We start from the raw sequence: 66,541 nt of genomic DNA, 5'->3' as shown, positions 1-66,541 counted from the left end.
ATAAAGTACCCAATCAACTAAGACAGGCAGACAAGCTACCTGACTACAGTGAGGTGCGGTAAATGGTATTTTTATGTAATGTGTAGTACGCCAAGAAAACCCAGAGAAAATCAGATGGGGATTGTAAAAGGCTTCTGGAGCTGTCTGAGATTCCATAGCAAAGAGCAGAGGCACAGACAAGAGAACGGTGAGCAGAATCAAAGGGCTTGGGAGGGCCAGCAAATTGAGGAAGGGAAGTGCCAGTTTGTTTTGTCCACATGGGACTCAGGTGGTGACTCACCACTTCATTGTGGAGTGATAATGGCAGAAGCCAGATTACAGAGGGTTAGAAGGGAATGGGAGGTAAAACGATGAAGAGCGTTAATTCAGGCTTAGCTTTACAAGAAACTTGCCCTTGAAGGGAAGGAGATAGTACGGCAGCAAGGGTTTTTGCTTGGTTTGATTTTCAGGTAGGGAAGGTATGAGCACATTCATAGACTTAGAGTAATTATGCAGATAAAGATGGTGACATAGGGGCCTGGATCCAAAGCCTTAATAAATAGGAGCTGGTGTTTCCCTAAGAGGGAGAGGATGGAAAGATGGGAGCCAAATGGACACAAATACAGAATAAGGAACCTCTGGGCCTTAGTTTTCTTAGTGAAAAAAAGAAAGAACTTTCTTTCTTAAGGCCTTCTGTTGATCTGTTAGGGGTGCAGGGAAGTGGAGGGCACCAGAAAGCAAGAAGGGATGAGAGAAGCTTCCTAAAGCCGGCTTGAGATAGGCAGGGAGATCATCTGATTGTCACCAGCAATACACACACATCATATATAGAACTGGTGACTTGGCTCAGCCTCTGCAGCTCAAGCAGCTAGGGCGCCAGTCACATACACCAGAGCTGGCGGGTTCGAATCCCTGGGCCTGCCAAACAGCAATGACAACCACAACCAAAAAACAGTGAGGCGTTGTGGCGAGTGCCTGTAGTCCCAGCTACTTTAGAGGCTGAGGCAAGAGAATCACTCAAGCCCAGGAGTTGGAGGTTGCTGTGAGCTGTGATGCCACAGCACTCTACCCAGGGTGACAGCTTGAGACTCTGTCTCAAAAAAAAAAAGAACTGGCAACTTGCTCCAAGGCAAGGTTTTGCTGGACTTGAATACAAAGGAGAAACAAGGAAGCAAGAAGGGTGATGAACAAGAATAAATGAAACAATGCCCATGAGGTTTGGATCAGAGGGAAGTAAATGCAGAAAAGAGAAAGTAGAGTACTGGAGAGCTGTGTGAGGTTGGAAACTTCAGGAGGCGGTGCACGGAAGAGCTTCAGTGCAGGAGAGTGGAGGATAACACAGGTGCACTTCCGAGTCTTAAGAGTACAGAAATGTGCCAGTGCTAGGCAATGACAAGGCACAGGCTGTGACCATAGGATAGGCAGCCACGGTGGAGTGCAGGGGATGGTAGAGACCAGATGAATGGTAAAGTTGTCCAGGATGACAGCAGGATGAAGTGTTGAGAGAAAAAGTCTATAAGGCAAATGTCAAAGTCTTCAGTGAGCAGGGAGGAAAGCTCAGAGACAAGCAGAATGAAGAGGGGTAAAGTGCTGTGGCATGTGGTTTTGGATAAGAGGAAGTAATGAAGACCAAGAAGAAAGCCAACCCAGCCCCACTCTCAGTCCCACCTCCAGCTCTGTGGTAGGAGGAAATAGGTCATACCCTCAGGGCCGAAGGAGGTAGCCGTAAAGAGGGTTGACGGTAGAAGAAATTTAGTTTATACTGGAAAGTAGAGTCTGGGCCAAGAGGGAAATGCTGACAGTCCGGGTTCAGTTTCAGAGATGTGTCTGGAAGATGGAAATGCCAGAGCAGAATGGGAAGGTGGAAAATTGGTTCCTTAATGAGGTAATGCTGATGGCAAAGTGGGCCAGGCTGACCTCCAAGTCTGGTTTACAGCAGTATCAATACAGACAGGCCAGGCATGGTGGCTCACATCTGTAATCCCAGCACTCCAGGAGGCAAAGCGGGTGGATTGCCTGAGCTCATGGATTCAAGACCAGCCAAAGCAAGAACAAGACCCTGTCTCTAAAAATATAGCCAGGCATTGTGGCGGACATCTGTAGTCCCAGCTACTTGGGAGGCTGAGGCAAGTGAATCACTCACGCCCAGGAGTTTGAGGTTGTTGTGAGCTGTGACACCACAGCAGTCTACTGAGGGCAACAAAGCGAGACTCTCTAAAAAAAAAAAAATTATATATATATATAATATAATATAATATATATATATATATATATATAGACACCAGCAGGCCCCAAATGGTATCTAGGGGCAATCACTGATTGCTGTCCAATCAGCAAGCCAAGGCCTTCCCTCATTCTCAGCCCATCTTTCAAATACATGTTAATAAGAAATAATCTTATGTCTCAGCAAAGCTCAGCCCTGGTAGTGGGTGAGGCAGGTGATGGAAGCAACCAGTAGACCACAGAGACTATCCAACCTCAGTCCCTCTGCCAGAGAGGAAAGGGGGCACAGGAAAGCAGGTCATCCCAGAGCTGCCAGCCTCTGAAAAGTGAAATCCTGCGTAAAAACTAGAGACATAATTACTTCTGAGACAGATGGGCAAAAAACTAGATGCCAACTGCAGCACCTTTACAAAACACACATATAGGGCAGTGCCTGTGGCTCAGTGGGTAGGGCGCCAGCCCCACAAACCTGGCCCGGCCAAACTGCAACAAAAAAACCGCCAGGCATTGTGGCAGGCACCTGTAGTCCCAGCTACTCGGGAGGCTGAGGCAAGAGAATCGCCTAAGCCCAGGAGTTGGAGGTTGCTGGGAGCTGTGATGCCACAGCACTCTACCAAGGGTGATAAAGTGAGACACTGTCTCTTAAAAAAAAAAAAAATAGACAGGCGGCGCCTGTGGCTGAGTGGGTAGGGCGCCAGCCCCATATGCTGAGGGTGGCGGGTTTGAACCTAGCCCCAGCCAAACTACAACAAAAAATAGCCGGGTATTATGGCAGGAACCTGTAGTCCCAGCTACTCGGGAAGCTGAGGCGAGAGAATCGCCTAAGCCCAAGAGTTGGAGGTTGTGAGTTGTGATGCCACAGCACTCTACCAAGGGTGATAAAGTGAGATGCTGCCTCTTAAAAAAAAAAAAAAAAAAGACACATACATATATGCATAGCCACATGGCTGTGTTCATGAATAAGATTGGTGCCTGGCTGACATCTACTAAACATATCTTAATTCAATCAGCATTTATTTAGAATCTAGTTATATATTTTCAGATTTGCATGAAAGTTAATAGTTCTTAGTTGGGTATGACAAATGAAAATTTGTGTTTGCCAAATCTTATAATTTTGTATGCTTTTTATACTACAAGAAACATTTGCTATACATCTAGAGTTTTTTTTTTTTTCAGAACAGTTTCAAAGCATCTCTTCCTAAATAACCCAACTTCTGTCCCTTCTCTCCCACCCTGCACTCAGTGCACAGCCCCCGCCTACCCGACCTCTCTCTGCCAGTGCTCAGAGACCCTCCAAAGGTCCTTTACAAGGCCTCTCCTTACAACTACTGCCACCCTGCACTCATTACCTTCCATTTTGTCCCAGACTTTGCACATTTTGCAAGGATGGTTGGGACGAGGTGTGAAGGTACATGAACAGAGGAGAGGTGGCTGTAGGTGTTGCCACAAATGTCGTACTATTTAATAGCAAAGGAAGATGGCTTAATATAATTTTTAATACTCTTATTCCAAAAAGATTTGAGTGGCTCAACAGGGACAGAAAGATTAGTAGAGGATGTTTGGAGGTAAAGGAAAGTGGGTAGGAGACTCTTGAGGACCTATGACTAAAGGTGGCATTCAAAGCCCATATAGAAGGAGTAGTTTTCCTGATTAGAAAGAAGTTCTATGATCAGCTAACTCTGTTTGCTCCCCCATTCCCAAGACCTTTGGCCCCTCTTCCTCTCTCCATCCATGCCTGCTTCCTCAGTTGGCTCCTCTCTCCCTTTGGATCCCAAGTATCCATTGAAACCTTTATTCTATTATAACTGCTGGCAGGATGCCTTTAAATATAATTTAAGTAATGATAAAGGTTATCATTAACACATTACAATTATCTTGTCCTTTCCAGTACACAGAGTGCTTTCATCTTCTCATTTCCTCAGCAAGAGGAAGGATAACCCCTATTGACTATATTTAATCATAGATACTTGAATTCAGAGACATAGTTAAGTCCAAAGTAATCTTGTGGCCAGGTGCAGTGGCTCATACCTGTATCCTAGCATTCAGAGAGGCCAAGGCAGGAGGATCCCTGAGCTCAGGAATTTGAGACCAGCCTGAGCAAGAATGAGATCCCATCTCTACTAAAAATAGAAGAAATTAGCCAGGCATTATGGAAGGCACCTGTAGTACCAGTACTTGGGAGGCTGAGGCTGGTCCCCCTTACAACTCACTTGAACTCAGGAATGTGAGGTTACTGTGAGCTTGACTTGATACCACAGCACTCTAGCCTGGAACAACAGAATGAGACTCTGTCTTGAAAACAAACAAAACAAAACTCCAAAGAAATCTTATACCACAAACTCAATTTCCTTTCCACTTTCTTATTTCTTTTTCAGTAAAGTGTTACTGAATCCCTGCCTCATTTCTAATATTCCTTAATTGTTTAGTACCTCAAAATAAAACAAAAACCCAAAGTAATCATACCACAAACTCAATTTTCTTTTCACTTCTTATTTCTGTTTATAGCAGAAAGTACCTTGATTTTCAGGCCAGAAACTGTGTACTAGTTTTAATTCCCTTCCCTCTACTCCAACCCTTTATTTATTTATTTAAACCTCAGTCTCACTGTGTCACTCTTGGTAGAGTGCCATGGCATTAAGCTCACAACAACCTCAAACTCTTGGCCTTAAGCTCTTCTCTTGCCTCAGCCTCCCAAGTAGCTGGGACTATAGGTGCCCTCCACAATGCCTGGATATTTTTTGGTTGTAGTTGTCATTGTTTGGCAGGCCAGGGCTGGGTTCGAACCCGCCACCCTCAGTGTATGTGGCTGGTGCCCTCGCCACTGAGCTACAGATGCTGAGCCACCATCCCTTATTTTTGTTCCTGAGTAATAATTAGTCATTTTTCCAAGTGTCAAAGATCTGCCTTTTTTGTTAAAATTTGCTATCTTGGCCAGGCGCAGTGGCTCATGCCTGTAATCCTAGCACTTGGGAGGTCAAAGCCAGTGAATTGTCTGAACTCACAGGTTCGAAACCAGCCTGAGCCAGATTGAGACCTCATTAGCCAGGCTTTGTGGTGGCTGCCTGTAGTCCCCAGCTACTTGGGAGACTGAGGAATACCTACAGCCACCTCTCCTCTCTTCATGTACCTTCACACTTCTTCAAGAGAATTACTTGAGCCCAAGAAGTTTGAAGTTGCTGTGAGCTATGACACCATAGCATTCTAACCAAGGGTGACAAAATGAGACTCTGTCTCAAAAAAAAAAAATCTGCTACCTTATATGTCCTTACACACATGTACTTATGTTTGTTTGTTTGTTTGTTTGTTTTGAAACAGAGCCTCACCCTGGGTAGAGTGCTGTGGCATCACAGCTCACAGCAACCTCCAACTCCTGGGCTCAAGCAATTCTCCTGCCTCAGCCTCCCAAGTGGCTGGGACTACAGGCGCCCGCCACAACACCCAGCTATTTTTGGTTGCAGCCATCATTGTTGTTTGGCGAGCAGGGGCTGGATTTGAACCTGCCAGCTCAGGTGTATGTGGCTGGCGCCTTAGCCGCTTGAGCCACAGGCACCGAGCCCACAAAAGCACTCTTACCAAGCTGATGAGATGGCTATTGTCACCCAAATTTGGCTTACCTGCTACAACAGGCTATTCTTGTTTATTAACCATGGATCGTCTTGTACTTTCAGTCCTAAGAAAACTTTCATACTGAAAACACTTTTACCCTATGGGGAAAAAGTGATGTGTTGTTTGTCTCCTGAAAGCTTTTACTTGAATTGTCTTTTGAATTAAAATGACCCCATTGTGGCTCAGCCCCTGAAGCTCAGCAGCTAGAGCACCAGCCACATACACCAGAGCTGGCAGGTTTGAACCCAGCCCAGACCTGCCAAACAACAATGACAACTACAACCAAAAAATAGCCGGGCATTGTGGTGGGCACCTGTAGTCCCAACTACTTGGGAGGCTGAGACAAGAGAATCGCTTGAGCCCAAGAGTTGGAGGTTGCTGTGAGCTGTGATGCTATGGCACTCTACCAAAGGTGACATAGTGAGACTCTGTCTCAATAAATAAATAAATAAATAAAATGACCCAGCTGTTTCACCAACTCACTTACTGCCACTGTGTGCCCACAACATGATGCTATGGAAGGTACAGTTATGGAGAGACCAGTATCATATGACGTTTGCCCTCAGAAAGTATGTGGCCTAAAAAGAAATGCATTCGTATGTCCTATGGAAGGATGGTATAATTAAGTTTAAAACTATATTAAGTTATTCTAACCAATGTATTTTTTTCTTTCTTTTATTTTTTTAGAGACAGAGTCTCACTTTATCGCCCTCAGTAGAGTGCTGTGGCATCTCAGCTTACAGCAACCTCCAACTCCTGGACTTAGGTGATTTTCTTGCCTTACCCTCTTGACTAGTTGGGACTACAGGCATCCGCCACAACACCTAGCTATTTTTTGTTGCAGTTTGGCCAGGGTCAGGTTTGAACCAGCCACCCTCAATATATGGGGCCAGTGCCCTACCCACTGAGTCACAGGTGCCAGCCACCAATGTATTCTCTCATACATACACCTAGCAAAGTGTTACTGAATCCCCGCTATATGCTAGGCCCTGAGGCCTCATTTCTAACATAAGGAACAGCTGAGAATGTCCTGGTAGACCAGTCCCCTGATGTCATCTGACGGGTAGTCTAGGTGCCAGGCCTCTCTGTGGTTTCCTAGGAGATGAGCCGCTGGAAATTAGAGACTGCCATACTGGAGTTTCACTGTCAGCACCATCAGTCCACTCTGACCTCAAGTTGTCAGGGAAATGAGAACTTGGTCTCCCTTGCAAAATACACACCCCTCACATACAAGTCCACAGACCTGTGGGAAGATCTTGCCCTCCTCCTATCAGAAATAAGTGAAAAGGCTTCATCCAAATACCCAAAACAACCAAGGAGGGGGCTGCAGGAGGGAACTCTGTGACAGCAGATGAAACTGAGGGGGCCTGAGGATCCTGAGCCTTGACAAGTCAGAGGCTGAAGACGCAGAGACAAAGATTGTTGCAAACAGGTGCAGGCACTGAGGGGCCGAGAGAGCTGAGAAAGCTGAGAAGGGGAGGAGCTGAGGAGATGAAGGGGGCTGAGCAGGCAGAGGCTCTGAGAGAGGAGGAAGGCAGGGAGCACAGTCTAGATGGGAGAGTGGAGTCCTGCAGTCTGAAAGGAGGTAGAGCCAAGACCTAAGCCCAAGTGTGCCCTTCCACATTCAGACCGGCCTGTCTCTTTAGCAAATGGATGTAAACAAGAGTCCATATTTAAACAAGCTTCACATAACAGCTCCTGCTTCCTCTGACTCATTCTAATCTCCAAGTACAAATACACTAGTGATTACAGGTTTAGTCTCCTTTATGTTGCAAATAAATAGTAGTCCATGACCTTTCTGTCATTCTTTGTAGCCTTAAAATACCCTCTGAGGATGCAAATAGAATAGAAATATAAAACAATTTACCTTAAAACCTTGCTGTGAAAAATGAATCATTTTGATAGGTGACCAGCAGTATTACGGTGCTGAATTAAAGTCTAAAATTCATATGCAGGTGATTTGGATATTTGAGGGAGATATTTGATCTGATTGGCAGTTCACTTATGAGACAGAATTCTACCACATAGTCATTTGATAAAGTAAAATAATTTCCCTTATAAAACTCTGAAAATCATATCAAGTAGTCTTTGGACTATGCTATTGGATCTATACATAATTAAACCAATTTAAGGTCCTGGAAGAGCTTATCCAAAACTTAAGGAAGATGTGATCTCCAACTACCTGCTTAAATTGCACTGCTGCTCATTAAAGCAAATCAGTGTTGGGAGGTGCCTGTGGCTCAAAGGAGTAGGGTGCCGGCCCCATATGCCGGAGGTGGTGGGTTCAAAAAAACCCAGCCCCGGCCAAAAACTGCAAAAAAAAAAGCAAATCAGTGTTTTCTGTCACTGATACTAGAGTGATGATCTTCCTATTGCTAAATTTCAATCCCAACTGCAATGTTTTTTACACAGGCCAGAGACTTAGAAGCAGCTACCCAGGTCGGGCACAGTGGCTCACACCTGTAATCCTAGCACTCTGAGAGGCTGAGGCGGGTGGATTGCCTGAACTTACAGGTTCCAGATCAGCCTGAGCAAGAGCGAGACCTCCTCTCTAAATTAGCCGGGCGTTGTGGTGGGAACCTATAGTCCCAGTTACTCAGGAGGCTGGGGCAAGAGAATCGCTAGAGCCCAAAAGTTTGAGGTTGCTATGAGCTATGATGCCACAGCACTCTACCAAGGGCAAAAAAGTGAGACTCTTGTCTCCAAAAAAATAAAAAAGCAATATATTAAAAAAAAACCTACCTCCCCTCCCTTCTTGAATTTAAGATTTTCTCTTATGTGGGTCTGAATAACATGAATTTTTTACTGATCCATGGTTTCAGAAAAATTGATCTAAAAAAATGGGATCTGGCTCGGTTCCCATAGCACAGTGGTTATGATGCCGGCCACATGCACCGAGGTTGGCAGGTTTGAACCCAGCCCAGGCCAGCTAAACAATGACAACTGCAACAACAACAACAACAACAATAACAAAATAGCCAGGTGTTGTGGTGGGTACCTGTAGTCCCAGCTACTTGGAAGGTTAAGGCAAGAGAATTGCTTAAGCCCAGGAGTTTGAGGTTGCTGTGAGCTGTGACACCACAGCACTCTACCAGGGTGACATAGTTAGACTGTCTAAATAAAATAAAATAAAAAATTTTTCAATGGGATCATGTCAAGCTAAAGCTTCTGCACAGCAAAGAAAACAATAAAAAAAAAATGAAGAGACAACCCATTAGAATGGCAGAAAATATTTGTAAACTACACATCTGACAAGAGGTTAATACCCAGAACATAGAAGGAGCTCAAATAACTCAATGGAAAAAAATAATCTAATTAAAATGGGCAAAAAGGCTCAGCACCTATAGCACAGTGGTTACTGCGCCAGCCACATACACCAAGGCAGGTGGGTTCAAACCCAGCCCAGGCCAGCTAAAACAACAATGACAACTGCAACAAAAAATAGCTGGGCGTGGTTCAGCACCCATAGCTCAGTAGCTAAGGCGCCAGCTACATATACCAGAGGTGGTAGATTCGAATCCAGCCCGGGCTTGCCATACAACGATCACAACTACAACCAAAAAATAGCGGGGCATTGTAGCGGGCGCCTGTAGTCCCAGCTACTTAGGAGGCTGAAGCAAGAGAATCGCTTAAGCCCAAGAGTTGGACGTTGCTGTGAGCTGTGACGCTACAAGTACTCTACCCAAAGTGACATAATGAGACTCTTGTCTCAAAAAAATAAAACAAAATAAAATAAATAAATAAAATAAAATAAAATGGGCAAAAGATTTGAATAGATACTTCTCAAAAGAAGACATATGAATGATCAATGAGTATATATGAAAAAAGTGTTCAACATCACTTCTTTTTTTTTTTTTCTCTTTTTGAGACAGTCTCACTCAGTTGCCCTGGGGTTGAGTACCACAGCATCATAGCTCACAGCAACCTCAAACTCTTAAGTTCAATCAATCTTCTTGTCTTAGCCTCCCAAGGGGCTGAGACTACAAGGCACCAAACACAGCACCCTGCTAGTTTCTATTTGTAGAGATGGGGCCTCTATCTTTGCTCAGGCTGATCTTGAACTCCTGAGCTCAGGCAATCCACCCACCTCAGCCTCCCAGAGTGCTAGGATTACAGGTATAAGCACAATGCTCAGCCTTCAATATTACTTCCTATCATAGAAATACAAATTAAAATCACAATGAGATATCATCTTACCCCAATTAAAATGGCTTTTATCCAAAAAAAAACAGGTAATGCAGTTTCCTCTCGGAGCAGAGATGGCAAATGGCGGACTTCAATACCTACGACGATGGGGCCTACAGCAGCTTCAGCGGCCGCAGTGGGATGCTGCTATGTAGAATTCGATGAGGTGGATTCCCTGAAAGAAGCTTTGACATACGATGGTGCACAGTTGGGTGATGGGTCACTTCGTGTAGACATTGCAGAGGGCAGAAAACAAAATAAAGGTGCCTTTGGATTCAGAAAAGGTGGACCAGATGACAGAAGCTTCGGGGATGACTTCTTAGGAGGTAGGGGAGGCAGTTGCCCAAGCGACAGGAGAACAGGCCCTTCAATGGGCAGTCGTTTCAGAGATGGCCATCCGCTTCGTGGATCAAACATGGATTTCAGAGAACCAACAGAAGAGGAAAGAGCTCAGAGACCACGACTCCAGCTTAAACCTCGAACAGTTGCAAACGCCCCTCAATCAAGTAGCCAATCCCAACTCGGCCATCTTCTGGGGAGCCAGGCCCAGAGAGGAAATCATTCGCAAGAAGCAAGAATGAGCCTGCAGCTGGGAGGGAATGGGGTGTGGGAGGTTAGAGCAAGACCTTGGCCTGGCGATTCCCCCTGGGCGGCAGTCAGGCAGTTACCATTCCTGCGCCTGACATTGTCCTCCTTTCTTTTTTTTTTTTTTTTAGAGACAGAGTCTCACTTTATGGCCCTCGGTAGAGTGCCGTGGCCTCACACAGCTCACAGCAACCTCCAGTTCCTGGGCTTAAGCGATTCTCTTGCCTCAGCCTCCCGAGTAGCTGGGACTACAGGCGCCCGCCACAACGCCCGGCTACATTGTCCTCCTTTCTTACAACGGAAACACAGAGCTTGTGAATGCATGTCAGCTGTTAACAAGTGGTTTTTAGTACATTCTTGGCTTTGCTGTATCTAGTGCCTATTTGTACTTTTTTTTTTCTACCACTTCCCCATTTTCCTTCTGTCCTTTTGCCTTCTTGCTCCTCGTTTTCCTTACAGCACAGGAGTTTCTTTGGAGGATCAAAGCCAGCCACCACGGGGGAGCTGTTGGGATTAAAGTGCTGCTTCATTTTTCTCCTTTGATTTCTCTTTTTACTTTAGGCACACTGGCCAAACCCTAGGCATCTCCTTTGATTTTTCTCAGTCCTCCTTTTCTGACCTGCATGTTGAGTTCTGTATTGCTGTGGCTTCCAAGGGGATAGTGGAGGGGGAACAGAAGTCACTGATAAATTGAACTGCATTTTGTTTTTATTCTGCTGTGATTGACATACAGTATTTGAGGCACCTTGTTTTCAAAACAATGATAAAAATATCTGTTGATCTTTGCAGATTCCTTCCCATTCCTATTTATAGGTAGTCCTGTCTCTGTTACCCCCCTCCCCCTAGATGGACTATTCAGGAAAATAAGCTCATATTTCATCTTGGTGCCTGTGGCTCAAGCAGCTAAGGCGCCAGCCACATACACCTGAGCTGGTGGGTTCGAATCCAGCCCCCAGCCCGCCAAACAACAATGATGGCTGCAACCAAAAACATAGCCGGGCATTGTGGCGGGCGCCTGTAGTCCCAGCTACTTGGAAGGCTGAAGCAAGAGAATCGCTTTAGCCCAACTGGAGGTTGCTGTGAGCTATGATCTACCCAGGGTGACAGCTTGAGGCTCTGTCTCAAAAAAAAAAAAAAATATATATATATATATATGTATATATGTAAAACTGTGCTTGACCCATGTATCCCAAATGTATTTGACCAAAACATCTTTGTTGTTGTTGCTGCTGCTGCTGTAAAACCCCCATTAATTCTGGCCAGGACATTAAGATTAAATGGGGATATAACTTGTGAAATGAAGTTCAAGTAATAGATGAGAGTCTGAATTAGGACATAAGATACAGCAATCAGTCCTATATTTGGCATTCAAAATCTTAGAATTTGGTGGCACCTGTAGCACTGTGGGTAGGGTGCCGGCCACACACACTGAAGCTGGTAGGTTCAAACCCAGTCCAGGCTTGCTAAACAATGACAACTGCAACAACAACAAAAAATAAAATAGCCACACATTGTCATGGGTGCCTGTAGTCCCAGCTACTTGGGAGGCTGAGGCAAGAAGATCACTTGAGCCCTAGAGTTTGAGGTTGCTGTGAGCTGTGACACCATGGCACATGACTCAGAGCGACAGCTTTAGACTCTGCCTCAAAAAAAAAAGAAAAAGAAAAAAACTTAGAATTTCCTCGGTTCAATCATTTCTCTTCAGACTCTACATAGGAAAAACCAAAGCTGAGAACTTCAGAGCCACATCTGGAATTGGAAATGCTGGGCAGTGCTGGATGGGCGAAGGAGTAAGAAGAGAGGCTAAGGACCAAGAATTGGTTGAAAATCTGTATAAAGAGCTCTTTGACACCAAGTCCTGCCACCAACCTGGAAAGCCATGTGACTTCTCCTTTCCCCCAACCCTGCAGAAAACAGGCAGTATAATCTCTGGAGACCTCAAGCCAGTGAGACTAACCATGGGATACAAGGCACAGCACAGAGTAGAGTATTGACTGAAAACAGAGGGATTAAACAACATTTCTGATCCCACACAGTAGACCTTTAAGCCCCTTGACCATAATAAAACTTACCAATCAACAAGTCTCACCCAGTCACGTATCTGTGAGTATGAATGAGCAGTCACCCAACTGTGGAAAGCACCCTATGTGACAGACAACACCTAAGCAAATTGAAAGAAAGAACTCAACGTAGAAAAAGCCTTGAGCCTAGTAATGAAAGAAATAACATTCATACAACAAGAAGAGGAGGCTATAAATGTAATAATAAGGAAAAAAAAAAGATACCCATGTAATGAATAAACAAGAATAAGAAAGCCAAGATGAAAGCCAATGGAAGTATACTAGAAGATAAAGTTGAAGAAATCACCAGAAAGAACAAAATGACAAAGAATTGGACAATGTCTTATTCTGATTGGAATAAGATAAACAGATATAGCCGGGCGTTGTGGAGGGCGCCTGTAGTCCCAACTACTCGGGAGGCTGAGGCAGGAGAATCGCCTAAGCCCAGGAGTTGGAGGTTGCTGTGAGCTGTGTGATGCCACAGCACTCTACCGAGGGCCATAAAAGTGAGACTCTGTCTCTACAAAAAAAAAAAAAAAAAAACAGATAAACGAAATCTTATCCTTTGATTTTCTTAAGAAAACATAAGGAGCCTGCAGTAGGCGTTTCTGGCCATTCACACTTTCAGTCTGTTAGTCTAAGGTTGTTGGATTCTGTTTGCTGTCTGACCCGAAGGGTGATGGCACCACCAGGATGAAGCTTGTGAGATTTTTTTTTTTTTTTTTTTTTTTTGCAGTTTTTGGCTGGGGGTGGGTTTGAACCCACTACTTCTGGCATATGGGGCCGGCGCCTTACTCCTTTGAGCCACAGGCACTACTACTTGTGAGATTTTTGATGAAATTGAGTCATGAAACTGTAACCATTGAATTGAAGAATGGAACACAAGTCCATGGAATAATCACAGGTGTAGATGTTAGCATGAATACACATCTTAAAGCTATGAAAATGACCCTGAAGAACAGAGAACCTGTACAGCTAGAAACAACGGAGTATTCGAGGAAATAACATTCGATATTTTATTCTACCAGACAGTTTACCTCTGGATACACTCACTACTTGTGGATGTTGAACCTAAAGTGAAATCTAAGAAAAGGGAAGCTGTTGCTGGAAGAGGCTGAGGTCGAGGCAGAGGAAGAGGGGGTCCTAGGTGATAATGCCTGCCAGAATTACTGTTTCAAAGTAACAAGTGATTTGGGATTTTTTTTTTGTACATTTTGTTTCGGTCAATTTTTACACTTGATCTTAGCCAAAGGGGTGAGAAGCAATGTTTATGTCTATTTTTTTTTTTTTTTTTTTTTTTTAATTTGGCCGGGGCTGGGTTTGAACCCGCCACCTCCGGCATATGGGACCGGCGCCCTACCCGCTGAGCCACAGGCACTGCCCATTATGTCTATTTTTAATAAACATAAATGTGGGACAAAAAGAAAACATAAGGAATTTGTTGTTTTGTTTTGTTTTGTTTTTTTGGTTTTTGGCCGGGGCTAGGTTTGAATCCGCCACCTCCAGCATATGGGACCGGCACCCTACTCTCTGAGCCACAGGCACCGCCCAAGGAATTTGTTATGTTAAAACATAGGAGAATGGGCCAGGCATAGTGGCTCATGCCTATAATCCTAGCACTCTGAGAGGCTGGGGCAGGTGGATTGCTTGAGTTTAGGAGTTCGAAACCAGCCTGAGCAAAAGCAACACCCTGTCTCTATTAAAAATAGAAAAACTAAGGCAAGAGGATCGCTTGAGCCTGAGTTGGAGATTGCTGTGAGCTATGACACCACAGCACTCTACCCAGGCAACAGCTTGAGACTCTGTCTCAAAAATAATAATAATTCCAATTTCTGCCAGGTAAATATAAAATAAAAAAAAAGAAAATGAAGATAAATTCAGAAGATCCTACATTTAACAAATAAGACAGCTTAAAAGAGAACAGAGCCTAATGGGAAGGCAATTATTAGATAAGGAAGCTTCTATACATAAGATCCATTGAATAGGCCACCCAAGTGACCCATTCTATGAATCAAAAATACATAGGCCAAATATAGTGGCTCATAAATCCTAGCACTCTGGGAGGCCCAGACTGTTGTAATGCCTGAGCTCAGGAGTTTGAGACCAGCCTGAGCAAGAGGGGGACCCTCTCTCTAAAAATAGCCAGATATTGTTATAGGCACCTATAGTTCCAGATACTTGGGAGGCTGAGGCAAGAGAATCACTTGAGCCCAAGAGTTTGAGATGGCTATGAATTGTGACACCACAGCTAGCTCTATCTAGGGCACAGAATGAGATTCTGTCTTTAAATAAACAAATAAAGCACATCATTGTGAAATTTCAGAACATCAAAGAAAAAAAAAGAGAAGTATAATACAGGACCTGCCTTAGGTTAGGAGCACATCTTAAGACTAGTATTTGACCACAAGTTGCTCATTTGGGAGGGGATCCCAAAGAAACAATAAGAGGGAATTAGTGAGACAGAAAAAGAAAAACAGGAAAGGAAAGGAAGGGGAAAGGGAGGAAAAATAAATGAAAAGAGAAAAGAAAAAAAGAAAAGTTGCTGGGTGCAGCCAGGACTAAATCCCAGAAGGGAACTTAGGCAGACAGACAGAACATACCACACAGTTGTCCCACCCAAGGGATATATATTAACCAGTAAGTACTTTCATTGTTGTTGAGGACTACTCTGAAGACAGTAAAAGTCCCTGGCACTGCAGCTTGCAATGTACACAGGCCACACAGATTCCTACGGCTATAGAAAGCCCTGGGCCAAGCTTTACAGGCACTTCCAGCAAGAAGCCTTTGGCATACAGGAAATAGGGACTGTAGAAAGGTTACAGACAGGGCACTAATAGCATCTTCTTCTGCCAAAGAAGTAGATGCTATTCAAAGAAAAGGAATTGCAATGGCATCAGACTTCACATAGCAACTACTCCAGGTGCAAGAATACCGTGGAGCAAAAAAAAGAATATAGAGGAGCAATGCCTTTGAAGGTTCTTAATGACAATTATTTCTCCCATTTATTTATTTTGAGACAGAGCCTCAAGCTGTCGCCCTGGGTAAAGTGCTGTAGCATCACAGCTCACAGCAACCTCCAACTCCTGGGCTCAAGCGATTCTCCTGCCTCCGCCTCCCAAGTAGCTGGGACTACAGGCCCCCGCCACAACACCTGGCCATTTTGGGGTTGTAGCCATCATTGTTGTTTGGCAGGGCCGGGCTGGATTCAAACACGCCAGCTCAGGCATATGTGGCTGGTGCCTTAGCCACTTGAGCCACAGGCGCTGAGCCTATTTCTCCCCTTTAATTCTTATTTTTTGGGGGGGTCAAGTGATCCTCTTGCCTCAGTTTTTCTGTTTGTTTTTGAGACAGAGTCTCACTATGTCGCCCTCAGAAGGGAGCCGTGGAGTCACAGCTCACAGTAACCTCAAACTCCTGGGCTTAAGTGATTCTCTTGCCTCAACCTACTAGTAGCTGGGACTACAACCCCCAGCTATTTTTTTTTCTTTTTTTGCAGTTTTTGGCCAGGGCTGGGTTTGAACCCACCACCTCCAACATATGGGGCTGATGCTCTACTCCTCTGAGCCACAGGCACTGCCCACGCCCAGCTATTTTTTATTGCAGTTGTCATTGTTTAGCTGGCCCTGGCTGGGTTCGAACCCACCAGCTTTGGTGTATGTGGCTGGCACCGTAACCACTGTGCTATGGGCGCCAAGCCTTTTTCTGTTTTTAGTACAAATAGGGTCTCACTTTTGCTCAGGCTGGTCTCGAACTCATGAGCTCAAGCTATCCACCTGCCTTGGCTTCCCATGGTGCTAGGATTACAAGTGTGAGCCAACTCGCCCGGCTCCCCTATAATTCTTTTTTTTTTTTTTTTTTGAGAGAGAGAGTTTCACTTTATCACCCTTGGTAGAGTGCCATATTTTCACAGCTCACAGCAACCTCAAACTCATGAGCTCAAGCAATTCTCTTGCCTCACCCTCCCAAGTAGCTGGGACTACAGATGCCCTCCACAATGCTGGGCTATTTTTAGAATCTTTGGCTCAGGCTAGCTTTGAACTCCTAAGCTCAAGCGATCCACCCACCTCGGCCTTCCAGAGTGCTTGGATTAATTCTTAAGAGAATTCCTCATATCATAGAAAAGGGAATTCCTAGCATGGTATAGAAGAGGTAGAGAGAGGCTGGAATAAAATTGAGGACCCCAGGAGAAACCTTTTCAGAAAAACATGTACAAAATGATAATCTAGGCCAGGTAAGGTAGATCATGCCTGTAATCCTAGCACTCTGGTAGGTCAAGGCAGGAGGTTTGCCTGAGCTCTCAAATTTGAGACCAGCCTGAGCTGGAATGAGATCCCATCTCCAAAAATAGCCAGGAATTGTGGTGGGCACCTGTAGTTCTAGCTACTCAGGAGGCTGAGGCAAAAGAATCACTTCAGCCTAGGAGTTTGAGGTTGCTGTGAGCTGTGATACCATTACATTCTACTGAGGGCTACCAAGTGAAACTCTTGTCCCAAAAAAAAAAAAGAAAAGAAAAGAGGGCAGTACATGTGGCCCCAGGAGTAGGGTGCCGGCTCCATATAAGAGGTGGTGGGTTCAAACCCAGCCCCTGCCAAAAAATGCAAAAAAACAAAAACACATAAAAACAACAAAAAAAAAAAAAGAGGGGAAGTGCCTGTAGCTCAAAGGAGTAGGGCACCGGCCCCATATGCTGGAGGTGGCGGATTCAAACCCAGCCCTGGCCAGAAACTTCAATAAAAAAAAAAAAAAAGAGGCTTGGCACCCATAGCTCAGCAGTTAGGGCACCAGCCACATACACCAGGGCTGGTAGGTTCAAACCTGGCCCGGGCCAGCTAAACAACAACAACTGTAACAAAAAAATATAGCCAGGTATTGTGGTAGGTCCCTGTCATCTCAGCTACTTGGGATGCTGAGGAAAGAGAATTGCTTTTTTTTTTTTTGAGACAGAGTTTCACTTTGTTGCCCTCGGTAGAGTGCTGTGGCATCACAGCTCACAGCAACCTCTAACTCCTGGGCTTAGGCGATTCTCTTGCCTCATCCTCCCAAGTAACTGGGACTACAGGCGGCCGCCAGAATGCCTGGCTACTTTTTTTTTTAAGTTAGTGGGTGTTTTTTTTTTGTAGTTTTTGGCTGGGGCTGGGCTTGAACCCGCCACCTCCGGCATATGGGGCTGGCACCCTACTCTGTTGAGCCACAGGCACTGCTGCCTGGCTACTTTTTTGTTGCCGTTTGGCAGGAGCCAGGTTCAAACCCACTACTCTAGGTATATGGGGCCGATGCCCTACCCACTGAGCCACAGGCACTGACTGAGAATCGCTCTTAAACCCAAGAGATTGAGGTTGCTGTAAGCTGTGATGCTACAGCGCTCTACCAAGGGAGACATAGTGAAACTCTGTCTCAAAAAGAAAAAAAAAGAAAGAAAAGAAAAGAAAAACATGGACAGGATGATAATCTGATAGCTTTTACCACATAGATTCATTGAGAAGCAGTGAAAGATGCAGAAAGACTTGTTTAGATATTCAAGAAAATCAAGAAAATGAGAAGAAAAGCAATTTTTTTTAACTCCAGGAAAAACAAAATGTATGAGTACATGAAAGAAATTGTACTCATCAGGCGGCGCCTGTGGCTCAGTCAGTAAGGCGCCCGCCCCATATACCGAGGGTGGCGGGTTCAAACCCAGCCCCGGCCAAACTGCAACCAAAAAATAGCCGGGCGTTGTGGCGGGCGCCTGTAGTCCCAGCTGCTCGGGAGGCTGAGGCAGGAGAATCGCTTAAGCCCAGGAGTTGGAGGTTGCTGTGAGCTGTATGAGGCCACGGCACTCTACAGAGGGCCATAAAGTAAGATTCTGTCTCTACAAAAAAAAAAAAAAAAAAAGAAATTGTACTCATCTTACACTACTTAGTTTAGCTGCAATAATGTAGTCTCTTAACATTAATTTGAAAAAGAAAAGACTACACTGTATTCATATTGAAAGGAAGAAGGGCAGAGGAAAGCGCTACATTCTTGTTGACTATACTACAAAGTAAACATCTAAAGTTAATGAATCGGGCGGCGCCTGTGGCTCAGTGAGCAGGGCGCGGGCCCCATATACCCAGAGTGGTGGGTTCAAACCCAGCCCCGGCTGAACTGCAACAACAAAAAAATAGCCGGGCGTTGTAGCGGGCGCCTGTAGTCCCAGCTGCTCGGGAGGCTGAGGCAAGAGAATCACATAAACCCAAGAGTTGGAGGTTGCTGTGAGCCCACGACACTCTACCGAGGGCAGTAAAGTGAAACTCTGTCTCTACAAAAAAATAAAATAAAATAAAGTTAATGAATCAAGAATCCACATCAATCAAGAATAAGCTTATTGTTTAGATAGAGAAAGTGAATACCAGAAAAAAAAGAAACACATTGGGGGCAGCGCCTGTGGCTCAGTCAGTAGGGCGCCGGCACCATATAACGAGGGTGGCGGGTTCAAACCCGGCTTTGGTCAAACTGCAACAAAAAAATAGCCGGGCGTTGTGGCAGGCACCTGTAGTCCCAGCTACTTGGGAGGCTGAAGCAAAAGATTCACTTAAGCCCAGGAGTTGGAGGTTGCTGTGAGCTGTGATGTCATAGCACTCTACCCAGGGCCTTGAGGCTCTGTCTCAAAAAAAATAAAATAAAAATAAAGAACACATTGGAAGTAGATGCCTCTGAGCAGCAGGGTCATGACTAGGGAAAGGAAATGTTGTTTTCTTTATAGTACTATTTTATTTTTAAAACTGTGTATACATTAACTTGGTAAAATTAAAATTAAAGAGATTTTAAGATAATTGTGGTGATAAAGAGAAAAGCTTTTTTGCATTACCTAAAGATAAAGGTAATTATTTATCAGCCCTGATAAGAAACAGAGAAAGGCACTGTAAAACAAAAAATATTTATTTTGGACTAGAGCATGGCAATGGAGATACGCATGCCCAATGTGTGTATTCAAGGAGATAAAGAAAGACAAATATTCCTAAAGGAAAACAAATGAGGAAACTCACACAATTGTTTAAAATAATTACTCTTGGGGCAGCGCCGGTAGCTCAGTGGGTAGGGCACCAGCCACATTCACCCAGAGTGGCAGGTTCAAACCCGGCCCGGGCCAGCTAAACCAACAATGACAACTGCAACAATTAAAAAAAAATAGCCGGTAGCCAGGTGTGGGAGTGGGCACCTGTAGTCTCAGCTACTCGGGAGGCTGAGGCAAGAGAATCACCTAAGTGCAAGAGCTAGAGGTTGCTGTGAGCTGTGACACCACCGCACTCTACCGTGGGCAATAAAGTGAGACTCTGTTTCTTAAAAAAAGCCGGGTATTGTGGCAGGTGCCTGTAGTCCCAGCTACTTGGGAGACTGAGGCAAGAGAATTGCATAATCCCAAGAGTCTGAGGTTGCTGTGAGCTGTGACACCATCGCACTCTACTGAAGGCAACATAGTGAGACTCTGTCTCAAAAAAAAAAAAAAAAAGGCTCAGCACCTGTAGCTCAAGCTGCCAGGGCATCAGCCACATATGCCAGAGCTGGTGAGTTCGAATCCAGCCTGGGCCCACCAAACAACAATGATGACAACTACAACCAAAACAAAAAATAGCCGGGTGCTGTGGCAGGTGCCTGTAGTCCCAGCTACTTGGGAGGCTGAGGCAAGAGAATCTTAAGCACCAAGAGTTGGAAGTTGCTGTGAGCTGTGACGTCACAGCACTCTACCCAGGGCAACAGCTTGAGACTCTATCTCAAAAAAAAAAGAAAGAAAAGAAAAAATAAAGAATAGAAATAGGGCAGTGCCTGTGGCTCAAAGGGGTAGGGCGCCGGCTCCATATGCCAGAGGTGGCAGGTTCAAACCCAGCCCGGCCAAAAAAAAAGAAAGAATAGAAATAATTACTCTTGGCTACAAAGATCAATAACAAAGTAGAGACCACTTCAAGGTTAGACAGGCAGTTGCTGAGCAGACCTCCTTGCAGAAGTATCTTTTCTGTAAGGTGGCCAAGGCCTTTAGGCAAGGTTGCCATCTTTTGTGATGGCAACCTTGAGTCTCATTATGTCGCCCTTGGTAGAGTGCCGTGACATCACAGCTCACAGCAACCTCCAACTCTTGGACTTTAGCGATTCTCTTGCCTCAACCTCCCAAGTAGCTAGGACTACAGGCGCCAGCCCCAACACCCAGCCATTTTTTTGTGGCAGCTGTCATTGTTGTTTAGCTAGCCTGGGCCAGGTTCGAACCTGCCAGCCTCAGTGTATGTAGCTGGTGCTATAACCACATGGCACTCTACCGAGGGCGACATAATAAATCTGTCTCAATAAGGAAATGAAAAAAAAAGAGGTAGGAAAAATCTATTATGAATTATTGAAACTGCTTAATTATTTGAGTATGGGAAGTTGGTAAGCTATTGTCAACTATTTTTCCTTTTATTGAGCCAGAGAAAGTTTCAGACAAGACCAACTTATCCATTTGGCATTGTGGGCAGACTGCAGAGCCCACAAGCTTTTCCCCAGAATACAGGAAAATATCTGAAATCTGGACAGGGCTGGGCAGGTGAAAGGACAGCAACACTAATGGAGAAAAATAAACTACCTAACAAAAAAAGGAAAAAAAAATCACAAAACAACTGCCCCTTTCTTTGATCACCTGTTTTAAGAGTAAACACCTGTGTCTTTAAGAGTTTTTTTTTATAGCACTGGAAGGACACTGAATTCCAGAAAGACTGTATCTCTCTAAAACTCCCTTCATTTGCCAGAGCACATTCCAAAGACCTAATAAAGCTGGCCTCATAGTAGGAAAAAAAAAGAAGGAACAAGCATAGCTGCACAGCCAACTCCTGTTATCAGTCTGCAGAGGAAAAAGCCACTTTTTCCCTTTAAAAACCCAAGCCATTTTTCCTCAGCTGTGGGTATTTTCCTTTCTTTCTTTGCTGCCATGCCATTTTCCCCTCTCTTCCTTTCTCTTTCTCTTTCACTCTCTCTCCCCATAAGACAAAGTAAAATGAAGTAAAATAAACTCTTTACTTCTTACAATTTTAATCCTTGTATGTGAAATCCTTTTCAGCCTGCAACATGACTCCCCAACCCTTTCAGCAGCTATTGGTTCTAAATAAGAAAATAAGACTACATAATTAAGAGATTCTTTTATTAATTTCATATGTAAACTTAATCATTAATTTTAAAATTTAAAATACATAAAGCAGCCAAGTATGGCAGCTCACGCCTGTACTAGAACTCTGGGAGGTCAAGGCAGGTGAGGTCAGGAGTTTGAGACCAGCCTGAGCAAGAACAAGACCCCATCTCTACTAAAAACAGAAAAACTAGTCAGGCATAGTAGCAGGCACCTGTAGTCCCAGACACTCAGGAGGCTGAGGCAAAAGGATCAATTGAGCCCAAAAGTTTGAGGTTGCTATGACCTATGATGACCCCATGGCACTCTACCCAGGGCAATAGAGTGAAACTGTTTCAAGAAAAAGGAAATAGGGTGGCGCCTGTGGCTCAAGGAGTAGGGCGCCGGTCCCATATGCTGGAGGTGGTGGGTTCAAACCCAGCCCCAGCCAAAAACCACAAAAAAAAAAAAAAAAAAAAAAAAAAAGAAAAAGGAAATAAAATACAAGTTACATTACATTTGAAAACAATCAGTATAGATTTTCACATTTCTCAAGAATTCCCACATATACGATTGCTAAAGCATCATACCATACCAAATCACAAATAAGTTAATCATAGTCAAATATCAAAAATAAGAATAATCCATTCCAAAACTTTTGTAAGAAAAATATTCAAAATTGGATATGGAGGCCGGGCGCAGTGGCTCACACCTGTAATCCTAGCACTCCTGGAGGCCAAGGCGAGTAGATTGCCTGAGCTCATGGATTCAAGACCAGCCTGAGCAAAAGTGAGACCTCATCTCTAAAAATAGCTGGGCGTTGTGGTGGGCACCTGTAGTCCTAGCTACTTGAGAGGCTGAGGCAAGAGAATTGCTTGAGCCCAAAGTTTGAGGTTGCTGTGAGCTGTGACACCATGGCACTCTACCAAGGGCAACAAAGTGAGACTGTCTCAAAAAAAAAAAAAAAAAAATTGGATATGAGTTCATCTTTATATTTCACATGACACAGGACCACCCTTTTCTTCTATTCCCTAAATACCTGCCTCCTTCTGTTCCAAATCACAAATAATGATTCAGAAAGCCTGGGGCAATGTCTTGCATAAGGAAGTAGAGGTTAATGAGGGCAAAGTTTCTAGGGGTTCAGAGGATGAGAAACTGAGAAAAGAAGAAAGCATAAATAGACCATGTATAATATATATGTAGACACATATACAAAATGTAGATGCACACTTTGAAATATATGTGATAGATTTAATAAGTGAAAGATTTACTATCACATTTCCACATCTAGAGGCAGGTGGCTTCCAGGACTAAGAGCAGCTCCTGGCTGACAACCAGCAAGAAAACCACAACCTCAGTCCTTTGGACCATAAGGAGGTAAATTCAGTGAACAACAGAAGGTGACTGGAAGCAGATTATACAGCAAGAAGGTCTCCAGATTGTAAATGAGTCCAAGCTGTCAAGAAAGAAGGTGTTGGTAGCAAGATGTGGTGGCTCACACCTGTAATCCCAGCACTTGGGAGGCCGAGCAGGTGGATTACCTGAGCTCCCAGTTTCGAGACCAGCGTGAGCCACAGCAAGACTTTGTCTCTAAAAAAAAAAAAAAAGAAAGAAAGAAAGAAACAAGGTGTTTGGGGCAGAGAAAGTGACTTTTATTTGAAGAGCAGTAAGCCAAGAAAATAGCAGACTAGATTCCTAAAGAACCACATTAAGTTACTATGAACTTTAGGCTCCTTTTTATGTTAGGGGAATAGGGAATGGAGTGTCTTGCAAGAGATAACTGAGGACCATAGACAACTGGGCATTAGTACCAAAGATCTGAGGAGGTTGGGAAACTTCTTTGTTCTTGGTCAGTTAACTTTGGAGGATGATGTTCCTAACATATTTTTACATAGCACTGTTATCTGTGAACATACTTTCCTTATTTCCCAGGAGTTAGTTTTGGAAAGGGATGGTTATTATATTTTAGAATTGAACTATACTACACTTGATCTTAGCCGAAAGGCTGAGAAGCGATAGAATTGAACTATAAACTAATTTTTTTTCTTTTTGAGACAGAGTCTCACTCTGTTGCCCTGTGTAGAGTACTGTGGCATCAAAGCTCACAGCTCAGCCAGTTTTTCTGTTGTGTAGACATGGGGTCTTACTCTTGCTCAGGCTGGTCTCAAACTCCTGAGTTCAAGTAATCAGCCCACCTCGGCCTCTCAAGAGTGTTAGGATTACAGGCCTGAGACACTGTACCCACCCATTATTACTTTTTTTTTTTTTTTTTGAGATGGAGTCTCACTATGTCACCCTCAGTAGAGTACCATGGCATCACAGCTCATAGCAATCTCAAACTCTTGGGCTTGAGCAATTCTCTTGCTTCAGCCTCCCAAGTAGCTCGGACTATAGGCACCGCCACAATCCAAAATATATATTATTTTATATATATACATACAGGGTCTTACTCTGTTGCCTGGGACAGAGTGCAGTGGCATCATGGTAGCTCACTGCAACCCCACACTCCTGAGGTCAAGTGATCCTTCTGCCTCAGCTTCCTGAGTAGCTGGGACTATAAGGTACATGCCACCATATCAAGCTAATTTAAATTCTTTCTATAGCATAATTAACTAGCCTATTTGCAGAGCTAAACAGAAACTTTTAACCTGAAGGATATTGCAGAGAGTCAGAAGCAAAATGAAGCCAGTTATGCTAAGCCTCCCTCTCACTATTACGAGATACCTTGTGAAAATGCAATCAACCCAACAACTTAATCATAGCTTTGTTAGACCCTAAGGGCCCTGCTAAGCTATGCCCAGACTCCCGACTCACAAAAATGGTGAGATAAAGAATGTGCATTCTTCTATGCCACAAATTTGTGGTCATCTAGAAATTAATACATGGCAGATCAGTGCCCATAGCTCAGTGGTTAGGGCACCAGCCACATGCACCCACGCTGGTGGGTTCGAACCTGGCCAGGGCCTGCTAAACAACAATGACAACAACAACAACAAAATAGCAGGGCATTGTGGCAGGCACCAGTAGTCCCAGCTACTTGGGAGGCTGAGGCAAGAGAATCGCTGAAGCCCAAGAGTTTGAGGTTGCTGTGAACTGTGATGCCACCGCACACTACCAAGGGCAACAAAGTGAGACTCTGTCTCAAAGAAAAAGAAATTAATACAGTAACCCAAGCTGATCAGAAATAAGATCAGTACTGTAAGTCCAGGTCTGTGTTTATTAAATTTTATTTAAATATTAAATAATTTATGCTCCATTTATTATTTTTATTATTTTTATTTTTTTCTTTGTCACCCTTGGTAGAGTGCCATGGCATCACAACTCATAGCAATCTCCAGCTCTTGGGCTTAGGTGTTTCTCTTGCCTCAGCCTCCCAAGTAGCTGGGACTACAGGCACCCGCCACAACACCCAGCTATTTTTTTGTTGCAGTTTGGCCGGGCCAGGTTTGAACCTGCCACCCTCAGTATATGGGGCCCTACTCACTGAGCCACAGGCACTACCCAATTTATGTTCCATTTAAAAAAGGGACAGAATAAGGCTAAAACTGGTCCTTTAGAGTTACATGTGTAGCTGTTAATTAACACAAAGAGAAAAACATTTCTGTTACAAAATGTGAGAAGACATGCTGTAAAGTACTAAGATTGTTGAATAATCTCAGATGCAATCATATGATAGATAGAATCCTAAGAAAACAAAGCAGAGCTATGCATTAAGCTATGCTTAAAAATTGAGGTGGAGGGCAGTGCCTGTGGCTCCATGGGTAGGGCGCTGGCCCCATATACCAAGAGTAGCGGGTTCAAACCCAGCCCTGGCCAAACTGCAACAAAAAAATAGCCAGGTGTTGTGGCGGGTGCCTGTAGTCCCAGATACTTGGGAGGCTGAGACAAGAGAATTGCCTAAGCCCAGGAGTTCAAGGTTACTGTGAGCTATGACACCAGAGCACTCTACTGAGGGAGACTCTATCTCTACAAAAAAAATTGAGGTCGAAAAACATTCACAACCCTGTCTCTGCTTCAAGCCAAAACTACGGTGCTGGCCACCAATTTCCTAAAGTAAATCCTTATTTCAAGGTTTTTTTTTTTTTTAGACAAAGTCTATGTCGCCCTTGGTGGACTATTGTGGCATCACAGCTCATGGCAACCTCAAACTCGTGGGCTTAAGTGATTCTCTTGCCTCAGCCTCCCAAGTAGCTGGGACTACAGGCACCCACCACAATGCCCAGCTATTTTTCTTTGTTGTTGCAGTTGTCACTGTTTAGCAGGCCTGGGCTAGGTTTGAACTCACCAGCCCCGGTGCATGTGGCCAGCGCATGTGGTCATTGCCCTGACTACTGAGCTATGGGTGCCAAGCCTCAAGGATTTTTTTTTCAAGTTCAAGGGACATCAATAGTTGTACAGTTTTATGTTTTATAATACAGTCTATTTTGGGAGCATTTTTTTTTTTTTTTGGTTTTTGGCTGGGGCTAGGTTTGAACCCGCCACCTCCGGCATATGGGACCGGCGCCCTACTCCTTGAGCCACAGGCGCTGCCCTATTCTGGGAGCATTTTAATTTTCTTCTTTAACATCTTCACGGTTACTCTGGTGATTACAATTGTAATTTTAAATTCAAAACAAACTAGTTGGAATTAATATCAATCAGCTTAGGCCGGGTGCAGTGGCTCACATCTGTAATCCTAGCACTCTGGAGGCCAAGGCTAGTGGATTGCCTCAGCTCAGTAATTCAAGACCAGCCTGAGCAAGAGGCTCATCTTTAAAAAACAGCCTGGGGAGCTGGTGCAATGGCTCACGCCTGTAATCCCAGCACTTGGGAGGCCGAGGCAGGTGGATTGCCTGAGCTCATAAGTTCGAGACCAGTCTGAGCAAGAGCAAAACCCCACCTCAAAAAAATAGCCAGGCATTGTGGCAGGTGCCTGTAGTCCCAGCTCGTTAGGAGGCTGACGCAAGATTTGCTTAAACCCAAGAGTTTGGGGTTGCTATGAGCTGTAATGCCACAGCACACTACAGAGGGCAATAAAGTGACACTCTTTCTCAAAAAAGAAAAGAAATATAAAATAAAACAAAATATATCAATCAGCTTAAATGGTATATAAAATTCTGTACCTATACAGCTCTCTCTCTCCTCTTTATGTTGTTAATTTTACAAATTACATCTTTATACGCTATGATTTCCTGTCTCACTTTTACGATAGTCACATTCTCAAAAGAAGGCCCCAACATGACTTTCAGCATCTGCTCCAAGAGATTTTTATGTGTAAGACCACTGAAACCTGCCACTGGAAGTGAAGATGAGGGTGCAATAAAGAGATGGTTTGCACCATCTAGGAAGAAAGTGGGATTTGCAATGACAGTAACACAGGAGATCTTGCAAAACTGCAATATGGCAAACACAAGGTTACAATAAATACACTGTCAGTGTTATTCTGTATCATCTAGCAATAAGTTAAAATATTGTTTTAAAGTATACATATATTGTTTCCAATTGGGTGGGGGGTTTTTTGTTTGTTTTTTTGAGACAGAGTCTCACTTTGTCACCCTTAGTAGAGTGCCATAGTGTCACAGCTCATAGCAACCTTAAACTCTTGGGCTCAAGCGATTCTCTTGCCTCAGTCTCTACAGGTACCCACCCACAACACCTGGCTATTTTTAGAGATAGGGTCTTGCTCTGGCTCAGATTGGTCTCCAATCTGTGAGCTCAGGCAATCCATGCATTTTAGGCTCCTAGAGTGCTAGGATTACAGGTGTGTGCCACCATGCCCAGCCTTACATATCTGTATATTAAAACAATTATCAAATACTCTAGTTATAAAGACATTAGAGATTCCATACAAACTATAATTTTTGACTCTACCCCATGCATACAAACATACCATCACTGGTTCCAGCTCTCTTTACACATAGCTTGTAGAAAGCACAGAAGGTTGAGAACATGGGAAGGATGCTTTTCCCTTATGGAATACACAGAGGTCTCCTTCATTCTTTGTTGGGCTCTAACCTATGTGAGTAATCAATGCTGTAGTCCAGTATATTCTTTTATAAATGAGAAAACTGGACCTCAAAGTAAGAGTAATCAATGCTATAGTCCAGTATATTCTTTTATAAATGAGAAAACTGGACCTCAAAGTAAGAGATTTCCCCAAGATTGGCATGGCAGAACCTGAGTTAAAACACATTTCCTGACTATTTTCTACTTTATCATTCTTCTCTGTTAGAATAAGAGGACCCTAAGTTTTCTGATGTTGTTTTTGGAAACAGTCCAGATCTTATCCTTCTTTTAAAAAATGAAAAATGTATAGATGCCTACAATGCAATTTCCCCCCCAAGCTGCCACTGAGGACTTTTATATTTTATATTACATTACTATACTATTACTATATTGTACATTACTAATACCAAAACATATGTATTGGATAGTTGCTTATAACAGAAGGAATAAATAACACAAGAGGTGGCAACAGGATTTTCAAGTAGGTGGGGGGGTGCTCTCCCTCACTACAAATTTCTATTTTAAAATGTGCATTCATTGAGTTTAGAATATTGGTAAGTATAATCCTTTTTAGGGAAGTACCTGTATTACTCAAAGCATCTGAAAATACTAACTCCATGCAATTTTTACAGTAACTAAATACTCTCACTCCCTCATGTGATGGGGGGAAGAAATAAAGATATACCTTAGCAAAAACAATATAAACAATTCAAGAACAGTTTAATCACACCAAAGATACATCCGAAATAAAAATAATACCCAGAAACAAAGACTACTTATAACTCCAGAACATTTTAATTCTAAAGAGCTTTAATAAATAAAAAGCCCCATGGTTTGCAAATGTCCATCAAAAAGGGAATGAATAATCAATCCCATCAACATTGGGGGAAAATTAAGGGAAAGACAAAGGAGGGCAGGAGATATGAAGGTTGATAACTGTTCTCTTTAAAGATAAAAATACTGCTTCCTCAAATAACAACACAATTTCACTTAATGATAGGAATAGGCAGGAGGAAAATAAGTGTCCATACTTATCTTATATACAGTATTGGGCAATTAAAAGCCAGCTGTGTTGTTTAGGAATGGCTTGCTAAAACATTGAAAAAATGAAAGACTTCATCCTTGTCGTAGACTGCCACTTCAGTGGAACATTCGGTGCACACAACCGGATGATAGATTTCCTCCACTTCTGTCTGTGGCTGCTCTGCAGCATCTTCCTGGTTAGACCTCATCTTCTTATGGCTCCGCCTTTTCTTCCTGTTCTCTGAGGCTTTGTATCTTAGAACCTCCTCTTTGTTAACAGAGCAATTCATCACAAACATAGCTCTATACTGAGTTTTGTATGACTCATGCCTAAGAGGAAAATGAAATGGAGAATTTGGATTTATGTTCCATTTTAATAGTTATCCACTTAGATAAAACTTGAGAACACCAAAAACGTACCGAGGTACCAACTATAGTAAAGACATAGGAACAGGCTCAGCGCCTGTAGCCCAGTGGTTAGGGTGCCGGCCACATACACCAGGGCTGGTGAGTTCGAACCCGGCTCAGGCCTGCTATACAACAATAACAACTACAACAACAACAATAACAACTACAACAACAACAATAAATATAGCCAGGCATTGTGCCAGGCGCCTATAGTCCCATCTACTTGGGAGGCTAAGGCAAGAGAATCACTTACGCCCAAGAGTTTGAGGTTGCTGTGAGCTGTTATGCCACAGCACTCTACTGAAAGTGACATAGTGATACTCTGTCTCAAAAAAAAAAGGACACAGAACAAAATAGCAAATTTAAAAAAATTTTTAAGGAGTTACTCTAAGAATAACAAGAAACTTTTTGATAGATTGTAGTATGTATAATGAAGAAATATCTTTGTGTGTGTGTGTGTGTGTGTGTGTGTGTGTGTGTGTGTGTGTGTGGTTTCTAGCCGGGGCTGGGTTTGAACCCTACTCCTTGAGCCACAGGCGCCGCCCAATATCTTTTTTTTTTTTTTGGGAAGAGTTTGAGTAGAATTGGTATTAGTTCTTCTTTAAATGCTTAATGCAGTGCAGCAATGAAGCCAGTAAGTCCTAGGCTTTTCTTTTTATTGGCATTCTCTGTTATCAATGATTTTCAACTGGTGTGCCACAGCAACTAGTGTGCTACGAGAGGCTCTTAGGTGTGCTGGAAAAAATTTTAAAGATCACTAATTATTTTTTCTTTTTTTTGAGACAAAGTCTCACTTTGTTGCCCTCGGTAGACTGCTGTGGCATCACGGCTCATAGCAACCTCCAACTCTTGGGCTTAGGCAATTCTCTTGCCTCAGCCTCCCAAGTAGCTGGGATTACAGGTGGCCAGGTTTGAACCTGCGACCCTCGGTATAGGCCAGCGCCCTTCTCACTGAGCCACAGGCACCGTCCTCATTCATTATTTTCAAAAGGTCAGGCCGGGGCGGTGGCTCACGCCTATAATCCTAGCACTCTGGGAGGCTGAGGCAGGTGGATTGCCTGAGCTCATGGGTTCAAGATCAGCCTGAGCAAGAGGGAGACCCCATCTCTAAATATAGCCAGGTGTTGTGGCTGTGACTACACCTGTAGTCCCAGCTACTCAGGAGGCTTAAAGCAAGAGAATCACTTGAGCCCAGGAGTATGAGGTTGCTGTCTCCAAAAAAAAAAAAAAAAAAAAGTTCAAACCATAGTAAGTATATTCTATTTTTTTTTTTTTTTTTAAAACAGAGTCTCACTATGTTGCCCTCAATAGAGTGCCATGGCGTCACAGCTCACAGCAACCTCAAACTCTTGGGCCTGATTCTCTTGCCCTAACCTCCCAAGTAGCTGAGACTACAGGGGCCTGCCCCAACACCAGGCTATTTTTTTGTTCTTGCAGTTGTCATTGTTTTAGCAGGCCTGGACCAGGCTTGAACCCACCAGCTTCAGTGTATGTGGCTGGCACTGCAACCCCTGTGCTATGGCCGCCGAGCCTATAAAAAAAAATTTTTTTTATTCTTTTTTTATTTACTTTTTTTTTTTAATTTTGCTTTCAACTGGCTTTTACTCATCTTACTTTGAAGTTTTTGTTTTTTATTTTTTCTTTTCTTTCTTTAGCGATTCTCTTGCCCTTAGCCTCCCAAATATGCTGGGACTAAAGGTGCCCGCCATAATGCCCAGCTTTTTTTGGTAGAGACGGGGTCTCAACCAAAAAGTTGGCTCACTCCAGCTCAGGATGGTCTCGTACCTCTGACTCAGGCAATCCACCCACCTCAGCCTCCCACAGTGCTAGGACCACAGGTATGAGCTACCACGCTGGTCTTTTTTTTTTTTTTTTTTTTTTTGTAGAGACAGAGTCTCACTTTATGGCCCTCGGTAGAGTGCCGTGGCATCACACAGCTCACAGCAACCTCCAACTCCTGGGCTTAAGTGATTCTCTTGCCTCAGCCTCCCGAGTAGCTGGGACTACAGGCGCCCGCCACAACGCCCAGCTATTTTTTTTTGGTTGCAGTTCAGCCGGGGTCGGGTTTGAACCCTCCACCCTCTGTATATGGGGCCGGCGCCCTACTGACTGAGCCACAGGCGCCACCCGCTGGTCTTTTTTTTTTTTTTTTTTAAGAGAGTCTCACTTTATTGCCCTCAGTAGAGTACTGTGGCATCATAGGTCACAGCAAACTCCAACTCCTGGGCTTGGGCAATTCTCTTGCCTCAGCCTCCTGAATAGCTGGGACTACAGGTGCCTGCCATAATGCCCGACTATTTTTTTGTTGCAGTTTGGCAGGGACCAGGTTCGAACCCACCACCGTCAATATATGGGGCCGGTGCCCTACCCACTGTGCCACAGGCGCCACCCCTTACTCTTTTTTAAAAATAACATAATTTAAGGCGGCACCCGTAGCTCAGTGGGTAGGGTGCTGGCCACATACACCTAGGCTGGCAGGTTCGAACCCAGCCCAGGCCAGCTAACAGCATTGACAACTGCAATAAAAAAATAGGTGGACGTTGTGGCAGATGCCTGTAGTCCCAGCTACTTGGGAGGCTAAGGCAAGAGAATCACTTAAGCCCAAGGGTTGGAGATTGCTTTGAGCTGTGACAGGACAGCACTCTACCGAGGGCAACATAGTGAGGACTCTGTCTCAAAAGAAAAAAACATAATTTAAGTGTGCTGTGGAAGTTTAACTATAGGTTCAAATTGTGCTGTGAGATAAAAAAGGTTGAAAAACACTGCTCTGTATTTTCACGGTTCAATCTTGATGGGCTATATATGTCCAGGAATTCATGGATTTCTTCTAGGTTTTCCAACTTGTTGGTATATAATTGTTCTTAAGTCTGCAGTGATTCTTTGTATTTCTGTGGTCTCATTTTTATGTTCCCTTTTACATTTCTAATTTTATTTATATGGATCTTAGTCTAGCTAGAGATTTGGCAATTTTATCTTTTCAAAACATCAAACTTTTTTTCTTTTTTTTTTGTTTTTTGAGACAGAGTATCGCTTTATCACCCTCCACAGAGTGCCGTGGCATTACACCTCACAGCAACCTCCAACTCCTGGATTTAAGTGATTCTTTTGCCTCAGCCTCCTGAGTAGCTGGGACTATAGGTGCCTGCCACAACACCCGGCTATTTTTTGTTGCAGTTTGGCTGGGCCGGGTTCAAACCCGCCACCCTTGGTATATGGGGCCAGCGCCTTACCCACTGAGCCACAGGCGTCACCCAGATTTTTATTTTGTTGATCTTACATACTATCTTTTTGGTACCAATTTTTTAAATTTCTGCTCCCATTTTTCTTTCTTTCCAATTCGCTCATTTCAGGTTGTGTTTGTTCTTTTTTTTTTTTTGTGACAGAGCCTCAAGCTGTCACCCTGGGTAGAGTGCCGTGGCATCACAGCCCACAGCAACCTCCAGCTCCTGGGCTCAAGCGATTCTCCTGCCTCCCCCTCCCAAGTAGTTGGGACTATAGGCGCCCGCCACAACACTTGGCTATTTTTTGGTTGCAGCCATCAGTGTTGTTTGGCGGGCCTGGGGCTGGATTCAAACCTGCCAGCTTAGGTGTATATGGCTGGTGGCTGGTACCTTAGCCGCTTGAGCCACAGACACCGAGCCAGGTTGGGTTTGTTCTTAATTTTCTAGTTCCTTTTTTTTGAGACAGAGTCTGAAGCTGTCACCCTGGGGGAGTGCCGTTGCATCACAGCTCACAGCAACCTGTAACTCTTGTGCTTAAGCAATTCTCTTGCCTCAGCCTCCGAAGTAGCTGGGACTACAGGTACCCACCACAATACCCAGCTATTTTTTTTTTTTTTTGGTGGGTGTATTGTCATCATTGTTGTTTGGCAGGCAGGGGCTGGATTTGAACTTGCCAGCTCCAGTTGTATGTGGCTGGCGCCCTAGCCACTTGAGCTATAGGCACTGAGCCTCTAGTTCCTTGAAATAACATCATCAGGCCATTTATTTGAAGTCTTTTCACTTTTCTTTTTTTTTGTGGTTTTTGGCAGGGGCTAGGTTTGAACCCGCCACCTCCAGCATATGGGACCAGCGCCCTACTCCTTGAGCCACAGGCACTGCCCTCTGAAGTCTTTTTTTTTTCTTTTTTTAGACAGAGTCTCACTGTACCGCCCTCAGGTAGAGTGCCATGGTGTCACACGGCTCACAGTAACCTCTAACTCTGGGCTTACGCGATTCTCTTGCCTCAGCCTCCCAAGCAGCTGGGACTACAGGTGCCCGCCACAACGCCCAGCTATTTTTTTGTTGCAGTTTGGCCGGGGCTGGATTTGAACCTGCCACCCTCGGCATATGGGGCCAGCGCCCTACTCACTGAGCCACAGGCGCCGCCCTTTACTTTTCTTTTTTTTCAGTTTTGGCCAGGGCTGGGTTTGAACCCGCCACCTCTGGCATATGGGGCCAGCGCCCTACCCCTTTGAGCCACAGGTGCCGCCCTCTTTTTAATTTTCAACATAGGCATTTAATTTCTTTCTTAATTTCTTCACTGTCCCATCAGTCATTAGGAGCATGTTGTTTAATTTTCTTGGGGTTGAGTATTCACAAGGTTCCTACTGTAATTGATTTCTAGTTTTATTCCATTACGGTCAGAAAAAAATATTTGATATGTTTGTTTTGTTATTGAGACAGAGTCTCATTTTGTTGCCCTCAGTAAAGAAAGTGTCATGGCATCATAGCTCACAGCAACCTCCAACTCTTGGGCTCAAGAGATTTCTCTTGCCTCAGCTTCCCAAGTAGCTGGAACTACTGGCACCCACCACAATGCCCAGCTATTTTTACAGAGTCTCGCTGTTGCTCTTGCTCTGTAATCCTAGAGTGCTAGGATTACAGGTGTGAGCCACTGTGCACAGCCCTTTGATACGATTTCTTTTTTCAATTTGTTGAAACTTGTTCTGTGGCCCAAGATATGATCTGTTCTAGAGAATGTTCCATGTGCTAATGAAAAGAATATGTATTCTGCTACAGTTAGGTAAAATGTTCTATAAATGTCACTATTTGGTCTAGTGTGTAGTTTAATTCTGATATTTCTTTATTGATTTTCTGTCTGGATGCTCTGTCCATTACTGAGAGTACACTGTTTAAGTCCCCTATTATTTACTGTATTGCAATCTATCTCTCAGTTTAGATCTATTAGTGTTTGCTTTATATACTTAGGAGCTCTGGCGTTTGGTATACAGATATTTGTAACTGTTATATCCTCTTGCTGAATGGCCTTTTATTATCATTATACAATGATCTTTTTTTTGTTGTTGAGAAAGACTCTCGCTTTGTAGCCCTCGGTTGAGTACTGTGATGTCACAGCCCACAGCTACCTCAAACTCTTGGGCTTAAGCGATTCTCTTGCCTCAGCCTCCCAAGTAGCTGCGATGACAGGTGCCCACCACAACACCCAGCTATTTTTAGACATGAGGTCTCACTCTGGCTCAGACTGGTCTTGAACCTGTGAGCTCAGGCAATCCACCCACCTCGTCCTCCCAAGTGCTGGGATTACAGGCGTGAGCCACCGTTCCCAGCTCCAGTGACCTTGTCTCTTTATAGTCTTTGATTTTATCTACTTCAACTAATATAACTATTCTGCTCTTTTTCAGTTTCCAGTTGGATAAAATATCTTTATGCAGCCCTGCACTTTCAGTCTATGGGTATATGTATAGTATAGTGGATTTCTTGTATATAGTATATATATTCGGGTTTTTTTTATCTACTCTATGCCTTTTTCTTTTTTCTTCTCTTTTTTTTTTGACACAGAGTATCACTCTAGGCCCTGGGTAGAGTGTTGTGGCATCTTAGCTCTTAACAACCTCAAACTCTTGGGCTCAGGTGATCCCCTTGGTCAGTCTCCCAAGTAGCTAAGACTACAGGTGTCCCCCACAACACTCAGCCAGTTTTTCTATTTTTTTTTTTTTTTGAGACAGAGCCTCAAGCTGTCACTCTGGGTAGAGTGCTGTGGCATCACAGCTCACAGCAACCTCCAACTCCTGGGCTCAAGCGATTCTCCTGCCTCCGCCTCCCAAGTAGCTGGAACTACAGGCACCCGCCACAACGTGCGGGTATTCTTTGGTTGCAGCTATCATTGTTGTTTGGCAGGCCCAGGCTGGATTTGAAATCACCAGCTCAGGTGTATGTGGCTGGCGCCTTAGCCGCTTGAGCCACAGGCACCGAGCCTTATTTTTATTTTTTATTTTTATTTTTTTGAGACAAAGTCTCATTATGTTGCCCTCAGTAGAGTGCCATGGCGTTACAACTTACAGCAACCTCAAACTCTTGGGCTTAAGCAATTCTCTTGCCTCAGCCTCCCAAGTAGCTGGGACTACAGGCGCCCACCACAATGCTAGGCTATTTTGTTTGTTTGTTAGTTATAGTTGTCATTGTGGTTTAGCTGGCTGGGGCCAGATTTGAACCCGCCACCCTCGGTGTATGTGGTGCCGTAAGTGCTGTGCACAGGTGCCAAGCCAGTTTTTCTACTTTTGGTAGAGATAGGGTCTCCCTCTTACTCAGGCTGGTCTTGAACTCCTAAACTCAGGAGATCCACGCACCTTGGCCTCCCAACGGCTGGGACTACAGACGTGCACCAGCACACCTGGCTTTATTATATGCCTTTTAATCAGAAAACTGAGTCCATTTACATTCAGTGTTACTATTGATAAGGACTTATTACTGCCATTTTTTGCTTGTTTTCTGATTGTTTTATAATTCCTCTCTTCCTTTCTCCCTGTTTTTCTTTGTGGTTAAGTGATTTTTTTCTGATAGTAGGTTTCAATTCATTGGTTTTTGTTTTTAGTGAGTCTATTGTAAGTCTTTGCAGTAAAGTTACCATCAGGCTTACAAAAAACACTTTATACATATAACAAGTTATTTTAAAGTGATGACAATTTATCTTAGATTGCAAATAAAAGAATGGAAATAATTTTAAAACTCAAGAATATAACTCTATCCATTTCACATTTTCACTTTATATTGCCTCAATTTTCACATTTTTATGTTGTCTTTTTCTTTTTTTTTTTTTTTTGTTTAGCAGGGCCAGGCCAAGTTCGAATGTGCCACTATTGTCTATCTCTTGACATGTTGCTGTAGCTATTACTGTTTTTGATAGATTATCTTTGGGCTTCATACTAGAATTATGAGTGAACTGTACACAATTACAATATTAAGAATCTGGGTTTGTCTGTGTAATTAATTTTGCTAGTGGGTTTCACCATTTCAAATGTTTTCTTTCTTTTTTTTTTCTGAGACAGTCTCAGTATGTCATCCTCGGTAGAGTGTCTTGGTGTCACAACTCATAACAACTTCAAACTCTTGGGCTTAAGCTATTCTCTTGCCTCAGCCTCCCCAGTAGTTAGGACTACAGGCACCCACCACAATGCCTATTTTTTATTGCAATTGTCATTGTTGTTTGGCAGCCCTGGGCTGGATTCAAACTTACCAGCTCCAGTGCAAGTGGCTGGCACCCTAGCCACTGACCCACAAGTACCGAGCCTCAAATGTTTTCTTTTTACACATTATTGTTTTTTTTTCCTCTCAGACTGAAGAACTCCTTGCACTCTACCTAGAGCAACAGAGTGAGACATTGTCTCAAAAAAAAAAGATAAAACGAAAGGAGGGGAAAATAGTTAACTGTGCTGCTATAAACATCAGAGTTAAAGAAGAAAAAATTAAAAGAAGAAAAGAAAAAGAAAAGAAGACAAGTCTGGTGGCCAAGCACAGTAGTAGTTCATGCCTATAATCCCAGCACTCTGAGAGGCTGAGGTGGGAGGACTGCTTGACATCAGGACTTTGAGACTAGCCTGAGCAAGCATGAGACCCTGTCTCTGCTAAAAAGAGAAAAAATTGGCCAGGTCGGGTGGCTCATGCCTATCATCCTAACACTCTGAGAGGCCGAGGCGGGTGGATTGCTTGAGCTGAGTTCAAACCAGCCTGAGCAAGAGCAAGACCCCATCTCTAATAAAATAGAAAAAAACTAGCCAGGCATTATGGTGGGCACATGTAGTCCCAACTATTCGGGAGGCTGAGGCAAGAGGATTCCTCAAGCCTGAGGGTTTGAGGTTGTTGTGAACTATGAAGCCATGGTACTCTACCCAGGGCGATAGAATGAGCCTCTGTCTCAAAGAAAAAAAAAAAAAAAGAAAAAATTAGCTGAACATGATGGCACACATCTGTAGTCCCAGCTACTTGGGAGAGTAAACCAGGAGGATCACTGGAGGCCAGGAGTTAGAGGCTGAAGTGAGATATAACGCCACAACTTCCCAGCCTGGGTGAAAGAGAAAGACTCTGGGGCAGGGGAGGGAAGGCAGTACTGAATTCTCTCAGCTTTTATCTTTCTATCTCCATGTTTAAAGGATAGCTTTGCTGTACATAGCATTCTTAGATAGTAGAGTTTTTTATTTTCTTTTTAGCAGCTTAAAAATGTCATTCCAGGGTGGCGCCTGTGGCTCAGTGAGTAGGGTGGCGGGTTCAGACCCAGCCCCGGCCAAACTGCAACAAAAAAATAGCCGGGCGTTGTGGAGGGCACCTGTAGTCCCAGCTGCTCGGGAGGCTGAGGCAAGAGAATCGCGTAAGCCCAAGAGTTAGAGGTTGCTGTGAGCCGTGTGACGCCACGGCACTCTACCCGAGGGTGGTACAGTGAGACTCTGTCTCTACAAAAAAAAAAAAAAAAAAAAAAAGTCATTCCATTCCTTCTCAGTCTGCATGGCATTATCAAGAAGTCTGTTGCCAGATGAATTGGAGTTCTTTTACATGTTATGCTTCTTATATCCTTGATATGTTTTTCTCTTGCTGCTTTTAGGGATCCTCTTTTTGCTCTTGAGAGTTTGATTATTATGTCCAGTGCTAGTTTGAAAATTTGATTACTACATGCTTGCGGTAGCTTTATTTTTGGTTAAATCTGTTTGGTGTTCTCTCACCTTCCTGCACCTAGATATTTATCTCTGTCTCAAGATTTGGAAATTTTTCTGTTACTATTTCTTTGAATAAGCTTTCTATCCCTTATTCTTGCTCTACTCCCTCTTGAACACCAATAATTTTTAGACTTGGTCTATTACCTCAGGCAATTTTCTACATGTTGTAGGCAGATCTGCATTCTTTCTCATCTTTTTTCTTTACCCTGTGTGTTTACAAATAGCTGATCTTTGAGCTCACTGATTCTTCTCTTTGCTTTGACCCAACACTGCTGAGAGCTTCTAAGGAATTTTTCAATATAGCATATGTACTTCTTAGTTGCAATGTTTGTTTGTTTTTGAGACAAGAGTCTCACTTTGTCACCCCTCAGTAGAATGCCTTGGTGTCACAGCTCACAGCAATCTCAAACTCTTGGGCTCAAGTGATTCTCTTGCCTCAACCACCCAAGTAGCTGGGGGATTATGGGTACCCACCACAATGCCCAGCTATTTTAGGGTCTTGCTCTTGCTCAGGCAATCCACCCACCTTAGCCTCCAAAAGTGCTAGGATTACAGGCATAAGCCACCATGCCCGACCTCAATTCTGATTTTTTTTTTTTTAATCATCTAATCTCTTTGTTAAATTTCTCTAATAAATTTCTGAATTGACTTTCTGTGTTGTCTTGAGATCACGGACAGTGATCTACTATTTTAAATTCTTAGAGAATTCACATATTCCATTCTTGTTAGGGTCAGTCACTGGTTCCTTGCTTTGCTTGTTTGAGGTCATGGCTCCTATTTGCTGTTGTTTCGTGTAGATGATGTATGCTGATGTCTTTGCACTAAGAATTACTTTAGTCTTCTCTGTCTAGCTTGTTCTGCATACGTTTGCTTAGAGATTCTTCATAATTTTTTAATTTCCTTTTTTTTTTTTTTTTGACAGAGTCTCACTTTGTCACCCTTAGTAGAGTGCTGTGGTGTCATAGCTCACAGCAACCTCAAACACTTGGGCACAAACGTATCTCTTCCCTCTGCCTCCAGAGTAGTACAGGCATCCACCACAACGCCCAGCTACTTTTAGAGATGGGGTCTTGCTCTGGCTCAGGCTGGTCTCAAACCTGCGCACTGAGGCAATCCACCCACCTCAGCCTCCCAGAGTGCTGGGATTACAGGCATGAGCCGCCGTGCCTGGCCCCTTTTTTTTCCCCACTAGGTCACTGACTCCTTTCTGGTACTATATGGTTGGTGCCTTACAAGTAAGCCTATGTTTGCTTCAGCTTTAGTAAATGATTGGAGTGCTGCTCATCCCAAATGCAATAGGTCCCAAAGGGAGTATCTCAGTAGTGTGCAAAAGCTGGCTAGGAGTTCAAGTCCAGGGGACCTGTGGAATAAACCTCCTACAACATGATTCTGCTGAACAGCCACTCTGATTTGGCTTCTCCTTTGACTAAGTTACAAAGCAGAGTATCCAGGTCTAGAGACAGCAGTCCCACCTCCCTCCTTTGTCCATGGCTGTTCTCAAGGACATTTCTACTTTCAGGCACTTCTGATGCTTCTTATGGGTTGAGGGAGGGGACAGTCTCCCAGTAAGGAACCTAAGGTAACAAAGCAGCCAGCTGTCCATCTCAATCTCATTTTTTCCAGTGTAGAAACTATGAGTTGGGGTAATTTTTCCATCTGCTTGGTGCTGGGCAGACTGGAGGGAGGGGTGCCTAGATATGAAAGTCTGATTTTCTTACTGTCTGCTCAGAGTTTTTTCACTTCTCTGTGGCCCTTGAAACTGTCTCCTCCTTATATTGGAGACCTGGGATACTGACGGTGATAATCTTGGCACTATATATTTGGTTTGGATTTTCTGGGGAGACAGTAAAGTCACCTTGCTTCTATGCCACCATTTTGAATTAGAAAAGCTACATTTAATAAAACTATGTATAACTAAAATTATTTGTATAAAAATTAGTCATGTAGCACCAAGAATATGAGTACAGAATCTTATCAGAGTTGCTGAGTACCTCAAAAGTCTATTTCTGATTTAAACAAAGGACCACCATACTGGTTTTTGTTTTTTGTTTTTGTATGTGTATGTGTGTGTAACCTTCATCCGTTACCTTTGGCAATCCAGGCATAGTGTGGTCATGCAGGCAGGGCAATTCAAGACAGCATCGCTATTTGGAACAGGCTGCTGTTGTAGACGTGGCCTTTGTAGTCCAAAGCCATGATAACTAGAACAGAAGCGGGGTGCCCATTAAAGCCAGATCTTGGTTTCTAATGCTATTCCCCAATTAAAAGAAAAGCACTCCTCAGAGAAATAGCTAATTCTAAAAATGGGGAAAATAAGATGAACCTGGAGTACCTTGTAGAGTCAGAAAAGTAAAGAAGTACTCAAGAAAATAAGTACAAGGGCGGTGTCTGTAGCTCAGTGAGCAGGGCACCGGCCCCATATACCAGAGGTGGCGGGTTCATAACCAGCCCCAGCAAAAAAAAAAAAAAAGAAAAGAAGAACAAAACAATGAGGGGGTGACATTAGGGAAACAGCCAACTGGAAGAGCTCCCAATAGTCAAACTGAAATGATCTGAGCAACACAACAAGGTAGTACTGGATTATGACTCAAACTATAAAATACCCATGAGTTCATGCTAATATAAGTGACTCAATAAATGAATAAATGAAGGAGAACAGACAAACCTCCCATACATAAGAATTCCAAATCATTTATGAAGATACTCTTCCCTCAAGGTGGTGACTTTGTATAGCCAAGACTCTATTAAGTATGAAAAGGGGGAAAAGAATAATTTTAAAGTAGAACAACCTGGTAAACACTGCTCAGCCAGGTGATTAAGGTCAACATCGTAACAACTCCATGCTTATATCAGACAAAAACTTAAATAGGCTCAGCACCTGTAGCTCAGTGGCTAGGGTGCCAGCCACATACACTGGAGCTGGCGGGCTCGAATCCAGCCCAGGCCAGCTACAACCACAAAAAATAGCTGGGCGTTGTGGCAGGTGCCTATAGTCCCAGCTACTTGGGAGGCTGAGGCAAGAGAATTGGTTAAGCCCAAGAGTTTGAGGTTGCTGTGAGCTGTGATGCCATTGCACTCTACCGAGGGCAACATAGCGAGACTCTGTCTCAAAAAAAAAAAAAAAAAAACGTAAATAAATTCAAGTAAGAGGGAGGTAGGGAGGGGTTGGGTAAATTCCTACCCAATAGGTATACTGCACACCTCCCTTCACCCAGGGTAAAGGCAGATGTGCAATATACCAGCAACTACATCTTAGACTTTAACCTTATGAAAGCTAACATATAACCGAAATCGTTACCTACCCCTCATAATAACCCTTTGACTGTGGAGCGCTCAGAAAAAAATGTGATAATTAAGGCTTGCAACAATAGCAACAACCCTTAGGTTACACTCCACAGTGCACTAACTGTTTGTTCATTATTGTGAAAATGCAACAATTTTAACAGTGAGAAGCAATGATCTTTTTTCATGATTTTTGTAAAGCCTTCTGTTTGTATTTGCAAAATGAACCACACCTACAGGTGTAGTTCCCAAACAAACATCTTTTTTGAACACCTATAGGCATTGTTTGCAGTGAAAAGGTTAACATGAAATTTTTAAAAAGGGTCAGCATCAACATTTTAAAAACACGTTTGTAGCATGTATCCTGGATATAATGTGATGAATATGGCTCTATACATCTGTGTTCTTCCTACTAAAAATCTATCATTTCAGGTTGGGCGTAGTGGCTCACACCTATAATTCTCACACTCTGGGAGGCCAAGACAGGTGGATTGCCTGAGCTCACATGTTCAAGACCAGAGTGATCAAGAGCAAGACTCCATCTCTAAAAAACTAGCCAGGCATTGTGGTAGGTACCTGTAGTCCCAGGTACTTGGGATGCTGAGGCAAGAGGATCCCTTGTGCCCAAGAGTTTGAGGTTGCTGTGAGCTATGATGACACCAGGGCACTCTATCTAGGACCACAAAGTGAGACTCTGTCTCAAAACACACACACACAAAAGAAAAAAGAAAAAAGAAGAAAGGAGGAGGAGGAAGAAAAGGAAGAAGAGGAAGAGGGAGAGGAAGAAGAGCTCATAGTGTTAAAAACATAGATGAAACTTGGCTTGACACCCATAGCACAGTGGTTACGGCACAGGCCACATGCACCAAGGCTGGCTAAACAACAATGACTGTTACAACAAAAAAATAGCTGGGCCTTGTGGTGGGCACCTGTACTCCCAGCTACTTGGGAGGGTGAGGCAAGAGAATCACTTAAGCCCAAGAGTTTGACGTTGCTGTGAGCTTTAATACCACAGTACTCTACCGAGGGTGACATAGCAAGACTGTCTAAAAAAAAAAAAAAAAAAAAAAAAGATGAAACTCAAGAACATTATGCCCAATGAAAGAAGCCAGATAGGAAGGGTCACATATGTATAATAACCCATTTACATGAAATATCTAGAATAAGTAAATCCAGGCTGGGCACGGTGGCTCACACCTGTAATCCTAGCACTCTGGGAGGCCAAGACAGGTGGGTTGCTTGAGTTCAGGAGTAGAGGACCCTGCAACTGAGCAAGAGAGAGACCCTGTCTAAAAACAGTCTGGCATTGTGGTGGGTGATTGTAATCCCAGTTACTTGAGAGGCTGAGCCAAGGGGATTGCTTGAACTCAAGAGTTTGAGGTTGCTATAAGCTATGATACCACAGCACTCTACCAGGGGCAAGAAAGTGAGACTCTGTCTCAAAAAAAAAAAAAAAAAAGAACAGAATAAGTAAAGCCTTAACAGACACAGAACACAGTGGAGGGACACTATTTAACAGTACAGAGTTTCCCCTTTGGGATGATGAAAATAGTCTGAAGCAAGATGGATAGGTAGTAATTGCACAAAAGTGTAAATGCCTGAAGCTGATTATATTTTGAAAGATCTGGTAACCATGAAGTGTACTCTGCCTTCATCATGGAGCCCTGAGTGTAATGACTCCTGGGGTCAGGATTCCAGTCAAGTCGATCTCTTGGAATGGGCTGCTGGTCCAGGCAGGTCCGCCAATCCACTGGAATGTGGGGCCTGGAAGATACCTCAAAAACTACTGCCGGCTTCAGAACACATGATGCTATCTATGGAGAAACACACAGATTCTCCACACGACAGCCTTATGAGGATATTGGTGACAAGTCACTGACTTCGGGATACACCATGGGACACAATCAGCAAGGCAACCCTGTTCAAAGAAAAGCAAGATGCTGGGGTCTTTACCAAAGGAGATTTACCAATTGGTCTGAACCAGTCACATTTGGCATGAATCCTTCATTCCGTCAGCAGCATGAAGGTAGTGCAGTAACGAGTGATATCCAAGTGGACTCTCCAGGAAGATTCAATCCTTATGCCATTCCACCATATCATCGGAGAGGTACTATTCATAAACAAGACCAAACCCAGGTTATCACAGAAAGAGAGAAAAAACTTCCAGAGGGAAGAATGGAGTGGCGCAGGCAGGATGGGACATCTGGGAACTGGTTCAAGATCACAATTCCATTTGGCATAAAATATGATGAGAAGTGGCTGCTGGATTTGATTCAGAGCCAGTGCAGTGTGCCTTTCACTCCGTTTGAGTTTCACTATGAGAAAATGCAGGCCCACTTCTTCGTGGAGAGTGCCAGCATCGCCTTCGCACTGAAGAGTATCAGTGGCAACATTTGGGACCAGGATAATGAAAGAATATCAATCATCGTCGGTCCCTCTGATGTGCCCCACTTTGTGCAGAAGGAGCTGAAAAAGGTAGAGCAGCTGACCACCAAGGCAACCACCAAGTACCTCCCAGGAGTCACTTGACATCCAGAAACTCTGCTTTGACACAGACTTGAGGACACATGATGTCATAATGGCACCAAATCTTGGACAGAGCATGGCTGTATCCCTGCACACTGAGGAAGAGAAGATGTCCCAGGTGAAGTCTGCAGAGGAGATGGACAAGGAGAAAGGGCCAGAGCCAGAAGAGATATGTGTGGACAGAAAAGTCCCGTTCACCACCCCCCCAGGTAAGTCCAGCAACATAAACTCCATCTTGGAATTGTTCCCCAAGTTATTATGCCTAGATGGCCAGGAGTCACCCAGTCCAAATCCACATGGTACTGAAGCCCACAAGATGTTACCAGTCAGCAAGGGAAGCATCTTTGCATCTGACACACTGAAGAGTCTGGTCCTGCAATTCCTGCTGCGTATTACTCAATCTATGACTATGGAGATCGACAGGGTCTCCTTGGTGTTTATCATGCCGTGGCTTACTTCTCCCTGACCATTCCCTTCAACCACGAGGACCCAACTTCGAGGAACTTGCGCAAGTACTTCAAGGAAAGCAGGAACATGATAGTATTCAAGGATCCCTAACTACGGAGGCAGCTGCTGAAGCACACAAAATGTGACATCGTGGACACCCTCAAAATGTTGCCCCAAACTCAGCATGATCTCACTTCCTTTCTGGTGGACATGTGGTTCCAGACGGAAAGGATGCTCTGCATTTCTGTCAGTGGATTCTTCAAAGAAGTGGAGGGAAAGTCCCTGGGATGTGTATGTGCTTTCTCTCGGATCTTCATCACTGTCCCTACCAGCAATTCCAGTCTATGCATCATAAATGATGAGCTGTTTGTGAGAGACATCAGTTTCCAAGAGACCCAGGATGCCTTATCCATCCCAACGACCACACCCTACTCCAGTTATGTGCATGCCTTCTCCCAGGAACAGCAGAACATGGTTGAGGCTTTCTCTGCCAAGTTTGGGATGAATCTCAAGTGGTCTCAGAAGTACCTTCATGACAGCAAGTGGGACTACACCAGAGTTACTGAAGTCCTCCCATTGCCCAACGTGGTATCTGGAAATTCAGGCCAGGCCAAGGGCAAGATTCCAGAGGAGTCCCAGTCTTGAGCCAGTACAGACTCATTCAAGATCTTGAGAACAAAGGCTTGAGAAGAAATCCTTGGGTGTCATTATCTGCATTCTCATCATTTTTGCTATATTTTTGTTCTATATTTGCTATATTTTGTTCAGTCTTGTGACTGAATCAGGAGGTCTGATTGGGGCTGAAGAGTGAAAGTCTGTCTCATAGAGCTGATTTTCATGTACCCAAAAGGCCAGTTGTTCTGCCTATTTGTCCCCCAACCCCAGGATCCCTGTTATTTTCATAATAGTATTTCCTGCCTGTTACATAAAATCCCTGCAATGTTCTTCTGGGTGAAGCATTACTATCTCTGTTCTACAAAAAAAGAAAAGGATACAAAAAGTATACAACTTCTGGGAAACCATGGAGACTCAAATCCTGGACCCACCCTTAAACTACAGCTGTCCTGCAGAGGGCCCTGTAGCTTTCAAAGGAGAAAGTGCTCTCCAACCCTGGTAAGACTGGGGATTGATATGTTATGTCCCTAGTCCATTAGTCAAATGTTCTTATGCAGAAAACATTATTTTCTTAGCCATACGAATCTATTAAAATTTACTAACAACCTATTTGGGGGAAAAACAGTACTAAAGAACACATAAAAATCTTGGAAGAGAGGCCCAGAGCTGCCCCGGCTGCCGCCAACATGGAGACTTTGTACCGGGTCCCGTTCTTAGTGCTCGAATGTCCCAACCTGAAGCTGAAGAAGCCGCCCTGGTTGCACATGCCGTCGGCTATGACGGTGTACGCTCTGGTGGTGGTGTCTTACTTCCTCATCACTGGAGGAATAATTTATGATGTAATTGTTGAACCTCCAAGTGTTGGCTCTATGACTGATGAACATGGGCATCAGAGGCCAGTAGCTTTCTTGGCCTACAGAGTAAATGGACAATATATTATGGAAGGACTTGCATCCAGCTTCCTGTTTACAATGGGAGGTTTAGGTTTCATAATCCTGGACCGATCCAATGCACCAAACATTCCAAAACTTAATAGATTTCTTCTTCTATTCCTTGGATTTGTCTGTGTCCTATTGAGTTTTTTCATGGCTAGAGTATTCATGAGAATGAAACTGCTGGGCTATCTATCTGATGGGTTAGAGTGCCTTTTGAGAAGAAATCAATGGATACTGGATTTGCTCCTGTTAATGAAGTTTTAAAGGCTGTACCAGTCCTCTGATATGAAATGTGGAAAGAATGAAAGCTGCAGTAAAAGAAATATCTAGTGAAGTGTATTCAAGCTTGAACTAAAATTACTTCTTCGTATCAAAGACAAGTTTATCACAGTATCTTTTCCTGCAGACCTATACTGACTGACATACCAACGATGTTATGTGGCATTTTCTTCTTAGTTTTTCATTTCTTAAAAGTATATTCCATATCTACAACTATAGTATTGAATAAAATTATTTTTTACAACCCCATTAACATTTTTTGGAGATAATATTTCTGATTTTCAGAAATTAACATAAAATCAGGAAGCGAGATTCCATAAGCTGAGAACTCTGGACAGCTGGTTAGCTTTACTCATGGTGCTTTGCCTTTAAACAGAGTGTGTGATAGTACATTATTTCAGAGATGTCCGGGACTGTTTCCTGAACAATAAGATGTATGAAAGGAGCAGAAATAAATAATTTTTATAATTAAAAAAAAAAAAAATCTTGGAAGAAAAAATTGCCCACATATATAAGTGATAAAGGATTAATATCCTTGATATAAAGAGATCTGTAGAGAAAAGGGAAACTGATAGCAGCTTCAAATTGTTATTAAAAGCAATAGTAATGATTGATCCTCCACATCTATGAAAAGCTATCCAAACATAACTACAGAAATATAACTGCAAACATTGGGATAAGATATTAATTTAGTAAAGAAACCTAAAGATTGTTATCAGAAAAATGCATTGCATGTACACGTTTCTATATTGATGTATTAGTTTCCTAGAGTTGCCATAATAAAGTACTACAAACTTGAAAAAAAAAAAACTGTAAATGCACTAAATGCCAATGAATTGTTCACTTTTAAAATGGACAATTTTGCGGGTGGTGTCTGTGGCTCAGTGAGTAGGGCACCGGCCCCATATTGCGAGGGTGGCGGATTCGAACCTGGCCCAGCCCAACTACAACAAAAAAATAGCCAGGCGTTGTGGCGGGTGCCTATAGTTCCAGCTAGTTGGAAGGCTAAGGCAAGAGAATTGCCTAAGCCCAAGAGCTGGAAGTTGCTGTGAGCTGTGACACCACGTACTCTACTGAGGGTGACAAAGTGAGACTCTTAATCTCTAAAAAAATAAAATAAAATGGACAATTTTGGCCATGAGAGGTGGCTAATACCTGCAATCCTAGGACTCTGGGAGGCCAAGGTGGGTGGACTGCTTGAGCTCAGGACTTCGAGACCAGCCCAAGCAAGAGAAAGATCCTGTCTCTTCTAAAAATAGAAAAACTAACTGGGCCTTATAGCAGGTGCCGGTAGTCCCAGCTATTCAGGAGGCTGACACAATAGGATCACTTGAGCCCAGGAGTTTGAGGTTTCTATGAGCTAGGATGCCATAGCACTCTACCCAGGGCACAGAGTGAGACTCTGTCTCAAAACATACATACATATATACATACATAAAGTAATTTTTTTTTTTTTTTTTTTTGAGACAGAGTCTCACTTTGTCACCCTTGGTAGATTGCCATGGCAATCTCAAACTCTTGGGCTCAAGTGATTCTCTTGCCTCAGCCTCCCAAAAGTAGCTAGGACTACAGGAGCTTGCCACAACGCCCAGCTATTTTTAGAGATGAGGTCTCTCTCTGGCTCGCTAAAGCTGGTCTCGAACCTGTGAGCTCAGACAATCCACTCACCTCAGCCTCACAAAGTGCTGAGATTACAGGCATAAGCCACCACGCCCGGCCCTAAAGTAGGTAATTTTATGTTGAAAATTTCACCTTCATTTTTAAAAATCAAATTTGTAAATAGTTAATAAGAACAATTCAAGTGCTAAACGTAACATCCACTCTTCACATAAATTCTTAATCTCAAAGTAATTCAAAATTGTGCCTATTTGGGTGGTGCTCATAGCTCATGTAGCACTGGCCACATGAACAGAGACTGGAAGGTTCGAACCCAGGCCAGCTATACAACGACAACAGCAACAAAAAAATAGCCGGGACATAGTGAGACTCTGTTTCAAAAACAAACAAAAAAAAATTGTGTCTATTTGAATAAAAAGTCTGGGGTGGCGCCTGTGGCTCAGTGGCTCATCAGCCCCATATACCGAGGGTAACGCATTCAAACCCGGCCACAGCCAAACTACAACAAAAAATAGCCAGGCATTGTGGTAGGTGCCTGTAGTTCCAGTTACTTGGGAGACTGAGGCAAGAGAATCACCTAAGCCCAGGAGTTGGAGGCTGTTGTGAGCTGTGATGCCCCAGCACTCTACCAAGGGCGATAAAGTGAGACTCTCTTATAAAAGAAAAAAAAAAAAAGAATAAAAAGTCAGTTTTGTTTCTTGAATGGAGAGATTAAAGCAGTTTGAATTCCACAATTTTTCAAACTCAATTATCTGAAATTTAGTTATTTTCAAAATAAACTATTCATCAGGTTTTTTTGCAAACTTCTTTATGTGTGTGTATAAACAAACATACTGACACATTCGAAGTGTGAATGTAGTAAAAAAATCACCTTTCAGTCATTTTTTTCTAAAGATTCTAAATACCATATTAAATTTAAGTTCTTACCCCCTTCTCTGTGCATCAACCCAGGCCTGATCTCTGTTATCTTTTTCAGGATCATATAGTAATTCATCATTCGTTGGAATCCTGTGTTGTTTCTTCTCTTTTTTCTTGGTCACCTGTGCTAATTTTGAAAATGTTAAGGGTATGGCTAAGTATCATGTCTGAAGTTCACATTTCTTTAACACAAAATGAAGAATCTCATTTCCCAAACTGTAAATTCTATTTATATTGTCCTTCAAAAAAACTTCTTTTCACTCTTCCTCCAAATAAAGTTCTTATCCAATCAATAAGGCAAATAAATACGACAGTGGAAGCAAAATTGTTTCTTCACCAAAAACTGTTATCTCAAGAATTGAGTTCACATAACTCAAATTCAGAGTCTCCAAAGAGCCACGTGAAGCAAGCTAGGAATAGAAACCATTTTTGATATATAAATTCCCCACAACTTCAATCTGAAAATGCTGACTGAAAAAAAAAAACTTCTCCACAAATTCCTATCTATAAAATGTTACTGGAATCAGAACAAAAATATTTCAAAGATAGGGCCAGGCATGGTGGCTCACGCCTGTAATCTTAACACTCTGTGAGGCCAAGGCAGGTGGATTGCCTAAGCTCACAGGTTCGAGACCAGCCTGAGCCAGAGTGAGACCTCATCTCTAAAAATAGCCAGGTGTTGTGGTGGGCACCTGAGTACCAGCTACTTGGGAGGCTGAGGCAAGAGATCACTTGAGCGCAAGAGTTTGAGGTTGCTGTGAGTAATGATGCCATGGAACTCTACCAAGGGTGACAAAGTGAGACTCTGTCTGAAAAAACAAAAATTTCAAAGTTCAATGAAAAAACACTATGGGCTCGGCACCCGTACCATAGTGGTTACAGCACCAGCCACATACACTGAGGCTGGCGGGTTCAAACCTGGCCTGGGCCAGCTAAACAACAATGACAACTGCAATAAAAAACAGCCAGGCATTGTGGTGACCACCTGTAGTCCCAGCTACTTGGGAGGCTGAGGCAAGAAAATCACTTAAGCCCAAAAGTTGGAGGTTGCTGTGAGCTGTGATGTCACAGCACTCTACCACGGGTGACATAGTAAAACTCTGTCTCAAAAAAAAAGAAAGAAAAGAAAAAACACTATGGCCATCTATACGCACTAGACTTTTTATTTTTTATTTTTTTATTTTTTTTGTAGAGACAGGGTCTCACTTTACTGACCTCGGTAGAGTGCCGTGGTGTCACACGGCTCACAGCAACTTCCAGCTCTTGGACTTATGTGTTTCTCTTGCCTCAGCCTCCCGAGCAGCTGGGACTACAGGCACCCGCCAGAACGCCCAGCTATTTTTTTGTTGCAGTTTGGCCGGGGCTGGGTTTGAACCCACCACCCTCGGTACATGGGGCCAGTGCCCTACTGACTGAGCCACAGGCACCGCCCTAGACTTTTTAAATGTACTCTAGCAGGCCAATATTTAAGAATATATATATAGGGGTGGCGCCTGTGGCTCAAGGAGTAGGGCGTCGGTCCCATATGCCGGAGGTGGCGGGTTCAAACCCAGCCCTGGCCAAAAACCACAAAAAAAAAGAATATATATATAAATGGCTCAGTGCCCGTAGGTCAGTGGTTAGTGCGCCGGCCACATACACCAAAGCTAGTGGGTTTGAACATGACCCAGGCCTGCTAAACAACAATGACAACTGCAACAAAAAAATAGCCGGGCATTGTGGCAGGCGCCTAGTCCCAGCTACTTGGGAGACTGAGGCAAGAGAACTGCTTAAGCTCAAGAGTTTGAGGTTGCTGTGAGCTGTGATACCACGGCATTCTACTAAGGAGTGACATAGTGAGATTGTCTCAAAATAAATAAATAAATAAATAAATAAAATATATATATATATATATATATAAGATTTTGTTTGTTTTTTGAGACAGGGTCTCAAGCTGTCACCCTGGGTAGAGTGCCATCATACCCTCAGTAGAGTGGCATCATAGCTCACAGAAACCTCTACCTCTCGGGCTCAAGCAATCCTCCTACCTCAGTTTTTCTATTTTCAGTAGAAACAAAGTCTCACTTTTTGTTCAGGCTGGTCTTGAACTCATGAGCTCAAGCAATCCACCTGCCTTGGCCTCCCAGAGTGCTAGGATTTTTTTTTTTTTTTTGAGACAGAGTCTCACTTTGTCACCCTTGGTAGAGTGCTGTGGCATCATAGATCACAGCAACCTCCTACTTCTGGGCTCAAGTGATCCTTTTCCCTCAGCCTCCCAAGTAGCTGGGACTATAGGCGCACGGCACAACGCCCAGCTCTTTTTAGAGACAGGGTCTCCCGCTGGCTCAGGCTAGTCTCGAACTCCTGAGCTCAGGCAATCCACCCACCTCAGCCTCCCAGAGTGCTAGGATTACAGGCATGAGTCACCACGCCCAGCTAAGACTGTATTTTTTTTCTCAACTTTGTGGCTCTCAGTAGAGTGCCGTAGCGTCACAGCTCACAGCAACCTCCAGCTCTTGGGATTAGGCAATTCTCTTGCCTCAGCCTCCCAAGTACCTGGGACTACAGACACCCGCCACAATACCCAGCCATTTTTTGTTGTGATTTGGCTGAGGCCGGGTTCAAACCCACCACCCTCAGTATATGGGCCGGCACCATACTCACTGAGCCACAGGGTGCCGTCCTAAATTTTAGTTTTTATCATTTTGTTCAACTTTGCTCAAATTTTATAGTCAATTTAAAAAAAACACACATATATATACAGAGAGAAAGAAATGTTGAATTAAAAAGCAATGCATGGGGTGGGTATTGTGACTCATACCTATAATGCTGGTACTCTGGGAGGCCAAGGTGAAAGGCTGGCTTGAGGCCAGGAGTTTAAGACCTCTGGCTCTGCAGCCAGAGCAAGAGAAAGACCTCCATCTCTACAAAAATTAGAAAAACATTAACTGAGTGTGATGATGCACTCCTGTACTTCTCAGGAGGCTGAGGCAGGAGGATGCTTGGGCTCAGCAGTCTAGCTGGGACAACAGAACAAAAGTCTGTCTCCACAAAAAGGGGGAAGGAATGGGTTAGGAAAAATTCTGCAGGAGAATAAATATACAAACTATCTGCAGGCGTGAAAACCAATGTTGTGAGAATGAACCTACTGGATTTGGAGGCAAACAGCTCTGAAGAGGGGAGGTACTGAGTGAGGACACACTCTTCCTCTCCCTAGACACACATACACAGCACTGTTATTTGTTATCATGTCCTCCAATACCTGCATCCCCAACTTTTCTTTTTTTTTGAGACAGAGTCTCACTATGTCACCGTTGGTTGAGTGCTATGGCATCACAGCTCACAGCAACCTCCAACTCTTAGGCTCAAGCGATTCTCTTGCCTCAGCCTCTCGAGTACCTGATTCCAAGTACAGGCACCCGCAACAACTCTCAGCTATTTTTTGTTGCAGTTATCATTGTTGGTTAGCTGGCCCAGGCCAAGTTTGAAGCTGCCAGCTTTGGCGTATGTGGCTGGCACCAGAACCACTGTGCTACGGGTGCCGAGCCTGCCTAGATTTTCTTATTAATCCATCCTGCTTTTGTTTTTACATCAATGGCATGCAATTTTGTAACAGAAAAAACTCAGAGAAAAAATCCTAACAGCAAATAGTTACGGGCGGCACCTGTGGCTCAGCGGGTAGGACGCCGGTCCCATATGCTGGAGGTGGTGGGTTCAAACCCAGCCCCGGCCAAATTAAAAAAAAAAAAAAAAAAAAACAGCAACTAGTTACATAACTCTTGCTCATAAAATATAATTGCTAACCCAGTAAATATGTTACTTACCTGCTTTGTCTTCATCCTCAGAATCAGAATCAAAATATATATTATCATAGTACTTTGTCGAAACCGTTCCAACCTTCTCATTTCCTGAGGAAGAGCCTATTCAAATCAGAAGTAAAGTTTACAAACTAAGCCATACATAACTCATGAGGGGAAAAAAAAAAAATTCTACATAGCCTTCCATCACCTGAAAGTAGTATCAACTCACTCACAATCTCATCTGGATGGTGAAATCTTTTCACACCAGTGACTTAATTTCTTTTCTTTTTTTTTTTTTTTTTTTTGAGACAGAGTCTTATTTATCACCCTCAGTAGAGGGCCGGCATCATAGCTAATAGCAACCTCAAACTCTTGGGCTCAAGAGATCCTCTTGCCTCAGCCTCCTGAGTAACTGGGACTATAGGCACCCACCATAACACCCGGCTAGTTTTTAGAGATGGGGGTCTTGCTCTTGCTCAGGATGGTCTCAAACTCGTGAGCTCAACAAGTCACCTGACTCAGCCTCCCAGAGTGCTAGGATTACAGGCATGAGCCACCTTGCCTGGCCTGACTTACTCAATTTCTATGTCCTAAGCAATTATAGAGAACTGACTCTCCTTGAAGTGTTCCAAATCTTCAGAAAAATTATCCCTCCTCCCTTTTAATTAAATATTGTCAGATTGCCAGCATTATGTATCGTTGTTTTTCAGCCATGATCCATACTATGGAGAACAGAAAATAACCGTCTTGGGCGGCACCTGTGGCTCAGTGAGTAGGGCGCCGGCCCCACATACCGAGGATGGTGGGTTCAAACCCGGCCCCAGCCAAACTGCAACAGAAAAATAGCTGGGTGTTGTGGCGGGCACCTGTAGTCCCAGCCACTCAGGAGTAGTCTCTTGCTGAGGCAAGAGAATCGCCTACGGCTGAGGAGTCCTACTTTCACAAATTAGTGTTCATGTCGGATACATTTTACATAAAGACCAAGAATCAAGATGAAGTATGTTTCATTTCTTACTAAAATGAGACAGGAATCTGTGGTGACACATCATTAAATCTGCTGTATCAGTGCCATTTAATACTAAAAATACTTCTATAAGCTTGTGTCTTTTTTTTTAATACTAGAGCAAAAACTACAAAAGGAGGGTGGCGCCTGTGGCTCAGTTGGTAAGGCGCCGGCCCCATATACCGAGGGTGGCGGGTTCAAGCCCGGCCCCGGCCAAACTGCAACCAAAAAAATAGCCGGGCGTTGTGGCGGGCGCCTGTAGTCCCAGCCACTCGGGAGGCTGAGGCAAGAGAATCACTTAAGCCCAGGAGTTGGAGGTTGCTGTGAGCTGTATGAGGCCACGGCACTCTACCGAGGGCCATAAAGTGAGACTCTGTCTCTACAAAAAAAAAAAAAAAAAAAAAACTACAAAAGGAAATCATGCAAGTTAACAGTATTAGTCTATTCCCAAGAACAGAGGATACTTCTTTATAGTCATTAAAAACTCCAGCACAGGTTGCCAAATACATTTATTCCTTAACTCAAACCAAAGGTTTACCTGTTCCCAAAGAGGATAACTTGTCCTCCATTGTTTTTATAGTAGAATTTAATTCGGCTTCCATTTCTTTTTCAAATTCATCTTCACTAGATGATTCACTTTCTCCAGTAAGACATTCTCTGATGAGTTTTCGCTTTTGGTCAGGAGTTCCATGTAAAAGCACTTCCACTTCATCTTCAGAGCTAGCACAGGTTTAAATGAAAAAGAATATGAATATTAAAAAATTAAGAGTTGGGCGGCGCCTGTGGTTCAAGGAGTAGGGCGCCAGTCCCATATGCCACAGGTGGTGGGTTCAAACCCAGCCCCGGCCAAAAAAAAAAAAAATTAAGAGTAACTGGGCAGTGCCTGTGGCTCAGTGAGTAGGGCACCAGCCCCATATACCGAGGGTGGCGGGTTGGAACCTGGCCCCAGCCAAACTGGAACAAAAAAATAGCTGGGTGTTGGGGCGGCGCCGGTGGCTCAAAGGAGTAGGACTCCGGCCCCATATGCCGGAGGTTGTGGGTTCAAACCCAGCCCCGGCCAGAAACTGCAAAAAAAAAAAAAAAAGATAGCTGGGTGTTGTGGTGGGTGCCTGTAGTCCCAGCTACTCGGGAGGCTAAGGCAAGAGTATCGCCTAAGCCCAAGAGCTGGAGGTTGCTGTGAGCTGTGACAACATGGTACTCTACTGAAGGCAACAAAGTGAGACTGTCTCAAAAAAAAAAAAAAGAAAAAAATTAGAGTAACTTAAAAGTCCCATCAACTCACCGTCCAATAGTAAGTTGTGCAACAACAACCTCAAGCTTTACAAGGTTGTATTTGATATACCTACCATACTACACAGCTATTCTTACTTAATAGATCAACCAGTTCTGCATGTTTACAAATATATTTTAAATGTCTACACACATATCCTCTTGTGGATGCTGCACATTTCTAAACTCTGCTAATGAACACTACAATGATCATCTCTATGTGTAATTTTGTTTCTACTGATTTTCTTAGGATAAATGTCCAGAATTACATAGCAACATCTTTCTGACTTCTCTTATTCTTATACCTCCAAAAGCATTGCATCAATTCATAGTCCTATCAGCAATGAAAGTCCACTTCACAAAATTAGGAGTTTTCTTTTTTTAACTGTGGCTACTGAAGGAAGATTTAATGTAATTAACATATAGCTAATACATACACATACAATATGTCAACTGATAGTAAATAAATATTACAGTTTAAAATTCAGTGCTGGCAGTGCCCGGAGCTCAGTGGATAGGGTGCTAGCAGCATACACCAAGGCTGGTGGGTTTAAGCCTGGCCTGGGTCTGCTAAACAGCAATGACAACTGCAACCAAAAATTAGTGAGGCATTGTGGTGGGCGCCTGTACTCCCAGATACTCGGAAGGCTGAGGCAAGAGACTGGCTTATGCAAGAGTTTGACACCATGGCACTCTACCGAGAGTAACATGATGAGACTCTGTCGCAAAAAAATAAAAAATAAAAAATAAATTCACAGTGCTGGGAAGTGGCTGTAGTTCAGTGGGTAGGGCACCGGCCACATACACCCAGGCTGGAGGGTTTGAACCCAGTCCAGGCTAGCTAAAACGATGACAACTCCAAGAACAATAACAACAACAACGACAACAAAAATAACCAGGGGTTGTGGCCGGTGCCTGTAGTCCCAGCTACTTGGGAGGCTGAGGCAAGAGAATACCTTAAGCCTGAGTTTGAGGTTGCTGTGACTGTGACACCACAGCACTCTACCCAGAGTGGCAGCTTAAGACTCTGTCTCAAAAAAAAAAAAAAAAAAACTAAACATGTGGCTGGGTGCCTGTAGCTCAGTGATTAGGGTGCCAGCCATGTGCACCGGGACAGGTGGGTTCAAACCATCCCCAGGCCTGCTAAACAAACAAACAAAAAAAAAACCCGGGCATTGTTGCTGGCTCCTGTAGTCCCAGCTACTTGGGAAGCTGAGGCAAGAGAATCGCTTGAGCCCAAGAGTTTGAGGTTGCTGTGAATTATGATGCCATGGCACTCTATCTAGGGTGACAAAATAAGACTCTGTCTCAATTTAAAAAAAAAAAAAAAAACTAAACTAAACATGCAACTACCACACAACTCTGCAATTGCACTCCTGGACATTTATCCCAGAGAAATTAAAACTTATGTTCACACAAAAACCTATACATGAATTTTATAGTTTTATTCACAATAGCCAAAAGTGTAAACAAAACCACCCACATGTCCTTCAATTAATGGTTAACTGTAGAATAGAACTCAGCAGTAAAGAAAGCAACAAACTAGTGACACATGTAACAACCTACATGACTCTCCAGGTGTTTATGCTGAAGGAAAAAAGCCAACCCCAAGGTTACATTTTGCATGATTCCTGGTTTTCCTTTCTTCCTTAAAAGAGTCTTGCTCTGTTACCCAGGCTAGAATGCAGTGCATGGTAACTCAAGCACTCCTACCTGAGCTCAGGAGTTCAAGGCCAGCCTGAGCAAGAGTGAAAGAGACCCTGCCTCTAAAAATAGGTGGGCCTTGTGGCCAGGGTGCCCATAGTCCGGGCTACTGGGGAGTTTGAGGTTGCTGTGAGCTATAACACCACAGCACTCTACTGAGGGCAACAAAGTGAGAAAAAAGAAAGTTGATAAATAGAATCTGTTGACAGCTTTATAAACAGCTACATTTGCCTGGAAAAATCTGTTGACAACATAACTTCAAATTCCCCCCAGTAGGATAAATTTCTTTCCTCTGGAAATTTCCATGGAATTTCATCTGTTCCTATCTCAAGTCAACATTTTCTACAATGCTCTCCCAAAACACATACTTTATCTTATTTCCCCATATTGTAAGCCTGTGGAAGACAAAATTCTTATGCTTTATCTCTTCAGCTCAGAGCAAGCATGTAATACTCCAAATATGCCTGGTCAATATTCGCTTGATTCTGTTTATGTCAATTTACTAATCAAGATGAGCAGTTCACACTAAGACCCGAGAGCCTCACAACACACTTATAATCTTATAGCTTACATTGCTATATGTTATTTTCTTTCTATTTTATAGATGAGAAACTGAGGATAAGTGATTTGCCTTCGGCCGCTCTGTTAGCAAGCTGGTAGAGGGAGATTTAGGTTTCATGGCTTTTGAAGATTTCACAGCTTTTGAAGATTTACGCGTTGTTCCCTAATTCCGGTTCCCTCTTTCCAGAGCCGACGTCGGGCCCTCCTCCCCGGGGGCTGCGTAACTCCACCAGGAACCCCACCCCTTGGCCGCCCACAAGCAAAAATGGGGCGCGACAGGAACCTGAGGCGCTGGGCCGAGGGTCTGCGCAAAGACTCGGCAGGGGCAGCGAATGAAGGCATCCAAGGCCCGGCCTCGAGGGCCAGGGTGGGGCAGGGGCCCACCTGCTCAAAGCCGGCTCCTCGTCGCTAGGCTCTTCAACAGTGTAGGGGTCGTAGTCGTCCGGGACCCGGTTCATGGTGACCTGCCGAGGCCTACACCGTTCTCGGGAGAGCAGCAGCGTCTATTTACTCAGTAGGACGCGTCCCTGAAGCGTCTCTGACGCCACTTCCGCCTGCCCCTCCGAATCCTCCCTGTGCGCCGGCGCAGACCGGCCTCGCGCTGAAGCGGGCGGAAGAGGTGGGTCCTGGTGCCACCCCTGCCCTCCGCAGTTTCTGCTTGCGGGAAAAGCGCAGCTATCTTTATTACCAAAAATAATAATAATCGGCCCTCTTGTAAGTGGTAGTCTCTGAAATGAACTCTCTACATGCAGCATGTCACGTCACCGAGGAAGCAGAAATCTCGATGCTGAGGGACACGTAGCCTAAAATCTAATAGGTCCTCGACCGCAGTGCCCGAAGTCCCTCCAGGTCCGCCTGCCTTTCTCTGCGCGGCTCTCTGCCTCGTCTTCACACTGTTCACTCCACAATCTGACTGCGGCCTCGACTGCCGAAAGGTTGCCTTTTCTCTGCCTCTGCCCATTCCCAACTTTTGCTCAGCCCTCATCCGACACCACTGGATATTGGAAGAGACGAGATAGATGACAGCCTCTTGGTCAGGAGGCCATTTCCTCCCTGCTTTTCTGTACCAGCCTATTTTCAGGTTCCTCCTCAGGTCTCCCACCTCTTCCTCCAGACCCCATCCAGACCACTCCCCGTCTGTATCTAGTACCTGCCCTCTCCTGCAATACTGTTTGATTTCTGGTTGTCTGCTAAATATCTCCACCTGATGCACCACTGACAACTCAAACTGAGTGTGGCCCAAACCCAACTCAGCATCTTCCATCCCATTCGTATACATCAGCCTTTAGCTACTTTGACTCATGTTATCTCCACCATCCTTACAAGGGCTAAAGAGTAAAAGTTCCCTAATCCTGGCTCCTTTCTCTGTCTCTCCATGAGTTCTCAATTCCCAAGCCTGGTAGATCTCTTAGCAATGTCTCTGACAACCACATCCCATCTCCTCAGTTTTGACTATTGATATAAGCCCCTAATTGACAGTTTTGTTTTGCTCTTTTTTCCTCTCCGATCATGCTACTCTACACTTACAGAGTTAGCCTCTTCCAGAAAATCTCAGGTCTGAATAATTTCCCTTATAAACGAGTCCTAATATTTCCCTTTTACCTGCTGAAATCTGTTCACCTTAGCCTGTGGTATTCTTGGCCCTCCATAATATAGTTCAATCTATCACGCCAAACTGATTTCCCACTACACACCCTACACATACCCAACACAATTTGCTGATTACAGAATATGTGCTATGCCTAGGCCTTAGTGTATGCTATTTCATGGAGCACCCCCTCTTTATCATTTCCAATGTCTAAAATCCATCTGCAACCTATAGTGACTGGACAGAATGACCCTTAGAACATCATTCAGCCCTAAGATGCTATAGATACAGAAACTCACACTGCTGGGGGTGTGCCTGTGGCTCAAAGGAGTAGGGCGTGGCCCCATATGCCGGAGGTGGTGGGTTCAAACCCAGCCCTGGCCAAAAACTGCAAAAAAAAAAAAAAGAAACGAAACTCACACTGCATTTTCTGTAATGCTTTTTTTTTTAAGTTCAAAAAAAGCAACTTTATTATGTAATAGACTAAAACTACTGTATACTAACTCAAACAACTAGGTTGTACAATACTTAGAGAATTCCATTTCTGATAGTCTCTTAAGTTATCAACTTGAAAAATGAGGATCTGGGGCGGCGCCTGTGGCTCAGTTGGTAAGGCGCCGGCCCCATATACCAAGGGTGGCGGGTTCAAACCCGGCCCTGGCTGAACTGCAACCAAAAAATAGCTGGGCGTTGTGGCGGGCGCCTGTAGTCCCAGATACTTGGGAGGCTGAGGCAAGAGAATCGCTTAAGCCCAGGAGTTGGAGGTTGCTGTGAGCTGTGTGATGCCATGGCACTCTACCGAGGGCCATAAAGTGAGACTCTGTCTCTACAAAAAAAAAAAAAAGAAAGAAAAATGAGGATCTATAAATGTAGAAAAGGAGAGCTTTAGGGGCGGCGTCTGTGGCTCAGTGAGTAGGGCACCAGCCCTATATGCCGAGGGTGGCAGGCTCAAACCCAGCCCTGGCCAAACTGCAACCAAAAAATAGCTGGGCATTGTGGCGGGTGCCTGTAGTCCCAGCTGCTCCAGAGGCTGAGGCAAGAGAATTGCGTAAACCCTAGAGTTAGAGGTTGCTGTGAGCCATGTGACGTCATGGCACTCTACCTGAGGGCGGTACAGTGAGACTCTGTCTCTACAAAAAAATAAGGAGAGCTTTATTCCTGCATATTACATATAATCCATACTCAGGGATGGATTTGTTGAAATGTATTAAAACTGAAATGTATTACAACTAGGTCCCAGAAGGTTAATCAGGGGCATGAAGACACTCAAATGCATAGCAGTCCATAGTTGGTCTCTCAGGAGGAATATTGCTATATCAGTCTGTTGCCCAATTAAAGCTGTAGTGAGGGAGTTGATGACTTGCAATTGTCTCACTGCTGCTTATGTCAAAAACCAGTACTTGTTTAGCATTTATATGCACCTTGTTCTTTCCTCAGACCTCTAATTTCAGAGTAGGGTTGAAGAGGGCTAAGCTTCCCCCTCACATCTATTCTTGGGCTCCAGACAAGATGCTAGACCTCTCAATTCCAAAGGCTTCCCAATGGTATTCAGAGAGAAGATGCTCCTGTGTTCACCCTGGTAGGCAGTTGAATTCCTCAGAAAAAGTTATGAAATGCTGGAACATCACTTCCATATTGGCTTTGCAGAGGGACGTATTTCGTCCCACCCTACCAGCAGTAAGGTCCTTTGAGCTGAGCATCCGGAGTAAGAAAAAAATCTGTAATGCTTTTTAAGATTCTCCTTCTAGGGGGCGGCGCCTGTGGCTCAGTCGGTAAGGCGCCGGCCCCATATACCGAGGGTGGCGTGTTCAAACCCAGTCCCGGCCAAACTGCAACCAAAAAATAGCCGGGCGTTGTGGCGGGCGCCTGTAGTCCCAGATACTTGGGAGGCTGAGGCAAGAGAATCGCTTAAGCCCAGGAGTTGGAGGTTGCTGTGAGCTGTGCGAGGCCACGGCACTCTACCGAGGGCCATAAAGTGAGACTCTGTCTCTACAAAAAAAAAAAAAAAAAAGATTCTCCTTCTATATGAGACTCTGATCTGCTTTGACTCCTATAACATAGTGTACCACTCACTTGACATGTATTTCTCTGGGTTTTTTTTTTTTTTTTTGAGATAGAGTTTCACTATGTCACCCCTTGGTAGAGTGCCGTGGCGTCACACATCACAGCAACCTCCAACTCTTGGGCTTAAGCAATTCTCTTGCCTCAGCCTCCCAAGTAGCTGGGACTACAGGCACCCACGACAATGCCTGGCTATTTTTTGGTTGCAATTGTCATTGTTTAGCTGTCCAAGGCTGTGTTCAAATCCGCCAGCCTTGGTTCATGTGGTTGGCGCTGTAACCAGTGTGCTATGGGTGCCAAGCCTATTTCTCTGGGTTTTAAGTACTGTTCCACCCAACCTTCTTGAGAAGTAAATATTCTCCCCTCCACCCCCTGCTTTTTTTTTTGTCACCCTCAGTAGAGTGCTGTGGCAGTCACAGCTGACAGAAACCTCAAACTCTTGGGCTCAAGAGATTTTCTAGCCTCAGCATCCCGAGTAGCAGGGACTACAGGTGCCTGCCACAATGCCTATTTTTTTTTTTTTTAGAGACAAGGTCTCCCTCTGACTCAGGCTGGTCTAGAACCTATGACCTCAGGCAATCCACCTAACTTGGACTTCCAGAGCATTAGGATTACAGGTGTGAGCTACCTCTCTCAGCCTTTAAATACTATCCCTTAAGTCACAGTGAAGCAAAAGAGGTGACTATATGGAACCTTTCTTTCCTTTTCTAGGAATCATAGCCCTCCTTGGTTATGTGACCTTATGTTTACGTTCATTCTGCTCCACAAAAGTTGGTCCAATTACATTCATACTCTTGTGTATTTATTTTTGAGACAGTCTCATTTTGTCACCCTGGGTAGAGTGCCATGGCGTCACAGCTCACAGCAACATCAAACTCTTGGGCTTAAGAGATTCTCTTGCCTCAGCCTCCCAAGTAGCTGGGAGTACAGGTGCCCACCACAATGCCCAGCTATTTTTAGAAATGATGTCTCACTCTGACTCAGGGTGGTGTCAAAACCGTGAGCTCAGGCAATCCACCCGCCTCGGCCCTTCCAGAGTGCTAGGATTACAGAAGTGAGCCACTCGGGCCTACTCTCATGAATTTAAAATTAAGAGTTAATGATTCTGTTGGGCACAGTGGCACAGGCATGTACCCAGCTACTCAGTAACCTGAGATGGGAGGATCACTTAAGCCCTATGCCAACCAGTATCCACACTACGTTTGGCATCAATATGGTGACCTCCCTAGAGCCTGGGAACCACCAAGTTTCCTGAGGAGGGAGAAACCACACTAAGTCAGACAGAGGTCAGAACTCCCATTTTGCCAGGCAAGATGGCTCACACTTAATCCTAGCACTCTGGAAGGCTGAGGCTGACTAATTTCTTGAGGTTAGGAGTTTGAGACCAGCCTGAGAAGATATCTATCTCTACTTTAAAAAAAAAAAAAAAAAAAAGGAAAAAAAATTACCTGGGTGTTGGGGTGTGCTTCTATAGTCCCACCTACTCAGAAGGCTGAACTCTGGAGTTTGAAGTTGTTGTGAGGTAGGCTGATACCATAGCACTCTAGCTTGGGCAAGAGAGTATGAGTCTGTCTCAAAAAAAATTAAAACAAGGTTCGACACCTGTAGCACATTGGTTATGGCACCAGCCACATACACTGAAGCTGGCAAGTTTGTGACCGGCCCACGCCTGCTAAACAACAATGACAACTGCAACCAAAAAATAGCCAGGCGTTGTAGTGGGTGCCTGTAATCCCAGCTACTTGGGAGTCTGAGGCAAGAGAATCACTTAAGCCCGAGAGTTTGAGGTTGCTCTGAGCTATGATGCCACAGCACTCTACCCAGGGCAACATAGTGAGACTCTGTCTCAAAAAAATAAATAAATAAATAAAACAAGAGGCTTGGCAAGGTGACTTATACCTCAAATCCTAGCACTTGTGGGAGACTGAGGCAGGTGGATTTCCTGAGCAATCAAGATCATCAGCAAGAACAAGTCTCTGTCTCTACTAAAAACAGAAAAGAGGGCGGTGCCTGTGGCTCAGTGAGTAGGGCGCCGGTCCCATATGCCGGAGGTGGCAGGTTCAAAGCCAGCCCTGGCCAAAAACCACAAAAAAAAAAAAAACGGGTGGCGCCTGTGGCTCAAGGAGTAGGGCGCCGGTCCCATATGCCGGAGGTGGCGGGTTCAAACCCAGCCCCGGCCAAAAACCAAAAAAAAAAAAAAAAAAACAGAAAAGAATTACTACCCAGGAGTCATGGCAGGAGCCTGTAATCCCGGCTACTAGGGAGGATGAGGCAAGAGGAACCCTTGCATCCAAAAGACTAAGATTGCTGTGAGCTATGATGATGTCTACCCAGGGTGACAGAGTAAGACCCTGTCTAAATAAAGAAAAGAAAAAAGAAACAGTTAAAAATCCTTGTGTGTGTGTGTGTGTGTGTGTGTGTGTCAGAGAGAGAGAGAGAGAGAGAGAGGCGGTATCTAACTCTGTTGTCCTAGGTTACAGTGCCCTGGCATCAGCCTAGTTCACAGCAACCTCAAATTCTTGGACTGTAGAGACCCTCTTACCTCAGGCTACAAAGTAGTTGGGACTATAGGCACTCACCACAATGCCTGACTAGTTGCTTTTTTTTTCCCATTTTTACTAGAGATGGGGTCTTCCTTTGGCTCATGCTGCTCTTGAACTCCTGAGCTGAAGGGATCCTCACACTTCAGCCTCCCAGAGTGCTAGGATGATAGTGTCTCCAGAACAGTTGAAAACCATGTATTCCACAGCTCACTGCCAGTCCCTGATAAAACTGGCCAGCCCAGGGTTCACTGCTGTTCAGACATTTCTTTTTTCTTTTCTTTTTTTTTTTTTTTTGAGACAGAGCCTCACTTTATCGCCCTTGGTAGAGTGCTGTGGGATCATAGCTCACAGCAACCTCCAACTCCTGGACTTAGGCGATTCTCTTGCCTCAGCCTCCCAAGTAGCTGTGACTACAGGCGCCCGCCACAACGCAAGGCTATTTATTTTTTGTTGCAGTTTGGTGGGGGCCGGGATCGAACTCTCCACCCTGGGTATACGGGGCCGACACCCTACCCACTGAGCCACAGGCGCCGCCCGAGACATCTCATTTCACACTTTTTTTTTCCTTTTTCTGAGACAGGGTCTGGCTTCCTTCCTGGGGGCTAGAGTGCAGTGGCATCATCATAGGTTGCAACCTCAACCTCCTGTGTTCAAGCGATCCTCCCATCTCGGGCTCCCAAAGTGCTAGGATTACCGCCACCGCACCCCGACCCCAACCCATTTCACTCTTAATTGACCATCTGTTGGGTCGGAATAGGAAGACACCGAGTTGGGGGGGGGGGGGGGAAGCTGTAGTTTAGTAGTTGCTCCGCCAGTTTAGAACTGCATTCCAAAATGGTCCTCCTTCGGGCCCCCCAGAAGCTGACCGAGTTTCCCGCGTGGGAGGGCTGGGGCTTCCCTCTCGGTGGAGCCATGTTTCACGGAGGATGGAAGCACCCATGCTTCAGAAGGAAGGGGAGCGCCCCGGCAGTGGGTATAGGTGGGGAATGAGGGTTGTTGCAGTCAGGGGGAGGTTGGCGGGAGTTGAAATTGCAAGAAAGTGGGTCTCTTTGCAGGCCAGTACGGCTCAAAGGCTGGCTGCGATGTCTGTACCTGATTCGGAAAGGTTCGGGAGATACTCTCGCTGCCTCCTCGTGAGACGACAGAAGTTGAGCCTGGACTGACCTCTCGGAACTGGTCACGTTGCAGAAAATAGAATGAGTAAGACCTAGAGCCGGGCATGACTATTTGCTTTAAGGGGGGGAGGGGCGTGGAAGAAGGAGCGATTCAGGGATTTAAAGCAAGGGAGTGAAATCCTACTTGAATCTTAACCTTGTTTCTGAGTAGCGATAACAAATGTCCACCTCCACCCACACCCATCCCCTTTTTCTATGGAACTGGCACGCGGTGGAACTCTCTATACGTGAGATAGGATTAGACCTTGGCTGGCGGTGACCGAGCAATGAGCAGCTTAGACAGGCAGGGCTTTGTTTTTCTCCGGTACCCAGAACGTCAGGGGGAGCGTTTGGGGGCTGGGGTTTGGGGCTGCCGGGGCTGCTCCTCTCCCTCCTCTGCCCTGCCCTGCCCTGCCGGTTGTAAGGTATACGCTCTCCCCTTCGGGACTGTTGGCTAAGGGTACGGAGCCGGCTGCTACTGCCCCGGGGCCTCCCTCAGTCTGACTTCTGTCTGAGACAGGGTCGTTCCTGGAATAGGGGGGTACGGAGGAAAGACTTGAAAGAGGCTTGACCTTTTTGTTCCCCCTGGAGATGCCCTCCTTGGGGACCTGTGTGTAATCGGGGTCAGAAGTGTGTCCTGTGGGGTCCGGAAATTGAGCCGGGTGTGTTGAAGCTCTGGGCAAAAGCAAGGGTCTGCGAGATGAGTCTGGACCGGAGGGAGAGTCGAGCGTCACCTGTGACCGACCATAATTTAAGAAAAGGTAAAAAGGAAGTTTTTACATCAGAAGTAAATAGGCTGAGCTGACTAGAGGCAGCCTGAGGAGAGCAGCCAAAGAAGTATTCGACAAAGATAAACTGAGGGACAGGGATCACGGTGACTGGCTACCGGATCCGATGCCACCACCCGTACGTGCGTCCCCGACAGAGGTGAGATCCCTTGGATCCAAGGGACTTAGGACTGTAAAACATTATGACTGCAAGAAAGTTCCACGTCAGAACGGTAGCCCCAAACATCACTGACAGTCTCTCGCTTCCTCCTAGGGACATGTTGGGAGGCGGCCAGGAGATTCTCTCCTTCCAGCATTAGTGAAAGACCTTTCTTAGATGGTTGGAGTCTTGCCTCCCCGTTGCAGCAGGTGAGTCTACACACTCCTGGGGCCTGGCAGGGGAGGTGGTCTCCCCTGGAAGGAGACTGAACCAACCCGCACAGACCCTTCTGTGCTTTAGCGCCTCGTACCTTGCCGGTGCCAGGATCAACCACCCACCCTGTTTTACTCCTGGAATGTTTAAACCACCTTTACTGGTTAGACTAAGAATCCCAGGATGGCGCCCATAGCTCAGTGGTTAGAGCGCCTGGCCACCTATGCACCCAGGCTGGCGGGTCAGCTTAACACGGCCGGCTGTTGCGGCCGGCCGGCACCTGTAGTTCCTCCCAGCTACTGGGGAAGCTGAGGCAAAAAAATCGCTTAAGCTCCCACAGTTGGAGATTGCCGCGAGCCGAGCCCATGGCACTCTACCAGGAGCACCGCACTGAAACTCCACCTCAAAAGGGCAAAAAGAAAAAAAAAACATAATAACAATAATCCCTAGGCCCGGCCCGCGAAGCACTCTCCCCGTATCCCCGGACCCTTTCTCTAGACCTACACTTTACTCTCTCTTTCGATGCCCTCGCCATCCTGACCCATCCTCAAACTTCCAACGAAGCGAACTACACGTTAACCATTCACTACCGACAAGCGTCACAAGATCATTTACTCCAATCTTCCGTTAACACGTTACCAGGGGAGAGCGCGAACGCAGTCCCCCACTACCACAAATTATGCAGTCGAGTTTCCCACATTTGGGGAAATCGCAGGGGTCAGCACATCCGGAGTGCAATGGATAAGCCTCGCCCTGGGAAAACCACCTTCGTGATCATGGTATCTCCCCTGCCAGGTAAGTATGAGTAGCAGCTCCCGCCTCCGCACGCACCCTCGCGCCCGCCCCGCCTTCAACACACGGTCGCTCGCCCCGCGCCGCCCTCACACCCTCACTCCCGCGGGACCCCTCGCTCCAGCCGTGCCGCTCAGGAAAACGGCCCCGGCACCGCTCCGATTTCGCCCACGCGGGGCGCCCAGGCCCAGGCTGTGTGGGACCGGCAGGCTCTGCGCGCTCCGCTCATCTACATACGCCACGCCCCGGCGCGGAGGGGAAGC

At 44.5% G+C, this 66,541-nt stretch overlaps 2 protein-coding genes, 1 non-coding gene and 1 pseudogene across 4 annotated transcripts; 2 read left to right on the top strand and 2 right to left on the bottom strand.

Annotated features, from left to right (window-relative positions):
• Nucleotides 1-10,099: 10,099 nt before the first annotated feature.
• LOC128588602 (eukaryotic translation initiation factor 4H-like) lies at nt 10,100-10,574 on the top strand (annotated as a pseudogene).
• Nucleotides 10,575-28,483: 17,909 nt separating this feature from the next.
• On the bottom strand, nt 28,484-57,570 carry EAPP (E2F associated phosphoprotein). Of its 2 annotated transcripts, XM_053594695.1 has the most exons (6): nt 57,385-57,570; nt 54,005-54,186; nt 52,488-52,583; nt 48,694-48,811; nt 40,153-40,266; nt 28,484-29,061 (listed from the first exon to the last, which is right to left on the bottom strand). In XM_053594695.1, exons 1-6 carry the CDS (start codon nt 57,456-57,458, stop codon nt 28,785-28,787), a joined length of 861 nt encoding a protein of 286 aa, XP_053450670.1. In that variant the 5' UTR covers nt 57,459-57,570; the 3' UTR covers nt 28,484-28,784. The 2 variants fall into 2 exon arrangements, with proteins under 2 accessions (XP_053450670.1, XP_053450671.1); XM_053594696.1 differs by lacking the exon at nt 40,153-40,266 and having other exon boundaries at nt 57,385-57,548.
• On the top strand, nt 45,573-46,633 carry LOC128588069 (oligosaccharyltransferase complex subunit OSTC-like). The gene has a single exon (XM_053594697.1). The coding sequence runs from the start codon at nt 45,622-45,624 to the stop codon at nt 46,132-46,134; it is 513 nt and encodes a 170-aa protein (XP_053450672.1). The 5' UTR covers nt 45,573-45,621; the 3' UTR covers nt 46,135-46,633.
• Nucleotides 57,571-66,125: 8,555 nt separating the features above from the next.
• LOC128589447 (U1 spliceosomal RNA) lies at nt 66,126-66,289 on the bottom strand. The gene has a single exon (XR_008381019.1). It is a non-coding gene; the product is annotated as a U1 spliceosomal RNA (small nuclear RNA).
• Nucleotides 66,290-66,541: the final 252 nt, after the last annotated feature.

Source organism: Nycticebus coucang, chromosome 6 (assembly GCF_027406575.1).
Source record: "Nycticebus coucang isolate mNycCou1 chromosome 6, mNycCou1.pri, whole genome shotgun sequence".
Lineage (NCBI taxonomy): Eukaryota > Metazoa > Chordata > Mammalia > Primates > Lorisidae > Nycticebus > Nycticebus coucang.
Note: the sequence above shows the minus strand (reverse complement) of the source record. Positions and strands in the feature narration are given on the sequence as shown.

Coding starts and splice junctions, on each gene's coding strand:
- EAPP (XM_053594695.1), bottom strand. CDS start 57,458: ATGAACCGGGTCCCGGACGACTACGACCCCTACACTGTTGAAGAGCCT. Junction 52,584..54,004: donor GTTATCCTCTTTGGGAACAG/GTAAACCTTTGG, acceptor TGATTTGAATAG/GCTCTTCCTCAGGAAATGAG. Junction 48,812..52,487: donor TGAGGATGAAGACAAAGCAG/GTAAGTAACATA, acceptor TTTCAAAATTAG/CACAGGTGACCAAGAAAAAA.
- LOC128588069 (XM_053594697.1), top strand. CDS start 45,622: ATGGAGACTTTGTACCGGGTCCCGTTCTTAGTGCTCGAATGTCCCAAC.